Source organism: Strigops habroptila, chromosome 6, assembly GCF_004027225.2.
Source record: "Strigops habroptila isolate Jane chromosome 6, bStrHab1.2.pri, whole genome shotgun sequence".
Lineage (NCBI taxonomy): Eukaryota > Metazoa > Chordata > Aves > Psittaciformes > Psittacidae > Strigops > Strigops habroptila.
In genome coordinates, this window is record NC_044282.2 from 71,742,717 (window position 1) to 71,811,907 (window position 69,191).

At 45.2% G+C, this 69,191-nt stretch overlaps 4 protein-coding genes and 3 long non-coding RNA genes across 11 annotated transcripts in view; 4 read left to right on the forward strand and 3 right to left on the reverse strand.

Moving 5' to 3' along the window:
- Positions 1-7,115: 7,115 nt before the first annotated feature.
- Positions 7,116-47,976, reverse strand: LOC115609848. Its single transcript, XR_003992010.1, has 3 exons — positions 47,748-47,976; positions 13,050-13,193; positions 7,116-7,510 (listed from the first exon to the last, which is right to left on the reverse strand). It is a non-coding gene; the product is annotated as an uncharacterized LOC115609848 (long non-coding RNA).
- On the forward strand, positions 9,267-31,518 carry FERMT1 (fermitin family member 1). 3 transcript variants are annotated; one of them, XM_030490572.1, is made up of 16 exons: positions 9,291-9,430; positions 12,701-12,906; positions 13,043-13,215; positions 14,950-15,183; positions 16,701-16,847; positions 17,401-17,614; positions 18,607-18,709; positions 20,263-20,370; positions 21,229-21,360; positions 21,496-21,545; positions 24,002-24,126; positions 25,387-25,493; positions 26,210-26,431; positions 27,436-27,560; positions 29,419-29,560; positions 30,746-31,518. In XM_030490572.1, exons 3-16 carry the CDS (start codon positions 13,065-13,067, stop codon positions 30,917-30,919), a joined length of 2,034 nt encoding a protein of 677 aa, XP_030346432.1. In that variant the 5' UTR covers positions 9,291-9,430; positions 12,701-12,906; positions 13,043-13,064; the 3' UTR covers positions 30,920-31,518. The 3 variants fall into 3 exon arrangements, with proteins under 3 accessions (XP_030346434.1, XP_030346432.1, XP_030346433.1); XM_030490574.1 differs by lacking the exon at positions 12,701-12,906 and having other exon boundaries at positions 9,267-9,517; XM_030490573.1 differs by lacking the exon at positions 12,701-12,906 and having other exon boundaries at positions 9,370-9,430.
- On the forward strand, positions 36,852-46,120 carry LRRN4 (leucine rich repeat neuronal 4). The gene is made up of 5 exons (XM_030490571.1): positions 36,852-37,102; positions 38,569-39,297; positions 40,365-40,566; positions 41,992-42,129; positions 43,291-46,120. The coding sequence occupies exons 2-5, from the start codon at positions 38,613-38,615 to the stop codon at positions 44,813-44,815; spliced, it is 2,550 nt and encodes an 849-aa protein (XP_030346431.1). The 5' UTR covers positions 36,852-37,102; positions 38,569-38,612; the 3' UTR covers positions 44,816-46,120.
- A 6,500-nt stretch (positions 47,977-54,476) lies between the features above and the next one.
- CCT4 (chaperonin containing TCP1 subunit 4) lies at positions 54,477-63,235 on the forward strand. The gene is made up of 14 exons (XM_030489385.1): positions 54,477-54,734; positions 55,256-55,308; positions 55,946-56,035; positions 56,809-56,917; positions 58,374-58,516; positions 59,230-59,351; positions 59,440-59,572; positions 59,921-60,060; positions 60,328-60,424; positions 60,734-60,844; positions 61,310-61,440; positions 61,542-61,776; positions 62,595-62,708; positions 63,017-63,235. The coding sequence occupies exons 1-14, from the start codon at positions 54,617-54,619 to the stop codon at positions 63,032-63,034; spliced, it is 1,614 nt and encodes a 537-aa protein (XP_030345245.1). The 5' UTR covers positions 54,477-54,616; the 3' UTR covers positions 63,035-63,235.
- Positions 63,236-63,890: 655 nt separating this feature from the next.
- On the reverse strand, positions 63,891-65,208 carry LOC115609333. Its single transcript, XR_003991819.1, has 2 exons — positions 64,849-65,208; positions 63,891-64,297 (listed from the first exon to the last, which is right to left on the reverse strand). It is a non-coding gene; the product is annotated as an uncharacterized LOC115609333 (long non-coding RNA).
- The window catches only part of FAM161A (FAM161 centrosomal protein A), a 10,464-nt gene continuing 6,444 nt past the window's right edge, over positions 65,172-69,191 (forward strand). The window contains exons 1-4 of one of the 2 annotated variants that reach the window (XM_030489383.1): positions 65,197-65,347; positions 66,698-66,945; positions 67,465-68,640; positions 69,037-69,191. The exon at positions 69,037-69,191 is cut by the window's right edge and continues 13 nt beyond it. In XM_030489383.1, the coding sequence (XP_030345243.1) occupies positions 65,228-65,347; positions 66,698-66,945; positions 67,465-68,640; positions 69,037-69,191 (1,699 nt within the window). In that variant the 5' untranslated portion in view covers positions 65,197-65,227. Of the gene's footprint in view, positions 65,348-66,697; positions 66,946-67,464; positions 68,641-69,036 lie in introns of both variants that reach the window. The other variant, XM_030489384.1, reaches the window with a different exon arrangement.
- The window catches only part of LOC115609330, a 4,493-nt gene continuing 736 nt past the window's right edge, over positions 65,435-69,191 (reverse strand). The window contains exons 2-4 of one of the 2 annotated variants that reach the window (XR_003991817.1): positions 68,942-69,061; positions 67,854-67,976; positions 65,435-65,803 (exon numbers count right to left, since the gene is read on the reverse strand). This is a non-coding gene — a long non-coding RNA (uncharacterized LOC115609330). Of the gene's footprint in view, positions 65,804-67,492; positions 67,582-67,853; positions 67,977-68,941; positions 69,062-69,191 lie in introns of those variants that run through there. The other variant, XR_003991816.1, reaches the window with a different exon arrangement.

Sequence of the window (69,191 nt, forward strand, 5' to 3'; positions counted from 1 at the left end):
CTCAGGCAAGGAGAAGAGAATCCACTGATGACGTGCTCCTTGAGGTCTACCCAAACACATTACAAGTGCTCGGAGCAGACCTCCTCCAGGAACAGCCACAAAACCCCTGCACACACATGCCTAGTAGAGATGAGAAGACACAACACGAAGGAAGCATTTTCCACCTGAAGGGAATTGGCTGGAATAGCATTTGCAGGCTTGTAACACCCCAACCAGAGATAGGTACAACAAAAAACTCCTTTTCCCTTAATAAATTCCACCCTAAAGCATGAATGACATAGACCTGACACTACCACATTCTCAAGCTCTTCTGCTGTACAGTACACTGCAGTGGTCCTAATCCCAGACACCCTCACTGAAGAGTTATATCCCAGCACTTCCAGGCCTCTTATGGGGGTATGTTTTACACGAGCAACAAGTTCCACACTTTGGCTTAAGAGGTACTTTTTAAATAGACAATGCTCCAGACACACTTCAGAGCCAGGTGGGTTAAAAATATGTCTTTATAGACACATAAAAATTAGAACTACAGAAGAAGCTGCATGGCTTCTACTATTTGCTTTTCTCTAAATAATGAAAGAGTATATTAAAAAATATCATCACTTTTTTAATTAAATAACACTTCAGTGGAAGATCTTTTCTCCCAAGTATCACCTTTATACTTTAAAAAGCCCAACACAGGTCGCTCATACTATGTCATGAACATGCAATAACCAGTGTTTATCAAACCCTGAATGTGATGCCAAGCACACTTATCATGGCAGAAACCTTCAGTGCTTGCTGGGCTCAAACCAGCGGTAACCTGGAAAGAAACAGAAATTGCACTCCTTGATGTGGGGACAGAGATACCATCATGGATCTCACTTCTGTACCACAATGCAAGTGCAAGGAGGAAACTCAGGCAGGAAAAGCAAGCTTTCCTCAGAGCCCTATCAGAAGCGTGTTGTCTGCCCTAAGCATTAATCATGCAGATGTGTACATAAGGTGGTTTTACTCGTGTGTATCCTGCCCACCCCTCGCATGAGGTGGCACGGCACATGCTACCATCAGCTAACACGCTTGAGGCCACCAGATGTCCCCTTCCTCTGCTCCAGTTGTATTCAGTTATATCCATGTTGTGATGGTCCCTGTTAACAAGGCTGCAGTGGCATCTACTGGTCACAGCCCGGCGAGGCAGGCAGCAGCTATGTCAGCTCCCAAGGTTTCTCCCATAGAATCAACTAGGTTGGAAAAGACCTTTAAGATCATCAACGACAGAAGAGCTTTTCCAGGCTTTTTGCACTCCTATTATTTTTTCCTCTGCTGCTATAGCCTCCTATTATCATTTATTCTTGTTGCTGTTATGCTGCTTTGAAGATGTTACAGCAGTGGATATTACAGCTTCTTGTCATCAAGGAACAGACAAAGAAAAGCCTTAGGATGTGAATGCAGCACTTCAACCAACCCACAGTGAGCCTGTATCCATCCGTAGCACAGCAAAAATCAGTGCCATTTTATGCCTGCCTTAGCAGGGCTGCTGAGAAAGCCTACAAGGCCATTTCCAGCCACTGAGCCACATTTGGCCCTCCCTGATACTTGTGTTTACCGTATCTTGCAATGTTTTTATTCCTTCAGGTCCTCAAAGATCTGCATGAATGAGAGACAGGATGTGATTCAGTTACAGGTAGAGAGAAAAAAAAGCTGAACTCAGGCTGGTGTGAACGATTAAATGAGATTTGTGGACATGTGTGTCAGTACAAGAGTTTGCCATTAGGGAGTTGCTCTTATCAGTGCTCAGTTCTAAGTGCAAAGCAAAGCTAAGCATTGTACTATAGCTCTCAGTCTGTGGAAATTCAAGTATCCAACACTTGATCTTACAAAGAAATCAGAGTTTTCATCTGTCACAGGGATAAAATAACAACTGGTCCAACCACAAGTGCAAGCACAGGCAAGAAGCACAACATTGGGTCAGGGCCAGAAAACAAGAGATGCAAATAACACCTCTATTATGACAACTGCTGGTTTAGTCATCTTCAGAGATGACTCCTTTGTAAAGAAATACTTAAAGCAGTACTTCAAGGCTTGAAAACTTCTCCAGTTTTTAGAGAGCTGTGCCTTGGTGAGGTTTTTCTTCTTAAATTAGTATTTAAATAAGCAATACAGTATTCCCTATTCTGTTTGGAACACGCTTGAATCATACTTTCACATTTTCTCCACTGTTCTCAGGGTCTAGCCCTGCTCTCTGAGGTGAAGCTCTGAGAAACATGAATTAACATGAGGGTAATGATATAATCCTAAAAGCTGATAATCCACCAAGAGGCTGGTGGAGAGGGGGGAAAGAAAGAAAGAAAACCCAAGGAGAAAACCTACCCTTAGGCACATGAATCTGCACATGATTTTTCAGAGTGGTACCTATGCTACATCTTCCACTGGTCACAGCCCTTGTGGGGAACTCCAGATGCTGCTCAGCCCTTTGGAAAATGCTGACACTGATTTAGATGCCAGAATAGAGACAGGGAAGTCTTATTTAAAGCTTCTATTTTTAAGAGGTTGGGCGTAGCATTTGAGTTGTATGTTTGGGTGGGAAAACCAAGTTTAACAACACAGTATTCACACTGCTTTCATCAGAACTTAATCATTCAGGATTGTTGCACAACCCACTTCCACAGAAGCATCATTTAAAATACAAGTCTGATAATGAATTGCTTCATAGGGAGATGCAGCCGTCTGCTCCACACCATGTTGCATGGACCAGGAAAGACCTCTTCAGATCTTCTAATGGAGGCCCACAAGGCTAATCCCACCCATTATGTGGCCCCCTCAGAGGCAGAGTTGTTGCAGCTTTGCTCTCTCCAGGGCTGGAAATGGCCAGAAGCAGCCCACAAGGCAGGAGCTCCCTGGAAGCCAGCACAGATCCCACCACCACAAGCCCTCTGTGAGCCTCAGGGCTGTAACACCCAAACAGAGCCCTGGGGCAGCAGCACTTGGCTCCCACCACCCTGACCCAGAGCTGGGGCTCTGCAAGACCTCCCAGACTGAATGGGGGAACACCTCTCCAACCCTGCCTGAACTGCCTGTGGCTCAGAAACACCCCATTTACAACTGAACCCCTTTGCAACCTCCAGGCATTCTTTTACCCTGCAAGGTTCTCCTCTTGCAGCTCCAGGCTCCTTGGGGCAAGACTGTCTTTAGTCAAGCTGCACAGACACGTAACTTTCAGTTTCATTTAGATCTTGTAAGTACAGCTGTAATATTTAAAGTGTCTAAAAAGGATGAAGAATGACTCGGGTTAGTGTTAATATGAACAGTTTTAAACTGAAGAGGTCAAACAAAGGTGAGTCTATTTATCTTAAAAGCTTCCATCAAACAGCCTCAATCCAGCTTCAGATAATATCTCGGAATGTCACTCCAACTGAGAAATAGTATCCTAAGGAAAACAGTTATAGTAAGAGCATGCAATCAAACAATTATTTTGAAGGCAGCCTTTTGCATTCCAGTTTTAGAAGGAATACTATCAAATCCTCTTTGCCTTCGGGACCTTTTCTTCACCTGTTCCAACAGCTAAGAATACAAATGCAAGACATCCTCATCAGGCATGATCCAGTGCACATTATAACATTAACAGACTAAAAGATTCACAGACATAGTGATAATACTCTATAGCTTTACTCACCCAACATCTCAGAATTATGTTTTTGAAACATAAAGGAACAGCACTATTAAAGCTTGCAGGATGGAGAAGAGAGGCTCAGTTACTTGGTAAGCAGCAGGCTCCAGATCAGCACACGTAAACCAAACCCACACACAGTTCTACAGGACACTGCCACTTTTTATTGCTAAGAACTCATCCTATTACCAAAAGGCTGCTCCAAATAAAAGGTGTTATAGTTTTATGCACTGCTAATACTTCAGCTTTTGTAGTAGTACGATGTAGTAGTATGATGTGCATGGCCTTCCAGCTAAAGCTCCAGCCTTGACAGCAGGGTTTTAGCCTTAGTTCCACTTTCTGAAAGGTGTGTAACTTTGCACAGACCTGTAGCCACTCCAGTCCTCCTATTTCCTATTTGCAGAATAAGAACTGCTACTTGTTTCCTCACACCCACAACAAAGCTGTCATGAACATGTTAAAGTTTGACTTGGGATATACCAGAAACACAACACGAGTGCAGAGTAAATCCACGGGCCAACTTTTTATATAACACTATATCTTGTAGCCTGTAACTTGTAATGTACACAGTTAAGGCATAATAACTTCTAACTCGTAACTTTTACAACTCCCCAGCAGGTATCAGATTCTAAGGGTGGAGAAGGAAAAGGTGCTTCTTTAATTCACCATGCAGATACATTTTTAAAGGGTAGAATCTTCAAAGCTGGTCAACATTCGCTCCCTTGGGACCACCTCCCCGTGGCCCTGACTTGACGGGAGCACAGAAAAGGTAACACCAAGAATCACATTTGACAACCAAGCCACTAGTTGGGGGTTTTTTTATAGCCTGAAGAGTCCAAATCACCATTTTTTGCTCTGTGTGGCAATCAGTGGACTGAAGGAAGGTAAAAGGCTGAACGGTAGGATGAGTTTATCCTTGGTCATGAAGGAGTAATTCTAGTTACAACTAAAGCTTTGCAGAGCGTCACTGCTTCAGTGACAGAGGTCTGAGTCATTGTCCTGGGTTCAGCTATAGCAGTCATTTTTCTCCTTCTGAGTTACCGGCTGGGCTCAAACCACGACAGTCATTAAGCCAGCTGTCTGGGTCACATAGGCATTGATGTGGTCCATTTCAGGGATCATTGCCCTTGGTTTGCTCTGCGTAACAAGACCCCTCCCACTCGCCCTTCTCTGTTCCTCATATCAAAGGAGTTTCTGATAACAGCATTAAATGACTCAGCCTTTGCACTAGACACGGCACTGTTTCATCATGAGCTGCTTTTCAAGCATGAGACAGCCAGTGACAGAAGATTGACTTTCAAAACCCTTCAGAAGCACCTTGCCCAAAGGGTAGGCAGACTCTTCGCAAGCTTGACTCAGAATGGATCATGGCTGTCTGCTCTGCACCCAGGCACATCAACCTCTGACCCCAGTTCAGACCTGCAAGAGAAGCTCGAACTCTCCTAAACCAAGAATAAAATAGAGGGATTTATTTTTCCTCTTAATCCAAATACCACTTGCTTACCCCTCTATAATCTCTTCACGTACTTCATGTACATGTATGCCAGTTATCTTGCAAAGGGTGACATTTTCAGTTGTTCTGTTGCACTTATACAAGGTATTTCTTTCTTATTTCATAGAATCTCAGACTGATTTGGGTTGGAAGGGACCTTAAAGCTCACCCAGTTCCAACCCCCTGCCATGGGCAGGGACACCTTCCACTAGAGCAGGTTGCTCCAAGCCCCTGTGTCCAACCTGGCCTTGAACACTGCCAGGGATGGGGCAGCCACAGCTTCTCTGGGCACCCTGTGCCAGCGCCTCAGCACCCTCACAGGAAGAATTTCTCCCTAATGTCTAACCTAAATTTCCTCTGTCAGCTTAAAGACATCCCCCTTTGCCCTGTCTTCTGCCAGAATTTCAGGATTTATGGCTACTGGCTTCATCAACTGGCAACATAGCTAAGGGATATCAAAAGCCAAAGTATTACCACCTTTCTCATCATAGCCATTTATTACAGAGTAGCTTTTAAACACAGAGACCTACAGATCAACTGTGGTAAAGATCAGCTTTTCCCAACAACTTTGTGAGCATTGCCTGGTACTCATTCCAGGGCCTGCATTGACTGGGGTTTTTGTTAGTAATGAGGGAATACAAGAGATCCATGTGCTACTGCTTCACCCAGAGCAAGTGAAAACCATTTTTATGCAGCACAACAAAACATATCTGCCTGCCTGGTGTGTCTCAAAGGCAAGCTCCAGGAGTCTCATTACAAAACAATGCAAGCTCTCCACAGGGAGAGGTGGCACCACTCTTACATTCGAGTGAAGAACTAGTCTCCAATCATCAGCTATGAGACAGGGGGCACGACACCGACATTCTCTTAGCTTTATCACAGTCTTCACCTGGAATCTAAGCCAAGATACTCAGGAGAGCAACAACAGTTTCTTGCCTTCAAGGCTTTAATAAATTCACAGATGCCAGAAAGAGATGCCCCTGCAAGTAAGTATTTTACAAACATCTTTATGTAACTTTTACCGCAAAGGCTACACTCAGAGCTCACCTCCTGCCCTCCAAACTCATGAGTAGTTACTCGGAAAAGCTGAAGTGAGTAAGTGCCTGAAGAAACTTGGGGGAAACACAGCCCTTACCACAAGCTGATGCTGTCTCCCACCCCTCCCTTCTTTCTGTTCTGGATCTGCTTTTGACACAGCCTGACACACCCCAAGTGGGAAAGTCTGCTTATGGAGAAAAAGAAATATTATGTCTACTACACAGAGGATGAGAAGAGAATCTATGTAAAGCAGGTTAGATAGGAATGGGAATTAGGGAAACAGATGCATCTGTGAACTGAAGTGACCCCAACAGCATTTGAAGTTTAATACTGAGCAAATTCTTTTCCCCATAGTTAAGGTAAGATCGTAACAGATATACAGAGGCCTACCAAGAAGAGAAGACACTTTCTCCAGACCCCATGTTTGTTAATAGTAACATAAACACAAGAAACAATAAAGCCTCACATGCCCTTTGGTGATAACGTAAAACAGTAGCATAGTCCAAGTACAGAGGAGCTACAGAAAGTGTATTAGAAGAATAAGTCTTTTACCAAAAAATGATTATTTTATTATTCTGCCTCTGTCATGTTACATTTCCATGCTCTCAAAATATACATTTATCTACTAAGAGTCTCCTGGCTATAGGCAGTTAGAACACCCTACAGGAAAAGGAATCAAACTCTAAACAGGTCATGTGCAGTCTTCACTAACTCCAAGAATGAAGTCACGCGTTATATCTACATCCCATTAGCCTCATTCTTCACTAGAGGAGGGGTTTAGCTTAAAAACTGATTGAGAAGGTGCAAATAGAGGTTTTCTGTCCTTTTCCATAGGAATTCTGGCAGAGAAAAGTTGTTGCTCAATCACAGTTCTCCCCACTCACCATGTCAAGCGGTAGGAGAATTACAGGTCTCCAAATGTGATTTCCTCTACCTCCTGTGAGCATGCTGCCTCCAAAACAGACTTTAACTTTGCACCTCCTCAGAAGTAAACCATCACTGCCTCTAATGCTGTGGGTATGGTTAATGCTGATTGAAAATCCACCCAGTTCCTGACACCTACACCTTGTAACAGTTTATGCTAGATTCAAGAAGAACTTACCCAAGCTTCTTCTGGCTTTTTTTCACATCTTTTCCTCTTCATCCAGCTCCTCCAGCACACAGCAAGTGCATCTCCCACCCAAAAGGATCTGGCACATGGGTCGCAGAGAGTTTTCTCCAGCAGTCCCAGAGCAGTGCAGGAGGAACACGTGCCATAGCCCTCCTGGCACAGCACAACAAGGTTGGCATCAACCTCCACAGTCTCTTCCCTCAAGTTGATTATTCACAGGCAACTGGGGGAAAAAACAACAACAAAACAGTGCTTGCACTTGGAAGAGGTCAAGACTTGGACCAACCTGGAGATGAGAGTCAATGCTTGTGAATACTTCTGGCTTGGCAACCACTTTTGCTTATATTTGTTATCTCTCAAGCATCTTTTTTGCCCAATTTAATTGAGGCCCTGCAGTTTTGCCCACAGCATAGGTGCTTTATTTGTTTAAACAACAAACCACAAGGATTTGTCTCTGAGCTCAGCAGCAGCAGACTTGACTGTTTACAAGCTTCTCCCTGGACCTCTGCATCATGTCTCTGCTTAAGCAGAATGGAGCACCAGGAAAAGCTTTTTAGTTCTGTGTCCTAGCCACATAGGTAAGCTCACAGAGAAGGAAGAGCACACACCAGAAGATTTTGTCTCAATGACAACTTTTTAAGCTTTTCTAACTGCTTTTCTAACTATTGAAAGTAACTCAGACCTGAATTTGATATTAACCCACGTCCTTTTCCATCAAAAGTGATGTGCTCATCTGCATACACACCTGTATTTAAAACAATACAAACCAGGTAGCTTACCAAACTTGTCTTATGAAAATCCAAAAACAATTGAGTCAAGACACTGCCAGGAAGCAGCAAAACCAGAGCTCCTCCATATGAAGGGATGGACCAGGACTGGAAGATAACCCCTTCACTGCTCCCATATCATCATTCAGGCAAGGACTGACCACCTACCCCAAGCTTAACTAGAGAACTGGTCGCAGGTGAGTCTGGTTGGGGCAATTGAAGGCCCTGTCTATGCCTGCAGGTGGCTGAGAGCCCTGAAAAGGCATGAGCTTTCCAATTCCTGCCTCAAAGGATGTCTGATACCCATACAATCTTGGTGCATGCACAGGCAATCTGAATCATAGAATCCCAGACTGGTTTGGGTTGGAAAGGACCTTAAAGCTCATCCAGTCCCAACCCCCTGCCACGGGCAGGGACACCTTCCACTAGAGCAGGTTGCTCCAAGCCCCTGTGTCCAACCTGGCCTCGAACACTGCCAGGGATGGGGCAGCCACAGCTTCTCTGGGCACCCTGTGCCAGCACCTCAGTGGCTGAGCCTAGGACAGCAATAAGGGGAGCAAATATCCTGTGATTTTACCTGTGGTTTGACAACTTCATATCTGCTTTGTTGTAAGCAAAGTGACTGTTGCCCATGGAATGTCCCAGTTATGACTTTATGGCCTCTGGGGGCTCTTTTTCCAGGATGAGTTTGATCTGAAAGAACTTTTCCTTTATTTTATTTCTCTTTCCAGTTATTAGTTTAGTTTGATTTCCCCACTGTGTTTCATCTAGTCACTACACCACCAAGCAAGTCAAAAGTTTAAGGCAAGAAAGGCTTTCTATGGCAATCCATCTCGGAGAAGCACTTGCCTATCTCCACCCAATTCAACCCACTTTTATTCTGCGCATCACAACACATCCCTACATTTCAAACGTACCTTCCTTCTCTTTGGCATCGCACCCTCAGAACTGAACTTATTTTCTCCGTGTAGTCTCCAATCTCTCAACAACCGCCTAGAAGCAACAGCCCCCTGCACACCCAAGGCGGCTCCATGGAACAAGAAGTACACCCAGGGTGGCTCCATGGCCTCGGGGTTACGGTGTTCCAGTTAAATGAGGCGGCTCTCCCGCGTAGGGCGCGGGTGGAGGGCAGGGAAGGAGGGATCAGCTTTTCCCTACCTGCTAACACGGCGGGTCCGCCGAGCGGAGCGGGGCGGAGGGAAGAGAAGGGGAAGGGAAGTGCCGCCTACCCGAGGGTGCTGGCGGCGGGGCCGGGCCGGGCTCTCCTCCTCCTTCTCCTCCTTCTCCCCTCGCCGTCCCCCAGAGGCCAGGTGGAAGCGGAGGGAGCGGGAGCCGGGCCGGGAGGAGCGGGACGGCGCTGCCACCGGAGACCGCAAGTGAGGACCGAGGGAGCCGGGGAAGGGCGGTTCGCGGCCGGTTCGCGGCCGGCGGGAAGCGCGGGCCGGGCCGGCAGCAGTGAGAGGGTGAGGGCCCGCGGCGGGGCGGGAGGGGGGATATCGGCGACCGGGTTGATTTTAGGTTTAATTGTTTAGGTTTTGGTTATTTTTGAATAATAGCAGCAATAATCGTAATAATTCGAAAGTAACTGCCCTGCGGGGAAGCTCCCCCCGGGTCGCTCCCGCCGCGGCACCCGGCACTTCCTCAAAGGGCGGGCGGGAGCTGGATGGTGCCGCACAGCCCCTGAGAGGTGCCGGGCACTGCCTGTCTTAGAAATACTCTCTTTTCCCCCCTTTACCTTACAGTGGATCTATTCCTGCTGTAGTTCGAGTAACATCCTGTATTTCCACACAAAGGTTGAACTTCGAGGCTTATAAGAGCTTAAAGTTCGTGGTGAGCTCTCAATCCAGAGAGTAATTGCTGCTTTTTTATGGCTGTGTTGACTCAAATGCTCTGTAGAAAGCCTGACTAGAGACAGCAGTAGCCTGCACACGTGTTTCTGCCCTTTCTGAGCTCCCCATGCCACAACCCACGTGGAGCCAGGGAATTGGGGTGTGCTCCCAGAGAGGATCCAGTTTTGACCTGAAGGTCTCAAGACTTGGAGTGTCCACGGCCAGCCCTGCCAGCTTGGGTTTGTTTGGGTCTTAATACACCATAGTTAGTTGTCCTTGTTCTTAGGTCACCTCTTTTTCCAGCCGAGGCTTTGTGCTGTCTACTCTGATAGATCTGCTTGTGTTTGTGTTTTCTTACCATCAAACTGAAGCCTCCCGGTTCGAAGAGAAAGCAGGGAAGGAGCAGCTTTAGGGAATGGCGGAGTGCCAGGATTACCTGCACTGAGGCCATGGTTTTCCGAGCCAACGTGAATGAGAGAAGGAGTTTCACCCACCCCTTGGGCTGCTCATTTTCACCCATGTCAGCACATGCATTTGTACACAGAATTAGGTTGGGAAGCTGAACCCAATTTAAAATGGGGGAAAAAAAAATCCAGAGCAGCTCCCAAATGTTTTCTCTGGCACAAGAGGGCAGATGCAACGCTTCTCTTCTGTAACAATACTGGTTTATAGTAGGTTAAGTGTAGGCAAAGGTATAGGTCCTCCACCAGATTTCATTCCTGTGATCCTGCAATGAAATCACCCAGTTCTCATGCTTAGGCCAGCTGTAGATTTATCTGTTTTAAAGCTGTTATTGATTCTTAGGAGCATTTTGACTTTTCTGAAGTCAGGGGTTTTGTTTTGCTGTGAATACAGTGCAATGATAACTGGTCTCTACACTTGGTACTGCCCTTGCTGAAAACCTCATCTGCCTGGGAGCCCATCTTAGGAGCTGTGTCTTGGACATGGTGCCTTTGGGAGGAACACAGCCCTTCCCCTCCACCAGGCACCCCCTGCCTTAATGCAGACCTGTGCTACCTAATCCATGTGGCACACACACAGCAGCACAAGTTCAAAACCCCAGCTCTATCCCAGAGCCACAGTGTTTTCCAATATCCAACTCAATGTCTATATTTACCAAGGCAAAACAAACTTACATCTTGGAGAAGTATCAGCCCTTGTTGGTTTAGTAACTGTTTGGTGAAAAGGTGTAGGCTGGCACGTCCAAGAACCTAACTAACAATATCATTTGTTCCTCGGTGTGAATTAGCCTCTTGGAGTCATATGGTTATGAAGTTGCTGGGTTTTGAGTTAGGGTTTTCAGTCATCATGATTTTAGAAGGCCAGGGCAGACTCCTAGCACTGTTCTAGTGAAACTCCTCCTTAAGGTGATTTTCCTCTAGAAGGATGATTTTGAGCTGGACAGACTGTTCCATTTACATTGTTATTCATTTAGGGAGGGTGTCAATCTAATCTTTAACAGTTACATTTTCACTGCCTTTTGGAATCACTGTTCGTTATTAGCAGAGTTTGTCATTATCACCACATTTCTATTATCCCTTTGATACTGAATTTTACATCAGTGGGACTGACACCAGGCCCAAAGGAGCTCAAGGAAACCAAGTCTACAACATTAGGATTCTGAGAGTAGAATTAAACAGGGTTACATTTTAACAGAGTTTAAGCAACCTCCCTGAAACACATGACTGATCTATGTGGTATTCTACAATACTAATATTGCACGATATGTAATTTAACAAAATATCCAAAGTCTTCCTGTTGAAATTCTTAAACCATAAGATGTTAAGAAATGTGAATAACACCTGAATTCTGGGGAGGATTAAGCCCTAAACTGGCTGTTCAGGTGCAAGAGCCTCCTCGTGCCTCCACAGGGAACCTTAGGATGAACATTGAACTGGGCTCTGCCCTGGGGCAGTATCTTTTAGCACTAAAACCCTCTTTATCTACTCGGCAACATAAAGCTTTGTTGTTAGAAATTGGGTAAATAGGTGAGCTTAAATTTTCACCCTGTTTCTAGGAGTGCTATATTTAACCTTTAGCTTAATTTTACATTAGTGTAACCTAAACTAGTCCGATCTTGTCCTGCAGTCAGTCCTAGAGAACATCATTCCTTCTCTCACTCCTCCCCTGTGACAACTGTCCTTGATTTTTCTGGTTCTGACCTCACATTTAGGCTAAAGGTTTATGTCAGAAGCAGTCTATGTATGGCACCTTTGACAGAGTCTCTTCTCTGCCTGCGACTTGGGTTCTCAGGTATTGCTGAAAGTAAGTGGAAGTCATCCACTTTATTCCCTAAGCTTCAGCTGCAAAGGCTTGGTTCTTAGGGTTCACTTTGACAGGATGCTGAGTGCCAACCTGGTATCTTCTCTCACTGGTTAAATAATACAACTCCTTCCTGCAGCATCACTCACCTTATACCTACAAGCTCATTCTTCAGTAATCAGCAGAACTCTACTGATGATAACCAAAGCTGCTACTCTGAGCATCTTCTCTAGCTTGGCTTGGCACGATTACTGTTCACCTGTCCTGGCAGGAGCGTGGTGTGATCTCAGACCATACACCCTGCTGAGACAGGATACATCCTACCTCTCTGTGCAAGCACTCAGCACAAACTGCAGTTATATGCCTGGATATTGCTGGCAGAGAGCCATTAAAGTTACTTGCCTCCCCTTTGCATCTACCCAGATAGGTCAAACTACTTCTGGTTTGTGTCCCACAGGACCACGCTGGCAGAAGTGCAAGTGTAAACGTCTATTTGCAGTGAAAATTACAGCTGTATGTGTACAAGTCAATGAAATTCCTTTGTTCAATGGACAGATTGCCAAAACAGATCCCACCCACAATGGAGGCTTTATGGTGTCCAGACTGGCAGATTAGCACTGTATAGTGTGGAAACCTGGGGAAACCAGGCTATCTCTGCCCAACTGCAGACATTTGAGTTGCGGAGGGAGTGAAATCAGGATAAACCAAATAAAAACAAGAGTCTTGCAAGAGTAACCACGAGAGTGGGGTCTAGTTCAGAGGTAAGAAGATAACTCATCTCAAGTTCCAGCTAAGGCCAATGTCTTGGTAGCATGGAAGTATTCTGAGACTATGGAGAAATGCATTTGTTTCAGAGTGGAGGAAAAATATCCTGTTTGTTTTGTTTTGTTTTTGTAGAACTTACCTAGACCTTTCCAAAATGATTTCCTCAAGTGAATATGGGTCTCACTCCTGGGAGCTCTTGGTGATAGTTGATCATCAGCATGAAGAGGTACAAAAGGATTTTCTTCTACGGGTCACAGGGGACCTTCATATTGGAGGACTGATGCTGAAATTAGTAGAAAAAATCAGTGAGTAAAGACCTGTTTAATTTACACAGTGTTGTTAAAATATTACATGCAGCTTTCCCTCTGCAAAAAGAGGCTCCTGTGTGTTTTGAAATGGCACTGCCTTGCTTCTTTGTAAGGGTGCACTGAGCATGGAGGTGCTGCAGCTCTGGGCTTCTATGTGGCCAGAACCCTTCCCTGTCTGTGACTGTCACAGTGCAAACAAAACTCTACCTTTGTTTTGTCTTCTTGTTCCACAGATAACACCGGGCTAGACTAACTATTCAGCTCCCTTTCCACACACACTTTATAGGTGGCTCATTTGAGGGGCAGTAGAGGTAGTTGATACCCTATTTATCCACCTGTAGCCATCAAAAAGACAAGATTAGTTGATGAAGGCACTTCAGAAGTTACTGTTTCCTGTGCTATCGTGGCATTCTAGCCAAAATCTGAGCCATGTTATCCATTGCATATACGTAATAGGGAAGAGCTGTGAAGAGCAGAGACCAGCCAAGTCAAAGTTAGGAAATGAAAGGTGAAATACCCTGCATATGGTCATATCAAGTCAGCACTACAGGCAGTAAGAGCATCTAGGTTTCTTTAACTCAAAGCCATCTAATGGAGCTGCCTCCCAAAATAATTATGTGTGCTCCGAGGCTGCAGAACGATACAGGACAATATAGTATTTTATTATTATGTCAATGCCACATTTAGTGTGCAATAATATAGTCATGAACAAAGCCTTCTCTCTGTTCTCGATTCAGCAAGTCTTATGTTATCTTAACTTCTCAAAGTAGAAAATGCACAAACATTTTTCACTCAAGCAAAACACAGGCAAGACCATATCAGTGAAACAACTCAGTCATCTCTGGGCAGGCCTGTCCTCTCTGAGAAGGTTTTGTAGGCAAGGCTTGTCACTCAGGGGTCAGACACACCATCCTGCCCTCCTCCTGCAGAGCCTAATAGCAGGTTTAACTGTACCGTATCGCACCATGGTCATTCTTACCTCCCTTACAAGTTTCTACTTCATTTAGAAGTTTCCACATCCTGTGTGGTAGAGAAGGTCATTATTTGGTAGAGAGTTTGTTAACTCCTTCCTGATTGTCACAAGGCTCACTCCCAAACTCATACTTCTTTTCCTTGATTATTTCAAGAATGTTGCCCCTGTAAAGTGGTCCCAAATGTGCTGCACTCAGGTGAACATCCTTGTGCAACAGGGAAGAGCTGAGAACAGCCCTTCGCTGTGTGTCACCAACACTTCCAGGGACTCATTGCTTAACACGGTGGAGATGAGCCATTCAGTGATGCTTCCCGAGATTCTCTGGAAGCACTTGTGCCCATCTGGGTGCACACAAGGTTTTGTGGGAGGATTTTCAGCTTGCACTATCAAGTTGTGAAGGGTATACCCTTGTTATTGGTCTGTATCCCAGCACAATCCAAGCAGCACTGGACCATGTATAGCACCAGATTCAGGAGATGCGCTTTCCCTGTGGATATCTGCAAGATTAAAGCAGTGCCACAGTCAACACGTACGTTAACCCTTAAGGGAAAACAAAGTTAGTTCCCAGTGACTGCCACAAGTATTCAGCAAATGCGGTCTAGGTCTCAAGAACTGTAGTTGCTGCTTTAATGTAAATAAAATGAGTATTAAAATGATGTAAATAAATTCTCCTGATTGCAGAAGAGAGTTTCCAAACCAAGGAGGGTTTTTGTACATTTGCTCCAAGGTTTATTAATAACCATTTTGTATTTTCCTAGAGCTAGCACAGGATTGGTCAGACTATGCCCTTTGGTGGGAGCAAAAAAAATGTTGGCTTCTGAAAACCCACTGGACACTGGATAAATGCGGGGTGCAGGCAGATGCTAAGCTGTTCTTTACGACTCAGCACAAAATGCTGCGGCTTCGCCTGCCAAACATGAAGACTGTGAGACTGAAAGTCAGCTTCTCCTCTATGGTATTCAAAGCTGTCAGTGACATCTGCAAAATCCTCAGTAAGTAAAGCTAAATCCCCTCTGGCAGCTAAGTTGGAACATTTTATTTGGTGACTTTGTTTTGATGTGAAGTCCTTACTCACAGAAGTGTTGAGCTCAAGGAGAAATTTGATTTGAGTTTATCTAAGATCAAAAGATGGATTTTTGGGGGTTTTAGTATCCAGTGCATGTCAATGGTTTGGAGTCTTTGTGATAACTGGTGCAAACAGCGCCAGAAATGTACCCCATGAGCTGCAGAAGTATAGTCGAAGTCGTCTTGATGGTTCCGTAGGGATCCTTGTCCCTTGAGCAGGACTCAGTCCTGCTTATTTTATGCCACTGACTAAGAGCTTGAGCTTATCAATCTCCTACACCAGCTTTCACCACAGGTAATTTTACTGGTGTTACTGATTTATCACCTATTTCCACTAACATTAATGATACTCAACTTGGTCTATTGGTTATTTGTACTCACTTCAGAAGGAGCATGTTCTAAATGTTTGAGGTTTTATATGCCCAAAGCTCTCCAGGTCAGGGCATAACTAACAACCCCTCACAAGCCCACGAACATGTTGCAGCACTGAGTCCCTCGGTCTCTGCTCCTTTTAATAATGGAGCACCTCCCAAGTGAGGTTTTGGAGCATCCCAGACCTCTGTGTCTGTGATCCACAGGAATAAGTTGAGCCTGCAAACAGGTTTCAGAATCCCTTAGTTTTAGAGTAAAATGGGGACTAAAATCCTCATTTAAATTTAGATCCTCAAAGCTTAGTCTATTAATACATTCATCTTCAGCTTCATATTGACCACAATGCAGCTTTCAGTTTCATTTTCTAGCAGCAGATTGTGAAAGGTACAGTGTCTCTTTATTATATTTAACAGCTCTGATAAAGTGGTGTCATAATTGTTCAACTGACATTTGGCCAAATTCAATCTTTCTACCCATGTTTTTCTTCCAACCTGAGTCAGTGCAGGAACCCTGTAACGTTTCTCATGAGTGATTACTGTCAAAAATATCTTTACTTACCCCAGGATAAGTGTTTTCCAGTTACAAAGAGCCAGGTTTGCAACTGAGAATAGCTGTCTGAATCAGCAGTGCATTAGGGAACAGCGTACAGCCAAGACAGAATCTTGTATGTGAAGTATAGAGAATAACAAAAGGCACAAACTTTACATCCAATGGTTCCATTTCTGTTCTTGCTTATTCATAAGTCAGACATTGCACTGAGGTTACTACACTCAAAGGTGATTGCAGAGCCATCAGAGAGAAAGAGTTTTTCCCTGGTGTTCTAAAATGCAGTTATGCTTGCTACAAAAGCAGGCTTAACTCCTGTCAAACCCATTCTCACAGCCCAGTCTTTTGCCTTCTTACTGAATTACTGGGTTTTCCACAGCTACTGCTTTCAACCTGCTAAAAATAGAATTCAGATTGCAACATGGAGCTTCCCCTAATGCTATTACCAGCCATGGGCTCTTTTGGGATGTGATCTGCTAAGTTTCAAATGTGTCATGTTGCTTCACTTCCCACATTGCCATTGTAGACATTAGACGGTCGGAAGAACTCTCCTTGTTGAAGCCATCAGAAGACACGCTCAAAAAGAAAAAGAAAAAAGACAAGAACACCAAAGAACCAGTTACAGAAGATATTTTGAACCTGTGCAACTCTCCAGTGAGTTCTGGGTTATCAGGTAATGAAAAATCAATATGGTTTCGTTCTTCTGACTGAAAGTCAAAAAGAGGAAGAAAGCCTTTGTTACGCAATGAGAACGGGGAGACCAGTTCAGTGTCAGATGGTAGGAAGAGAGACACGCTTGGCCTGAAATTAGTGGCTTCAAGAAGTTACTGAGATCTCCAATATATCAGTATTTTTCCGTTGTCTGTATAAATGTTTTCCCTTCTATTGATATGAGAAAGGCCACAGCAGAAAACAAGTGATCAGCTGTGGCCCTGCTGCTGCTCTTTGAAAGCGTGAGACCACTCTTAAAGTATATTCACCAAGTTTGGCAACCTGCAAGGAAAGGTTTCCTACCTCCAACACAACTGAGATGTCTCACAGAGTGAGAAGGAGCATTTCTGTCCTTGAGGTCACTTCACCTGTGGAAGGACATGGCCTGCTGCAAACAGCAGAGACAGGAGACTGTCTTGAAAGAAAAGGGTTAATCTTTCACAATGGGAAGTGGTAACTACCTAACTCTGAAGGCAGTTTTCCCTGGAATAATACATTATTCTCTTAACTTGCAGGAAGTCCAGGTTTGTACAGTAAAACAATGACACCCACTTATGACCCCGTCAGTGGGACACCAGCTTCTTCTACCATTACTTGGTTCAGCGACAGTCCCTTGACTGAGCAGAACTGCAGCATCCTCGCCTTCAGTCACCCCAACTGCTCTCCAGAAACACTTGCAGAGATGTACCAGCCTCGGACCTTAGCTGACAAAGCCAAGCTCAGCGCAGGGTAAGCTGCCTCCCTTTGAGGTCTGTGTTAGCTGGTTTAACCAGGGGAGCATTAATCCAGCTTCTTAAGTGTAAAGCGGAATGTGAAAACAATCCCCTGATGTATGGCTATAGTGATACTTAAAAACGTGTTTTGATCATGGTCTTGTTTCAGAAATACTTATTCTTTTTAACCTTTTTTCCTTATTTAACATTCTTGGTTAGGTAGTTTTGTTTTAAAGTGACGAATGATGTAATGGTGCAGGCTCTGGATTAAATTCTCTTGTTAGATGAAGGTGAATCCAGTTTAGCACTGAGCACTGCTGAAGGACAGTTTGGACAGCAAACTTGAAAGGCTCTAAATGGACAGTGGAAATACACATGTGGATAAATTCAATAAAACTAATGCATTACTAATTAGTGACCCACTGAATTATGCAGGAGTAAATATTGATTACTGGACACCACAGAAGAATACAGAGCACAAGGGGGTTTAGTGGTGCAAGGTTTTGAAAGGATTGTCCCTCTAGCATTAAAAGATGGATTGTCAGGTTTGGATCTGTGGAGCATTAAACAGTGACTTGGATATTTTCATTGGAACTCACTGGAGAACAGAAGTAGCTAGGATTATAAACCAGCAAATACTGAAATGAAAAGAGGGAGTTCCAAATATTACAGGCTTTTGCCCTGGATTAAATGAATCTCCTATTTCTGGAGATCAAGAAGAAAGAATCTCATTGGCGTACATCACCCCACAACTAGTTAGTGCTCAGTTTCTGGCACCTATTCCTGATGTTTTGAATAGAAAAAATGGGAAGATTGGAGGTATTGTGTTTATACAATGAAAGCTGGAAATCCGTATGAAGGTTCCACCTTCTCGAGTTACCTGAATTGTCCCAGGTTTGCAGGAATTGGAGCTGTTTGTTCCCACTTTGGTTTCCCAGTTACATTGGAGCTCTGCAGGTGGGACAGCTTTTCCTGTCCAGCTGACTTGTGGGTTGTTCTCTTCCACAGCTGGTTAGACTCATCCCGATCGCTTATGGAACAAGGCATTCTGGAGGACGATCAACTTCTCTTACGCTTTAAATACTACACTTTCTTTGATTTGAATCCAAAAGTAAGAGCTTTGGTTTTATTGCTATTCGTTGTTTGCCTGCTTTCAAGTCAAGGAGCTATAGCACAAGGATACCAAATCTTAGCTAGGATTTGTTAACAGCCCCTTCAGAGATCAAATTCAACTTCTTCCCCTCAGCTAAAGCTGCACTTTTCCCCTTTGGACACTGAATCACTGTTCCTTGCTTGAAATAAGATCTTAAGAGTAAAGATGAGATCTGAAGGGCACCAGAAACAATATCCAGATTTCCAGAGGGGCTGGTTTACTTCCTGCCTCTCTTTTAACAGTAAAAATCAAGGGGAAAACTAAACCAGCAGTATCCTAAATGATGTAAAGGTATAAGCCCTATTTTTGAAAATGGACTTTAAAATGACACTCATTTATGTCCCACTGCCCTTCACTGAAGAGCCAGTCAGCACCTCTGGGCTGAAGCCCTCAGAAGCACTCAGACACTTCGGTGTGACCGAGTGATTAAACACCTTTGGAAGTTCAGCAAAAGTGTTTAAGTTCCATTTGAAAACCAAGGCTTAGTCTTCAAAAATCACTTTAAATGTTCTTCTCAAGCTGCCTCTCGTTTGCCTCTATTTCCACTTACAGTCAGAGTGGTTGTGTTAAGCCAGTGTGTTTGCAGCTTGGGTGATACAGTTAGTGAAATTAAAGCCATCATTTACCAGCATAAATGTACAAGAGTTCAGATGTGAATTTTGGAGGATTTGGCCTTCACATTGTTATTTTCTGTAAATCCTGTAAAACTCTTTCATCTCTAACATCTCAGCTGAACAGAAGGGCACTTTCCAGTTCAGATGGCATGTTTTGGGGTGAAAAGCCATCCTCACTGAAATTCAAGTAGTCTCTTTAGCAGCCCAAATATTTCCCTTCTTTGCCCCAGCCAGCCATGGAGCCATAGGATGAAATAACCCAAAACAGCCTCAGGGAATGTAATAGCTTACCCCTAGTGGGAGAGGTCATGCTCCAAGGTTTATCCTCCCATCACCAGCTCTGGGGCTTAAATATTTCTGTGAGTCACTTCAGCTTATTCACAAAGTAGATAATAAGAAACAAACACATCCAAAAACTGGATAGTGAATTGAAGCAGTTCACAGCAGGAGCTGACAAATGCCAAACCAGTGCAAGGACAGAGACAGAACCGAAAAAGGCAAGAGCAGAAGAAGAGGGGAAGTGGGGAACAGGAGTTTCTGTCTTTGGCAATAGGAAGCTGCAGCAGGTCACATTCAGCCGTGTCTCGTTATTTTCACTCTCACAGTGTGGTTTCACACTTCAGTTAAGCCAGTCCAAGGCTTGCCACCACAAAAGGGGATGTCTTCACCTCCCCTTCCGCTTCAGCCAGGGGCTCCTGGAGAACTTGCTGTTGGATCAGCAAGCCACTGTCCCCCCACACACAATGACACAAGGGAAGGATGGGAACACACAGCAGAAGTATGGGGAGGAAGGAAACGACCTTTATGGTTTCAACCCAGTGTTAGATCAGCTGCAGCTGATGATGAATCTGTATGTCGATGGTCATTAATGACCAATGTTGTTCTTTTTTGCTACAGTACGATGCAGTACGAATAAACCAAATCTATGAACAAGCCCGCTGGGCCATCCTGTTAGAAGAGATTGATTGTACAGAGGAAGAAATGCTCATCTTTGCTGCATTACAGGTATGAACTTGATCCAAGTTGCAAAACCTGTTTCCTCCAGAGGCAGGCACAAGCTAGGACAAGAGCAGGATAGAACCCAGGCCAGTAGCTCTGCTTGGATTGGGGGTCTGCTGTTTGAGTGAGAAAGAAGCAGCACCATCCATCAACTAAATCAACTAAATTCAGTAGCAGCACACCATTATTCAGACTGTCACATCCTATTATAGAACCATTTACTAACATCTAAAGCAAACCATAGTCAGGATATAAGTTTGATACCAGCCTATTTGGAAGAGGATTACTATGAAGTGTTCCTTCCTGTCCTAGCTACCATCCTTTCATGTATTCTTCCTGAAAACTTCTCTAATACATAAATACATAAAGGAGTTCACAACAGACCAAAAATAGAGACCCCACGGAGTACATTGAAATTCAACCTGACCTAGTGTGGCTTAGTCTCTCCTGTAGGTAATAAGGCACAAATGTGTATTAGTAATAAATTTCTTTCTTTTAAATGTAAATGGAGCTGCCAAAAAGTCCACAGCCTGCCACTGCAGCACAGAACCTTGCTGCCAGGTTCCCACCTGGTATGGATGGCACTTGGAGCTGACAGGGATGTAAATGTTAGCAGAGTCAGCCTTGCAGAGCAGGGGCGATTATCCAGCGAAGGAGTACAAACACTGGCAATTAAAATAGGAAGCTGTTATCAGTAGTTGCACTGGAGACCACAGTGGACAAACCCGTTTCCTTGTGAAGAAACCCATGGTTCTGTGCCGCAGAACTTCCAAAGCCCAGAAGCCCAAGGCCCTGTTTGCATATGCTGTGATTGTGTGTTGCTTATTGCCATACTGACTGCTTGATACCGATGTTTTATTTTAGTACCACGTAAGCAAGTTATCATTATCATCAGAGGCACAAGACTTCGCCTGTGAATCAGAAGTAGATGAAGTAGAAGCTGCACTTTCTAATCTGGAAGTGACACTGGAAGGTGGAAACACAAATAACATTTTGGTACGTCCTTTCGGATCCCAGAATTACTTTCACCGTGTCAAATGCATTGACTCTGAGCCTACCTGGTTCCTGATTTAGCTAACAGACCATTACAAAGTGCACTGTACTAAAATTATTCCTAATTATTCCTGATAGGAGGACATCACAGACATCCCAAAACTTGCTGATAATCTCAGGCTAGTTAGGTGAGTTATTCAAACTAATACTAAAACATAAACCCCAAAAAGCTTAACCGTACAAGAGATCTCTTGAGTTCTTCATTCTAACAGTAGATCCTATTGTTATCAATTAAATACAGCAGCTTGGTCTAACCAGATTAATACCATCCTCTTTAAATCTTTCTCTTTCTGCTTCTGACCAACATTCTCAGCCAATCTCTCGAGCTCTTTGGGGTGCTGGGGCAGCTGTAGTTATGCCTGTTAAAAGACCGGGCTCTTTGTATTTCCTGGTGCTTATCAAGCATCATCTCTAAACAAGAGTCCACAGTTCTGTTTTCAACCACATTTTACTGGGTTTTGCCAATGAAAAACTAGAAAAATCAGCTTTCCCAGAGAGGAATTTCTGAAAGCAACCCTGGGCATTCATTTACTTCTAAAAAGAAATTCCCCCTTTCTAACCCAACATGGAGTCTGGTTTTGCTAATATCAATATGAGTCTCTGTGATCCTGCTCTAGTACCGTGATTTATGGGTTATTTCAATGACTGCAGTAACTTTAAGTCTGTAATGCCTTTTATCACGGAACAGTCTTTGTGGGAGATAAAGATTTATCTTTGGAAAGATAAAGATTTCTATTGCACAGATACTTATCAGATGCCTTCTGTTGACAAATCATATTTGTAGTCGGTGAGCTGAAAACTGCACCTGGCTATTTCCAACTGTTGTTAACGGCTGAGCATTGTTAATTATTAATTTCCAATTAGGAATTTTATTTGACATTCAAATGACTACGGGGGCTTAAGATGAAAGGGAATTTGAGCCTTTTAAGTCCTGTCAGTTGCTCACCTCTGACAATGGATGGTTTATCCTTCCCCAGCAGTAGAGCACTTTGCTTTTAAAAGCATTCAGCAGTTACTTTTCATCACAAAAGGTTTCCTGTCTCCATGATAGATCACTCACTAAACCTAAGGCACTGTAGAAACTAGATAAGGTGTAAAACGCTTATTTAAAGGAACAACATTTAGTTACTATAATTATTTGCTTAGTTGTACACCCAAATGCAAAGCTCTGCATGTCCTACTGCTGACTCCATTCATACGGTGAACTTTTACTGACACGTATTCAGGGTGTGCACCACATTAGCACACTAGTAAATGCTGCATTCAGTATGTTAGTCTGAAAAAATTACACTCCTTTTTTTGTGAAGAATGTTACTTTGCTGGAAAATGAAAAGCCAAAATATTTGGCAGCTTTGAAAATCCCCATTGTTTTTTTAATTTAAACATAGGATTTGCCATTTTCTGGAAAGGATTCTGAAATAGGATTTACAGAAGGGTTCTGGAGAAGGCAAGACCGCATATAATAAATCACCATTTCCCAGCTAGTTCTATACACTTTGTACCATCATCTTAGATGTTTTCTTTTTTCTTCTTTTTAACTTCATTGCTGACCTCTGTAGCCAGCTGTGAAGTATTTCTCTACTAAACCAGTGCTGATACCTCTGGGTTTCTATCCTGCAACATGTCGAACCTCAGAATCTATCCCACCTCCCTCCCGCATGGCTTTGTTAGTGTATCTTTAGTAGAAGTAATTATATTTATTAAATTAAATTATAAATTATATTTATAAATTAATTTATAAGTGTATCTCTTACTAAGAGAGGTGGGCCTGGCACAGTGATTATGTTTGACCGTTAGTATTTTGGACTTGATGATCTTAAATGTCTTTTCCAACCTGGTTGATTCTATGATCTATGAGTTAATTCTCCCTTCCAAAGTAGAGATTTTTAAATTCACTCTAGGAAAGAAATCAGTTTGCATTAGTAAAGTATTGAAAATAATGAAAATGAGGATTATATCTCTCCATATACATGTGTGAGGAGCTGGAGTAACGCTGCCCTAGTGGAAGAAGATGGTTTGAACTATTACCTGTTCTTGGAGAGCTACAGAACCTTTATAAACTTAGTGAAGGAACAGAATTTTGTTGTTAGATACTATTCAGATACAGCCAAAAAGATGGTCTCTCCTCCCTTATATTTTAATGGCTATAAGTTAGTTTTATGGGTGCAAATCTTCTAGCTAAGGAACTGTAAATAACTGAAGCTAGTTCTAGTGCATGCGAACGAACCAGTGTGTTAGAGTAGCGTTACTGAGTTCAGTAAAAACCAGAATGAGTCTGTTAGAAGGGAATGGCTTGGATTAGGAGCGGAAGGGGGGGGAAAGTAAGAAAAAACACACAGAAGATAAAGGGAAAGGGAGATAAATGATAGATGGGATTCAGCTAGAATGAGGGGTAAAAACCCATCCCTACCCGGAATGACCTGGGTGCAGTGCTGGTTCCAGGCGTCTGCCACCCCCCTGACTGGCACAAGTGTGACTAACCCAACTAAAGCCATGTCTGGGACTGCAAAGCAATGAGATCCACAGGAATATTTGTGAGTGACTTGGCAATTTGCTCATTTTGTGATTTCTTTTTCAATTTCAGGCCCAGGAAGCTGTCACTCAAAGCTATCAAGCCATATTGGTTTGTCTTTAAAGACACTTCCATATCTTATTTTAAAAACAAGGAATTTGCACAGGGAGAACCTATTGAGAAACTAAACCTAAAAGGTAGGAATTTTCTTTTCCTTTCTTTCCTTTTTCTGTTGCATTTGTGAACTGAATAGATCAAGAGAGCCCTGCAGGACCCAGTGCAAGCACAGTGGCATTTAGTCTTGGACCTTTTTCAGTTACTGAGACTTCTAAGCAGGCAGAATGCATCTGCACAAGAGGTCTGAACAAAAAAGGTTCAATAGCTTAGGCCAAACCCAGATTATCTGGACCTGGCTTGTAATAGGCCATGTACTGCTGGAATCACTTAAACATGAGTCAGACAGAGAAAGTGATCTTCTGTTTGCAAGTATTTTTACTCACCTCTGTCCTTGCACATGTACACTGGTAGTGGAAGATTACAGACGATGCAGTGGACAAGCATTCCATAGGTTGCACCTCCATACTGCTGTGCAGGGACAGCTCCAAGACCTTCTCTGGGCCTTGTTTCCTCCATGTGTAGGGATTTCCATAGCTACAACCAGCTTTAGGTACTGCTGGAAGAGAAACTCAAGGTGTACACAGCAAACACGAGGACCATACATAGCCTCCATCTACATCTACTCCTGCAGGGACATGATTTGTTCAGCATCAGGGAAACAGTGATACCCAGGATTCATCCTAGAAGAAACCTTTGAAATAGAAAGAAGATTGATGCCTGTGAATAAATGGCTCTGCATAGCAATCTGCATGTCCTTAGTAGGTCAGAGAATGCATGGTAAAACTAGCCAGGGTGGCTGGAACCTCACCAAGCAGCCCACAGCCTTGCATCCCTTGAGACAAAGGGGAACTGTAGGCATCCTTGACTCCAGCTGAATCCAGGACGCCTGTAATAGCACCATCAACATGGAATACTGGGACCCCAGAGCTCTCTGGGAGCCCTGAACTGGCCAGCTCTGTTGTAGATGTCACCTACGTCCCACTGTCAGTTCTAAGTTGCTTCTGAAAATATAGTCCAGGCTTTCAAGTCCTCTCAGTTCCTCTCCATTTTAACTCTTGAGTGTTCCCTAAGATCAAGCGGAGGTTTTGGGAGCACTTGCATCCTTTCTCTTCCACATTGCCTAATGTGCTCTTTGAGCTCAGACCTGGTGAGCCAGACCAGGCAGTGAACTAGAACAGAAACCCTTCATCAGGCCTAAGCTTCAAAAGACTTGGCCCTTGGTCTCAAAGGAAAACAACCATTAAGTGTCCTTCTTGGTGTTCTTCAGTATTAATCAGTACTTAAAGTTAGCAAGGTAATAATTAACCAAACTCATTTCTTTCTGATTCTCTGTGGTCTAGGATGTGAAGTTGTACCAGATGTAAACGTTGCAGCGAAGAAGTTTGGAATCAAATTGCTAATTCCTGTTGCTGATGGCATGAATGAAGTGTACTTAAGATGTGATAACGTGAGTAATAAGGGAAAGTTGGTATTCCAGATTTATTGGCAGATTGTCTGGAAAACCCATTGCCCTGTTCTAGAATTTGAATAGAAAAATCAGGATGCAGAGAGTTTATTATCTACGTGGCTAGTAAAATTTAAGAATGATGTGATGGTCTAGCAAATACTTTATGGTTGAGGGGACAAAGGGACAATGATTCTGGGTTTATCATCAGTTTCCAAGTAAAGCTTCTGGAAAGAAAAAAGAAGAAACTATCAACAAAGTAAAAATGAGGTTACAATATTTTGTTCCCGTTTAGAGGACTGAGGTTTGGGGTTTGTTCTCTTCTTTTTTCTTCACTGGAACTCTCCCCATTCAGACAAGGGTAGTGTGATAAGGATCCTACATTAGTTTTCAATCTCAGTTTATTGGTATTGAAATATATCAATCCAAATGGTGTAAAAATGTTCCTCAGGTGGAATACACTCATGCAATAGAATTCCCAAGAGAACCTATTCCAAAATACTGGATTTCTTTGAAAATTTAAACCCTAACTATTCTGCACAGGCAGTCCCATGGGTGGAACTGGCCCAATGTGGGAGGAACAGCAGTGCTGTGGTAACTACACATCCACACAAATTACATGGAATAACTCCGGAGTGTCTTTATGAAGATACATGAGCAGAAAACATCTTCAGAAATGGTCTGTCCAAAACCACCAAACAAAGGTCTTTTTGTTGCAGGAGAACCAGTACGCTCGGTGGATGGCTGCTTGTGTTCTAGCCTCAAAAGGCAAGACAATGGCTGATAGCTCTTATCATCCTGAGGTCCACAAGATCCTTTCGTTTCTAAAGATGAAGAACTGGACCATGTCTCCGCAGGCTGTCTCTGACCCAGAAAACACAGATATGAAACCAGAATGCTTCGTCTCGCTACGTTATACCAAAAAATACAAGTCCAAGCAGGTATCCTGAGCGTGGCTTTATGGCTGGGTATGGGGGGTATGGTGGTGCTGAGGCTGGATTAGAACAGCAGTTGGAAACCATACAGCAGAATCATCCTGCAATACTCATTTGTCCCTTTGCAAGAGGCTTTTTCTTTACACTGAGCATAGGGTCAGGTACTTCTTCCAAGTACTCCTCCTCCATCCGCACCACCTCCTGTCCCTCATCATGTTGCCCTCCTGATAACACCATCCCTGAAAGTCTCTTCAGCATAAGAAAGGAAGGGTTTTAGGGACAGGAAGTTGTTACCTGCATCGTAAATAACAGTGTCTTCCTGTCCTCTTGATCTGGGTGTCTCTCCTTCCTCTCCACTTTATTCATAGACTCACAGACTGGTTTGGGTGGGAATGACCTTAAAGCTCATCCAGTTCCAACCCCCTGCCACGGGCAGGGATCCCTTCCCCTAGAGCAGGTTGCTCCAAGCCCCTGTGTCCAACCTGGCCTTGAACACTGCCAGGGATGGGGCAGCCACAGCTTCTCTGGGAAAAGTCTGTGCCAGCGCCTCAGCACCCTCACAGGGAAGAACTTCTTCCTAGTATCTAATCTAAATCTACCTTCTTTCAGTTTAAAGTCATTCCCCCCTGTCCTGTCACTACATGCCCTTGTAAAAAGTCCCTCTCCAGATTTCTTAGGCCCCTTTAGGTATTGGAAGACTGTTATACGGTATAATTCCTTGTCCCCTGCTTTTGCCATGAAGGAGTTCAGCCTACCCATGCTGAGGAGACAGTCTCCAGAGCAGTATTCTGGGGCTAGACCCAGTGCAGCACAAACCTGGACCCGAGACTTTGCTGCACCAAGCTGCCCTTGAGGCTCAGGATCTGTCCCCATGTGCTCTCTGGTAATCTGCACAGTGACAACCAAGTGTCTGAACGTGGCATCACAGCTAATGATGTTTGATTTAGTGACAGCAAAGGTATTTTTGTTCTCTGGTCAACTGAGCCTTTCTCTCTTCCTGTGTTTCCCAGTTGGTTGCTCGTATTCTGGAAGCCCACCAAAACGTATCCCAGATGCCCCTAGTGGAGGCCAAGTTGCGTTTTATCCAGGCATGGCAGTCCCTCCCCGAGTTTGGCTTATCCTACTACATCGTAAGGTAATCCCACTGCTACAGTGATGTCAAGCTGCCATAACCTGTTCATGTCCATAGTGCTGGTTTTTCTATAGCAGTAGCACTCAGTAGCTCCATTCCTGGAGTGAGACTCTCCACTACCTTCATCCAGACCTGTCAGATTTTGCCTGAAGGAACATATCACAAGGATTAAACCCTTATTGACTCACTAAAATGTCAATAATGCATGTCTTTTTGGTGTTCTCAGGTTTGCAACATATTTGTTTGCTCTGATTCTTGCTCATTTGAATATGATAAAATGCCAATTCCTTTGGCATTTCATTAAGGAAATGGCAAATGATCCCTTTTTGAGGTTAATGTGGAAGAGCAGTCAGAACAAGGAAGGTTCTGTTGTGTTCACAGCAGTGTCCCTGGACACTTACCTTGAATATAGCAGAGTTCTGACCTGCAGTCTAGACAAAACACCAAAAACATGCAAAGTACTGACACAAACATATTCGGAGGCACCTTAATTTGTACTTAACACCTCTTCCAGGCCTAGTTAGGATACAGTGGTATAAACTGAACCAGCTGAGAACCATTCTCTGGTACAGAGGCCAGGTGGCATAGAACATCCCACATCCATACTATTAAACTGTCTGGTTTCCCAAAATCCAGCAGCTTCATGTGAGCTACCAGATCATGCTGGTCCTTGGGTGTTCCAGCTCCTGAGCTGTAGCTGGGAGTCATTTCAGAGAGTGGTGCTTGTTTGCAGGCAGAATTCTGCCTGGGACTCTTCTAGCAGTTGACAGAACATGAGTTCAGTGCCCAGGAGTGTTCCCTGTCACTGTTTAATTTACTAACATAGATACAGAGGGTTTGCCCCGTCTATCACCCCTAATTCCATTAACAAACCCAACACCTGAACTGCATTTTGTAGCATAAGCAAAACATAGAATCACAGAATCATGGAATGGTTTGGGTTGGAAGGGACCTTAAAGCTCATCCAGTTCCAACCCCCTGCCACGGGCAGGGACACCTTCCACTAGAGCAGGTTGCTGCAAGCCCCTGTGTCCAACCTGGCCTTGAACACTGCCATATCTTGTGGTGTATTACTACAAACTGATGGGCTCAGTGGGGTTGTTAAGGCACAAATAGGGGTTCAAATCACATTCTTTCCCTAAGGAGCAGTTTCATCTAAGGAGAGAAAGAAACAGGATGAGAAACACTGAAAATATTAACAGCAAATAGATGAGATTCCTTCCAGCTCTCAGCATGAAGGCAGAGGAAGGTAGTTTCTTTACCAGGGTAATTGCTTCCTAACTAGTCATAAATTTCTGTCCCCCAAAAGTTCTGATACTTTTGTATGGACTTTTCATCTCTAATCAGAACAAAGGTGAAATGTGAAAATGTCTCAATGTTTCTAGAATGTGATTTATACTCAGAACCATGCATGTATTGCTAACAGTTGTTACAATAAGTTAATGGTGATAGAAAATATTAAATCTATTTTATATGCTTACATAATTTAGGTGAATATAACTAGAACATGCTTCAACATCAGTGAAATGAAGCAAGGAAAATTAGTGTTAATATTTTTCCAGTAAAAATATAATCAAATTGATGCATTTTGGCAGAACAGTTATTTTGTAGCAGGAAATAATGAATTGGAAGGATTTCAGCCAGATCTACCTGCCTCATTATTTTCCATCTCATGCCACGGTTCACCAACTGATCACTCTGCTTTATAACACTGTTCTAAAGAAGGGTCCCAGCTCTCCTCAGGCTGTTGCAACTCTTCCCACATTAATTGTACTTTCAGAGGATGCAGGTGAAATGTTTCTCTGGCGAGAAATCATCACAAACCAGATCTGCTCAAAGGTTTTGGCTTTTTGTGTTGTAGGTTTAAAGGAAGCAAAAAGGATGATGTGCTCGGGGTGTCCTATAACAGGCTGATACGAATAGATATAGGCACGGGAGATCCTATCACAACATGGAGGTTCTCCAACATGAAGCAGTGGAATGTGAACTGGGAAATACGCCAGGTAAAACTGGAACAGCTCTCTGCAGTCAGGCACTGCATTTCAGACACCGGGGGATGCTTTCAGAAGGTGTTTTTAAACCTCAGAGTGAAAAGATGTTGAACGTGTTGTGACATGTTATTAAATAAGCTGTCTAAAAATGTTTTCTTAATGGAGTCTGCAGTCAAAAATCAGAAGCTAAAAGAGCTCCAGTTGAAAAAGTTCCTACTAAGCTTATTCTTTGTAAGTTGCCCTTAGTTTTTGATGGGATGAAGTACAGAGACTCAAAGGTAAAATCCAACCCATTATGTTTGCTGCTCTGTCAGTAAAATCTCATTTTAACTCTCTGTATAGTCCAGCTCATGCATCATCCTCTAAATTGTGGTGATTCAGTCTCTAGTACAGACTGAGGGTATAGGAACCCAGTTTGTCTTTCGAATCCCAAACTGAGATTGCAAGGCTGTGGGGTGAGCTCCCCTGTGGTCCTATATGTGGTCCTGAGAAAGCAGCTCTGTTGTGTGACTGATGGAGAGTTTGGGTTTGAAAGCTTGAAGCCAGCTCTGTAAATTGTAGATTTCTGAGGTGGAACTGACCTGATGTAAATTCAAGCAGCCTGGAAACTGTTCCTGCTTATAAGTTTTCCACATCCATCTGCAGGAGCCAGGAGAGAGCAGACACAATCCCTATTGCTCCCCTGCAGTACTCGCAGTGTCAGAGCCTGTAATTCTGGGTAAAGCTGCTGGGTTTGCTTTAAATCCCTCTCCAACAAGGCAAGGCAGAATCCATAGCTCGCAACTAAGCTGTTTGGGGGATTTTAGAACTGACAGTAGCTGGAAATCAAACCTTGGACCCCAAAAGCAGATTTAAGGTCAGAACATAATAATGGATAGTATTAAACATTACTGGTCAAGTGTACGAGGAGTCAGGAGTGCCATTCCTGCTCTCCTCAAGTGTTTCACACACCATTAGAGAAAATGTAGTTAACAGCATGAACAAGCAGAAAGATTTTGACCACAAGAGGGCCCTGCCACAGCAGGAGATTAAGAAACAAGCAGCCCAACACCCCCCACACACCCAGAAGTTTCGGTTTGCGGAGCCACTTTCTGCTTTATCACAGTCTTTGCGATCCAACTGTGCTCTCACACTTGCTCTATTTTCCCAGATGCAGCTTATCCCTGTTCCTGATTTTGCCATCTGTGTTTCCTTTAGGTTGCAATCGAGTTTGATCAGAATGTATCTATCGCGTTCACGTGCCTGAGCGCAGACTGCAAAATCATCCACGAGTACATCGGGGGCTACATCTTCCTGTCAACCCGCTCCAAAGACCAGAATGAAACACTGGATGAAGACCTGTTCCATAAATTAACTGGAGGTCAGGAATGAGGTGAAGTAAACTCCTCCTTCTGCCTGCTTCTCCCCACAGCTAAAGAGCAGCAGAGGTGCACCAAAAATCTGATTGTTAACTGCTGTCTGATAAATATTGTACATGTCAAAATCCATCATGTGATATGACTGGACTGAAGCTAAGGTCACAGGATGCAGTACGGCAACTCCATCATCAACACTGGAGAATTTTTTGTCCAAAGAAGTGGTAAATGCCCCATCTCTGGCAGTGTTCAAGGCCAGGTTGGACAGAGCCTTGGGCACCATGGCCTAGTGTGAGGCGCCCCGGTCCATGGCAGGGGGTTGGAACTGGATGATCTTAAGGTCCTTTCCAACCCAAACCATTCTCTGATTCTAAAATTAAGTCATATTTGTTTTCTTTTGTACAGCTTGAAGTTTTTTAATAAAGTGTCTTAGTTATGGGCATTTTTTAATCTACTATTTTTAATTGCAGCAATCTGTTTAAGCAACCAGAAAAGTAACTTGAGGATATTGTACAGTAAATCTCTGTTAGAGCCATGCAATTCTGTTAAACTGACTATTGGTTCAGGTCAGCATTTAACAGGTTTAAAGCTGAATAAAGGTATATTTAAAAGTTACATTACTTGTCTAACACTTGCACTGGGTACAGAAAACATTCCATCAGTGTTTCGAAGTCCTGCAGACTGAGCTGTCACAAGCCAAGTAGTGGTTACACAATTGGTCAAAAATGAAGCAACTGTGTGTACCTTCATCCACTCAAGTAGTGCCTGAAAGCCAGAGGAGCTACCAGGCACCTAAACCAAAGCACTAATCCCGGCAAGACTCAAAACATTCATCTTTTGAGGAACTTTGTTCATTACCAAGTCAAGTAACCAAGTACCAAGTTAGCTGCTTGCTAAAAAGGCCTCTGAGTGTACACCTTTATTTTCTGTCCCTGTTATTGTGTTTCACTGTGACATCTAACTAAAATAACTTGTTCATGAGTTAGGAGCCTGTAGGAATGATCCTGCTCCTGTATGTAATGCAGAATGCAGAGGTTACTCAGTGATACTGTGCCTGAGGAACCAGGTCTGCAGGAGCCAGCTCTGCGTGCTGGAGGGAGCCCCACACATCCACCAAGTTGGAAGAACTCTGGTTCTGCCCTCCAATGCACAGTGATCAGTAAAGCAAGGAGAGAATGAAGCTAAGAGGTTTTGGACAAACCAAAACTGGTTTTTATCTAAAGAAATAAAATGGACCGGTCATTATCACCACGAGATGCTGCAGAAATCACTGCAGGATTCATAAGTGTCACTGGGAGTGGACAGCCCTGATTTTCCTGTCACATCCCTGCTTTTCCCCAGTGCCTGTCAGTAGGCTCCAGTGGAATCCCTCCCAGTTTGTGCCAGTTTAAACCAAACACAGCTTTCATTTTGCAAAAGGGTGGATACAGACAGCCCTCAGCTTCCCAGCCCTCTGTACTTCCCTCTCCTCAGCACTTTTTACACAGGGGCTGAGGGACCATCCAGTTCTCCTCATTAGAGAATCTACCCACTTCTCACTTGCTTGACACAGGCCAAATATTTTCCTCATGGTGTGAAAACCACCTATAACAGTCCAAACCCAAACACTTGCAATATTTAAAGCCTTCCCAAGGGTGCCATGGCAGAACTGAAGTCACATCTCACACTTCTTCCACAGCCTTCTTGCAGGCTCAGATCCACTTGGCTTTTGCAGCCAGGGCAGTGAACATGCCCTGCATTGCAGCCCTCATTTGGCAAGGACAGACTCCTATGACTTGTTGGGAAGCACAGCTCCATGCTTGCCACTTGAGAAGCAGAGCTTGTCACACAACTCTTGCATGGAAGCCCTGTAGTTGCCACCTGCTGTCTACAGGATCTGAACCATGAATGCAGAGATACAGGAACGTTGAATGTAGTTATTAGCAGAGCACGCAGCTCATTTCACTGCTAAGCACCTACGTGGGCCTAATCACGGCCCAAGCTGTTTGCACTGGGATTTCAGAGAAACTATCCAATATTTCCGTTTCTTTCCTGCCCCTCCCTCGATCTCACTCCATGTGTCACTGCCTTTTGAGTACAGACTGCTGCCAGCTCATCCAGCCTGGCTGTAAGCCTCACCTTATGTCATTTTAGCTTCATGGGAACCATTCCTTGCTGCTGTCCTCTCTCCATGTTTCTTTAGAGCATCAGATTTCATTTCTTGGTATCATATCTTGGAGTACTCTGTGCATTTTTGGTGTCCTCTGCATAAGAAGGACATGGAGCTGTTGGAGCAAGTCCAGAGGAGGCCACAAGGATGCTCAGGGGCTGGAGCACCTCCCGTATGGAGACAGGCTGAGAAAATTGGGGCTGTTCAGCCTGGAGAAGAGAAGCTGCGTGGAGACCTCAGAGCAGCTTCCAGTGTCTGAAGGGGGCTACAAGGATGCTGGGGAAGGACTCTTCATCAGGAACTGTAGGGATAGGACAAGGGGTGATGGGTTCAAACTGAAACAGGGGAAGTTCAGGTTAGGTCTAAGGAAGAAGTTCTTTACAGTGAGGGGGGTGAGGCGCTGGCACAGGGTGCCCAAAGAAGTGGTGAATGCTCCATCCCTGGCAGTGTTCAAGGCCAGGTTGGACAGAGCCTTGGGTGACATGGTCTAGTGTGAGGTGTCCCTGCCCATGGCAGGGGGTTGGAACTGGATAACCTTAAGGTCCTTTCCAACCCAAACCATTCCATGCTTTTATGATCATTTCTCGGTGCTCCACTCACCTTGGAAGGCTTTTCCACAATAGGTAAGGAATACTTAGGAAAGGAACCTATTTTTACCCAGCTGTTTTCAGTGCTGCATGTGACTGCAGTCCTGCTTCCTACAAGCAGCCCCTGTAAGGTTGGAGCGGGAAGGCACGACCCAGGGCACACCTGCACCTCTGTAATTCCAGGCTGGATACGTGGGCAGCTCCTGAGCAGAGGCCTGCAGCAGCCTGCTCTGCCTGGCACCTGCACCAGCCCTGCTTGGGGCCTGCCACAGCATCGAGTCACCTTCCATCCCACCCCACATCACGGAGCGTGTCCCAGCCAGACTCCAGACATTCCCCTTCATGCACACAGGGTTCCACACCCACCCTTACTCACGCAGTAACCTGATTAGACTTGGCTCTCGCTTGTGCTACCACCTGATTTTACACACAGCACTAAAGACCACAGGCTCTCAGTTATTAATTGCAGGGTGCCAGATGTGGGAGATGTTTGACACAGAGTGAAAGCAGGGCAAGGGTGTCTGCCCTGAAGTTTCGCAATGCAGAGAGAAAGCCCTGGAGCGGAATGTTGTTTAGATCAAAACACAAACCTTGAGGAAACTTACACCTTAACTGCAACCCTGTTCTGTACGTGGTGCTTAACTAAACCGAAGTCAGGTCAGGGTAAAACACTGCCCATGTCAGATGGCTGCTGTCTGTTCTTACACCAAATTCCATAAGGGATTTCACTGCTGCCTTTAGCATGTGTTATGCAGGAGACAGCACACACACCCCATAGTTTTCTGAAACCTCAGGCTAAATCATCCTGTTCTTGCATTCTCTCCCTGCTCTCCGTAGGAAAATGTCTTGCTTATGCTTGCTCTGTGGGATCAACCTGCACAATACTTTTCTTTTGCTGGCTTTAAAAGCCATTCTCCAGATTTTTTCAGGATATTTTCATTCTTAACCATCACCTGGATCCCGGCCAGTGGGAAACATTCATCTCTTAAACTTTACAGCCTGGTACCATCCTCGCCTTCTCCTGCTCTCCCCGTGCTGTGCTCTGCTTATCTCAGTGTCACTGAGGAATGCAGCGCTCATCCCGAGCATTCCTGTAGGCAGAGGGGTTTTGTGCAGCACTGAATCAGCCCCAGGGAGGGGGCATCTGTTTCAGCTCTTTGTGCATCATCCATGTGAAAAGGCTGACAAAAATGCCTGCCTTTACTAAACATTCCCCCAGGTTGCCACCGAAACGCTTAGAAACGATCAAAAAGGAGAAGAATAACCTGAAGACAGGGACATAAGAACAGGCCAAAGTGACTCAGAAAGGGAAAAACTCTGCCTGCTGCTATCACATGATTTCAAAGAAACTGGTGAGAAAATGCTGCTGTCTGCCCTGGGGAACCTGCACCAATACCTGGGCAGCTGTTTGGGATGTAGTACCACAGCAGTAATACTCCAGATGATTAAAGTTGGAAGCTAGGCAAAGAGCTGGGAAAATACAATGCCTGCCTCAAGAAGTGGGCATCCAAAAGCAGGAACAAAAGTGGGAAATAAAAATAACCAAAGCTCCTTTCCCAAGGATGCTCTGCTGCTTGCAAGAGGTTCTCTGCATCACCCAGAAATCAAGCGCCTCTGGGCAAAGGCTCCACCTCCCTTCACCTTCACTGAAGTGAGTGGTCCAGTTGCTTTTCCAGCCTTACAAGGCTTGTGTCAGTCTCCAATATGAAGTCAAGTAAGGTTGAACACCTTAAAAATAAGGCAGCATTTGGCTCACCAGGTTTCATGGAGGAGTTTCTTTAAGAGATGAAAAACAATAAAATAACCAATGACAAGTCACTGTCTGTAAATACTGAGCTAAGGGCAGTAAACACAACACAGGTACTTAGCCCAAGGCGGAGGGAAGCCACCTCCCTGCTTCCCGGCTTTCCCAAAGAAAGCCAGAGGGAAGGGAAGGCTTTCAGCAGCCCAGCTGGAGCTGGACTTTCCTCCTATTACACCAAATTCTTCAGATTTTTGTAACCTGCTCCAGTTTGCCCTTTGAGCCTCAGAGAGTGCAGATCCCTGATGGTACCTGTTAGCGCGCACGTGCCCCTGCGCAGGGCCCGAGCGCAGGCCTGCGAGCTGCTCCACCAGGATTAATCTATGGGATTAGCCCCTCGTTTAGGAAACTATCTGTCTTGCCTCAGAGCCATTCCACACGGGAACAATATGTACATCCCGCCCAGCCTCCCAGGGAACCGCAATGGCTCCAGAGAGTCCTACTAAAAGGCCGTATCTTGTTCTGTGGATGTTCTGGTGTTTTTCAAGGCTCTCTCCTCACGCAGATAATGAATGACACGGTCAATAGATAAGGTCTGTACAGGCAGACTCAAGGTTTTGGGGAAAACAAGACCTTTATCTGCACTTTAGCACTGAAGCATACAGGTCTGCATTGCCTTCATGTCATGGATCTGGTTTATCATGGAACTGACCACTGTTCTCCCTGCGAGTTTTGTCTTACGGCTGCAACTGAACCACCACCCTTTTGCTTTTACTTCGGGGCCGTCTCTTCCAGTTCATCCATTCCCAGTTCCTGGCTTTACAATCAGCTCTCGACCAGCCTAATTATTATTTGAATTGTGGGAATGCTGAGAAACCCAGCTCAGGGCAGGTCCCTTGGTGGGAGATGTTTTACACTGTCAGCCTTACTTATCCAGCAAAGGATGAGAGAAGTAGCAGGAAGGGAATTCTCCCAAGCCACGCGGTACAGCAGATGCAGAGAGAGAACACAACCCACACACAGCAGGACTGAGAGATGCCTCCCAAGTCCATCACATGCAGCACGAGATGCCCTCTCCATCAGCCAAGAGAATTCCTCTCCGCAGGAGCAGCTCCCAACATTTCACAAGGGCCTCCTTAGAAAAGTCATTTGTCCCACATGAACACTTCCAGGACTTAACTCCCAAGTGCAGGAGTTTTAGAGAGAATTATAAACACTTGAAGCCTTTTGTTGGCGCCCAGAGAAAGCGACCAAAGCCCATGTTAGCAGACAGAGCCTCGGCTTTACATCATCCCGACCTGCCAGCAAAGAAACGCAGTAATTCCTCTCCCTTCCCCCCTGTCAGTGGCAGACGTGAGAGTCGGGACTACAGACACTGCTCTTTTCCCTTTCCCCCTCTCTGCTTAGACAAAGACAGAAGGAGCAGCCCCTGCCTGAGTGTTGGGAAATAAGAGCCCTCCCACCCACCTCCTGCTAGGGCCAAGGGAGTGGGAAAGCTGCCTGGAGCCACCCCCTCTCCAGGCTGGGGAAAAGCTGGATGCGGGGGAGCGAGCCTGGAACAAACCTCGGCTGCGCTTGTGGGCAGAGCCGCGAGCAGGGAAAGCTGGGAACAGACAAGAGGCATTTCACGCTCCCGGCTGAGTCACCCCAGTGTATAAAACCAAGGCCGGGCAGTCCCAGCCACGCAGAGCGGAGGCACGACGCGCCGGGACTGCGGGACAGGTATGTGCAAGCGGATGCGGTTTAGAGGCAGGGACTAAGATTATATCTAAAATCAGCATCTAACAGTCCAATTCCTCCCATCCTCTCCCTGCCATGTGCTGGGGAACCAGGAATCCAGTGCGCGGGAAGCCCTGAGGCTCCTCGGCTCTTGGACCGTTCCACATGACAAAAAGGACACGGGCAACCAAAATACACTGATTTTACTGGTCAAATAAACTGTTTTGCTGGTCCCTACTTCAAACCTGGGATGGCAGCAACAGATGATGGTCTGGGCAAGCCCTGGGACCATTGAGGGAACAGCAAGTAGCAATTAAGGTCTGGATTAAGTCTGAGATATTTCATAGCACATGGGACTTCAGTCACACCCCTACGCTATGATGTATTTTTGGATGAGGAATGATCATTACGATGCCTGGCAGCACAAAAGCTCAGTAAGAGCAGCACTAATTCTGGGCTGTGGTTAGATAACCTGTGCAGCCTTGGACAAGTCATTTAGGACTTCTTTTCCTTTCTTGTAATGACAAAGACATTTGGTGGGCTGGGGTTGGGATGAGGAGGGAGCACAGAGGGAATTGTAACACTCAATAACATGCTTCTTGGTATGCAGGCCTCTGGGGCCCTGATCCACGAGTGCTCTGAGCACTTCCACTGAAATGTGGTTCAGGAGCTGCATTTTCAGCACCTCCTTTCCCCAGCAGTTGGGGTGCACTGCATGGTGTGCAGCACCCACCTGGTGTGCAGCACCCACCTGCAGCACGGCCCCAGCCCTGCCACTGCCTGGCACATGGGCTCCAGGGCACTGCAGGAGCAGAGGAGGAGGGCAGGTCTCAAACACCTTTGTGGTCCCCACCATACCTGTCCCTCAGAACAAGGCTGAACCGCCCTGGCAGAGCCCGCACAAGCCCCAGGGTTTTGATGTTTCAACTTTGCTAAGGGAAGAAAAGCCCTTCCTACCATAGGAAAGGCACTTTTACCTGCCCACCCCATTGCAACTCGGCCCACTTCAGGCTCACTTGTCCTTTACTGTCTGACAACCCTCCCCTGCTTTTGGATGCACACATTTGATTTGTACAGAAAAAAATCCCTTGGCACACTCACACCTGACCCCAGCCCTGTGGCTTGGGTATCACCCCATTAGATAATTCTTCCCAATGGGCTGGACACTGAAGCATGACTGCCCTGTAGAGAGCAATACACAATCAGGTCTAAAAGACAAGTCTCATAACACGGCAATATCCCTCTCCTGCACCTTAGAATTGCATGATGCTCCTGTCCCCAAGGGTTCTGTGATTACTGAGGCTTAATTACAGAAGAGATATTAATTATCACTTCCGCTGTCTGGATGCAATAGGAAAGGTCTTACGAATGCCTTCACTTTTACATAGCTTGTTACTGCCTGGAGGGATTTTAATTTAGCTCTTAACGCTGATGTTTTGTGATGTTTTGTTTTCTCCTTCCTGAAACAGAACCCAAACAGGTCTTGCAAGTTCATTGCAAGCCGCTTAGAAGGATGTTTTCACACTTGCTCATCCTCTCTCTGCTGGTGGGGAGCGCAGCATCCAGCCCAGTGAGCAGAGCAGAGCCTGCAGCATCCAGGGACGTCACCCCCTTTTTCCAGCTGGCTCAGGAAGACCCTTGGGAGAATGTTAATCTCACCAGCATGTCCTGTGAGGATCGCAAGAACAGGACCTGGATCACCCTGCAGCTGACCAACAGCAGCCTCACAGCTTTCCCTGTCTGCCTTCCAGAGGCACTGGAGACCTTGGATCTCAGCAACAACCTCTTAGAAGAGGTGAATGGCACGGAGATAGCAAACCTCCCGCGGCTGCGCGTCCTCTCGCTGCGGCAGAACCAGCTCTGGTCAGTTAGATGGGGGTCTGAAGCCCTCGGCAGCCTTGTCTCCCTGGACTTAAGCTTTAATAAGCTGTCATCTGTGCCATCATGCCACAGCTCTGCCCTGCCTAACTTGAGGTGGTTGTCCCTGGCTGGAAATCCACTGATGGAAATCCAGCCGCTGGCTTTTTCCTGTTACCCTCAGCTACAGTTCCTGAACCTCTCTGCAACACTGCTCGGGCAAGATGACAGCACAGGAATTAGAGAGTCTGCTTTTGCCATCAGCACATCTCCCAGTGAGGCCACAAACAGGCCTGGAAACATCAACGTGCTTGATTTGAGCAGGACCTTTCTTGAGAAAAGTAAGTTTTTGGACTTCCCACTGTAAGCATGGGGCTGGTCAGACTGGGGGGAGCATTAGCCTTGCACAGACCAGACACCATGAAACAGGACTACTTGTCCCAGTGTAGTCACCCACCTCCCTCCTAATCCCACTGTCTGCTACTGACAGTCATCCCGCTGTCAGCCCGGAGATTAGTTGGGACACACAGGAGGAAACTAATCTCTCTTTCCTGACACGTTGCTGAAATCTTTGTCTCTCCCCTCAGTCACACACAGTTTTATACCGCTGCACTGAAGTAGCACACAGAGAGGCTTTTTGTGTCAACCACAACTGGCCAAATCCTTCCGCACAGTGAGACAATCCCTGCCCTGAGCCATTGACAGCATGGTTTGCCTCTGTCTGCCTCAGTTTATAACTGAGTTGCTGAGGCAGCCAGATGTTGGATGCCTTGCCCAGCTGCTTTCAGCCTGGGGCATATATCCAGGACTTTAGGGGCTCCTCAAGCCAGAGGTTTCACCCCAACTCACACATAACATATACACCATCAAAGTTCTGCCATGAATTTGCCTAATCCCTGTTGTGGTAGTGAGTTACACAACTCAGGGGATGGAAAGGGACTTTTATGTAAGACCTACACAAAATTCTTTCACTTTCGTGCCTCTCAGCTCTTTTTCCTGTCCTAGGACAAATAAGAAGATTCTTGCCTTTCTCACCAGGCAGGACTTTGTAGACCTCCCTAATCTCCCCCCCATTCACCACTTCTCTCAGCTGAGAAATGCCTGTTCATTTAATCTCACCTAACAGGAAAGCTATTCCATATCTCTTATCAGCTTTATTGCCCTTCTATCTTCCCTTCTTTTCCTCTGCCCTATAACCTGTGTGTGGGTAACATTACAAAGATGTGTTTGCACTGGTGTTCATACACTGCTGTACTGATGTTTGCTCTGTTCCTTTCCCAAAGAGAAGAGCTGCAGAAGAGCACAGAGATATTTTTTATCTCTATGAATTCAAACCCTTTTTTCTAGGCAGAAAGCCACAGGAATGCTCTGTTTCGGCAACAGGTATAAATCTTTTTATCTGCTTCAGTTCAAGCAGAGTGGACCAGAGACTTGCCCAACCTCAGATCACTTCACCTGACAAAGATGTCACGGTTAAGAAGCCTCGATACTGACTTCAAGTCCATGCCTGCTCTCCAGGAGCTGAACTGTCAAGACTCCCACTCGCTGGCTTTCGTGCAGACAGAGATGTTTGACAGTGCTCCTCATCTGAGCCAGCTCTCGTTTGAGAAGTGAGTTGTTTTCTTTTCTGTTCTTCCTCACATCACGTTGCCTTTGCCTCACAGCGCCATGGTGCCTGGGAGCTGATTTTTATGAAGAGTTTGCTTGTTATCACATATTTAGGAAGGAGGTATGGGCTTGTGTGCCATGCTCAGATATGCCATGTAAAGCCTGTGGTGGAGACCTGATACAGCAGAAAAGCTGATACAGCCCAAAAAGGTGACATGAGACTCATAGCACAGTTAATGGTTGCTTGAGATCACATCCATCGTGCTCCCACTCTTCATCCAATGGATGAATTCGTCTAGCACTGTCAAAATTAGCATAGATGCACTGAAACCCACTTGTGATACAGCCCATGCTTCCAGCATCTACAGTGGCAATGTCTCACCAGAGGAGAAGCAGGTCATTGAGGATTTCTTGCTCTAAAAGGATGAATGCTGACAGCTTCCTAAAATCCGCACCATGGAAGCAGTCAAAAGTCCTCTCCCTCCTGCTTTTAGTGTGAGAGATTAATATAGTTCCTTGTTCAGCACTAGTAAAAGCAATGGTTGGGTCCTTATCCTAGAGGTAATAAGAGCAGATAAACTGCACACAGAACACTCAGCATAAAGGACAAGATATGGAGACCACCTTCCAAGATTTCTGTAATACAGGCCCAGATTATAAGGGTATCAGAACACAAATACTTGAGCATTGGCTGTGCTTTAGGAACCAGTTTCAGGAAAACAGCCCATTTAAGTGAAAAAAAGCCCAAACCCAGTGGATTCCACCCCACCCTGAATTTACACAGCACTTTACAATACCTGCAGGAACACCAGTTCAAAGTGCTAAAAATCATGACCCAAACTTAAAAAACCAAAGGAGTAGCAGTTAAAGTCTCAGACAAAAGAGAGCATCTCCTGAGTACTGCAGGGAGGTCACATTATCACTCTTTGTGCAGCTTAACAATAAAGGCAAACAAGGTCTTCCTGTTTTAGTCATTCGACTTTAGTAGGTGAGAGTCTATAGTATGAAAGAGGCAATTAACACGAAGAGGATGCTTGGCACAGAGACAGACATTACAAGCAGACTGAGAAAGAAGCTGGAGAAATGGTATAGTAAGAAGTGGAGCTTAATGGCAGAGGAGAGATCATCTTTCACAGAAGATCCTTGCCAAATGCCAGCTCCTTTCCCTTCCAGCTGCCATCTCCAAAGGTGTTATCCTCTTAGGATGCTTTTGTTATGCTTTAACACACAGCAGGTACACGGTGCAAATTAGAGAGACAGGCAGGTATTCGCCTGCACTCTAGTGCAGAATGGTGGTGTTGGTAACTGGCTGCTTTCAAGGGAACTGGGAATATTGCTTTGGCTTACACATGCTGGGACACTAAGCACACTCCTGTCCTTGGAAGGTGTCTCAGAGTTTGCTAATTATTGCATTTGTCATCTTGTAGCTGTAACCTGAGTTCCTTTAATCCCTGGAATACCAATTCCTCCGATAACATCATCATCAGCTTGTACGGAAATCCTCTGATATGCGACTGCCAGCTCTCCTGGCTGCTCTCCAAGCCCAAGAAAGTTGTGCTGCAAAAGTAAGTGAGTTCAAGGAGTTTAAGTAGTGCTCTTAAAACACAACTTGAATATGTCATTTATTTGGGGACCAAACATTTGCTACCATCTAAGTTATTCAAATTCCTTCTGTGTTTTTCCCTTCCACAAGAGGTAGAAATGCAAAGTAAAGTCCCCTTCAGGGACAAAGTGTGGCTGGATTACACTCGAATGTGGACAAAAGGCGATGGGCACAGCAAGAACAGTATAAAGTGTTGTTAGTTGTGGAATCTACTTTAAGATGAGGATAGCTTGTTTTCCCTCTATTTCGGTTCACACTTCTCTGTTAGCTGGAGATAAAAAATGAACTGGTTTGGTGGCCCTGGTGGGCCAGCACTGGGGGCCGGAACTGAAAGACTTTGCAAGAACTTTAGCACATCATTTTCGCCTTGCCCTTGTATTCCCAAAGCCTGCATCAGCACAGGCAGTCAACAAACCCCCTTGCAAATAGTACCACTTGGCACCTATTGTTTCCATGCTTTCCTAGGGTTTTACAGAATAATTACAACAAACTGTACTTAAAAGAAGTACTTTGCATATGTATGATCTCTCTGCTATTTGAAAGGCCACCAAGAAGGTTTGTCAGAGAGAGCAGGGAAGTAGATTGTTTCTTGTCAGGATGAGCTTAGCAGTTGCATCCTCTTCAAAAACATGCCATGTCTGAGTAAAGAAAGAACTTAGTCAGACATTGTAAGGCTTAAAGAAAGAGCTTAGGCATTTAAAATGTCAGTACAGCTCCAGCTGCCTAAACCAGCTGGCTTAAGGATCTTGGGGACCCTGTTACATCTCTGAGTGTGTTCTTCTCTTAGCATAGCATTAGAGTCTGACCCTTCATGACAAGTTGCCTTGACCCCATCACTCTTGCTAAGGTTTGCAGTCCTTGTACCAAAGGATGCTTCCTCTCAGGCAAAAGATATTCCTGCACCTTAGAAAAACAAAAAGCCACTCAGCTAAGCTCCCAGTGCTGTGGAAAGCCATCTGCCAAGCACAGCACTACTGTTATGACAACCTAGCTTTGGTCTAGGTTTCAGGTCTTCTTTAATGTAAGCCTGGTTTTGGACAGCAGGTTGCCAATTCCAAGCTGCCTTACAGAAGCCTGTTATGTACTTGTGGATTGAGTCTATTCTACCTTGTCCCCTCTGCAGGGCTTGGGAGACTTTTTGCTACACATCCCAGGAAGATTGGGGCAGACCTGCAACATCTTTGTCACTGCCAGAGCTCTACAACAAATGCCAGTCTGAGAGAAACGTTACGCTGCCCGATTCAAACACACCCTCCTCTCCCGGACATGATGCTTTCAGCCTCACCAGTTACGGTGCCACTACGGCAGTAACAACAACAGACTCTGCCCCACTAACCCAAGATGCTTATATCAGCTCCCTAATTCAGATGAATGTAATGAGTGCAACAGCAGCCAACCCAACTGAGCTGGTGCTCACAAAGGCCAGCAGTTCCTCCCACAGGGAGGAGGCAGTTTCCGAATCCACAAGCACCCATGAGGAGAAGGCAGTTTCCCAAACCATGAGCACCCACAAGGAGGAGGCAGTTTCCCAAACTACAAGCACCCACAAGGAGAAGGCAGTTTCCGAATCCACGAGCACCTATGAGGAGGAGGAATCCACGAGCACCCACAAGGAGGAAGAATCCATGAGCACCCACAAGGAGGAGGCAGTTTCTGAATCCGTGAGCAATCCTCCTTCCTTTGCGTCTGTAACCACCTCCCTGGGTTTTCTCAAATTGTTCTATGATCAGTCCTCAGATCATGGCTCCACGAATCAAACTGAAACAGATCAGCTAAAGAGAGAGCTCAGAACAACCGAGGCAACGTTTCCCCAGGAAGACACATCCAACCAGCCCACTAGTGATTATTCTACTACAGCAACGGGAGGCCCCAATGCCACTGACCACTCCTTTGCCCTTTATGCTGAGGAGGGTACACCACAAACAAGCCTCCCACAGCTGAACTCCACAAGGACCAGTGCTCACTCACAGCCTGCTTCCACCAGATCACTGATACACTATGTAGATGACTACGATTACGACGAACAGTCAACGCAAACCCCAGTGCAAGTGCCATACACCTCCTGTGACTACAATCCTTGCAGGCACCTGCAGAAGCCGTGCAGTGAACTTCAGAGAGAATCCAGATGTTTATGCCCTGGCATGTCAAGGGAAGATGAGGTTCCAGATGCACCGAGGCTCAGAGAGGTGTCTGAAGTTACAGACAGCTCTGCACAGATACGCTGGTGCGCCCCAAATTCAGTTGTTCGCACCTATGAGCTGATGTTTCATGCCCAAGGCAACGAGGACAGACAGCTTGTCCTGGACAATATTTATGCCACAGCAAGGCAGCACACTCTCTATAACCTACTACCATACACCACGTACCACATTTGTGTGACTGCTTCCAACAAAGCAGGGTCAAGCCAGACAGCAGTGCAGGGAATTCCAGGGAATTCGTGCACCAGGTTTAAAACAAAGCCCAGCTACATGTCTGTCTTTGCTGCTCTGTCTGCAGCAAGTGGACTCTTTCTCATTTCCACAATTATTTTGTCTGTATGTCTGTGTAAGGCCTGTAAAAAGCCTCAGAGTGAGCAGTATGGTACACACTTAGTCTCTTATAAGAACCCAGCATTTGATTATCCGTTAAAACTACAAACCAGTAATTAGCTGTGGGTGATTGTTCTGCACATTCAAAGCTCATTGTCTCTTATCACCTTGGTATGTTTGTCTGAGACTCTCCAAACGTCCTTCAGCAAAACTACGAAACATCACTTCCCAGCCCTTATGTTTCTAAGGGAGAGAAAAACACACAAAAAGTAATAATGACGGTAGTCAAACAGAAGAAAGTCTTTGGACTCTTGGTCATGTGCTAAGCAGCAGGAAACCTGGACACTGACCTTGAAGAGCTGTTTTTATGATCACTTACAAATACACCAGCATGCATTTCACACAGTGAGAGGCTGCTTTGCCAGCTACCAGCCTCCAGTCTCTCTCATGGATACAGTGCTGAGAGCCATGATCCAAGATGCATCTAGCTTAAGCAAGATAGATTCTGCTTTTATTCTTACAAGTGAAGTTGGGCTTTCAGTTTCTTCTAATGTCCGTATAAAGGTATTGCCCAAAAAGAGAGTATTACTGGAAGGAGTGATAGAAATGTCAACTTGGGCTGAGTGGCAAGGTGCTGTGCAGGTCTAACTCCATTAAATAACTCCCAGCCACTGCAACTGCTGAGCCCAACCAGCACAGGAGAGAGAAAGATGAAGATTAGTTGTAAAAAAAGACAGTGCAGGATCCTTAGGACAGGGATCATTGTTTTGTTCTGACTTGTATGATGTTTTCTACAACTGAGGCTCCTGAGTGCTACCACACCACCAACTTACAGGCAGTGAGGAGTTTGCAGTGCAGCAGTCACCCACAGAAGGGGGTAGCACATTGGCATTTGCTTCAGAATTGATTTTAAGCAAGGATGATTGCTCAGTCCTACCTACAGATTTAGCAGGCTGACGATTTACCTCCTACAGAGGCAAAGAGCCAAGTAATGAACCAATTTAACGTGCATGTTGCTGAGACTTGAAAAACTGAAATCCCATCCACTCACAGCAGTTATGCAGACGTTTTTCAAATGTACTTTTGGGTGCTGACTTCTCCTACAGAAATCATAAGAGATGCTGAGAATGCCAGTTCTTCGGCAGCTTTGAGCTTGCCATTAACATTCAAAGATGTTTGTGTAAGTGTCCCCATACTTCCTATTCAGAGACCCATAGGTTTATGTTCCCGTGGCTGCGTGGTTCTGCTGCTGTACACTGCTGTATAGAGACAAGATGTAAACTCCCCCCCGATGTCAGAGAGCAGAAGGTGCTGTACAGTGTAAAAGAGTCTCTGTTCTGTTTATTTGAGGTTTTTTAATGCTTCCAGTATTAATGGAAATAAAAGCTACAGAGTTGAGCTCTGGTTCTTTGTTAAAGACCTAAATCTTGATGTTGTCTTTACCATCTACAACATTTAATCTGAAAAATTAATTGAAATATTTTGTGGTTTGGAACAAACTTTGAGCATATAGTAAAGGAATGCTTTTATTATGGTAAATTTGTGTTATCTCCTGTCCTAAGAGCTTTCATTTTGTACGTGTATAAGGTGGCCTGTGCCATCCTCACCACTACAGCTCACAGTCCTCTCATGCAAGTTTGTCCCTTACCCTGTACCAGTGCTGGGAATGACACCATCGCTCATCGCAAATTCCTGCATGTCCATCCTGAGCTGCTGAGTTTGTCTGAGCCCCGTGACTCAAACTCACAACAGAAGTGACACACACATGAAGAACTCAGGATGGCATCACCCTTCACTTCGAGAATTGCTTTTATGTTCACATTCTGGTAGTTCAGACTTTTCTTTGCTTGGACTTAGTTTCTCACATTTATTCCTGGCCTGTTTTCTCCTGCATTTTCTGGAGAGTCTAGTGAACAGGCGCAGGTGCCAAACTTCACTTGAAGAGAGCAGGGACCACCGCAAACTGGGGCAGAGATCATACACTCCCTTGTGTTCATACAACATACATACAACATAGCTCTAGGAGACATTGACTAGGGTCTTTGGTATTACCAGAAACAGAAACAAAGCAGAGCAAGAGAGATTTGTGAATCTCAGAGTTTGTTTTACTAATGACCAACTTCACTCTGTTGTCTTTTCCCCCCCTCTATTTGAATCAGTGCTTCTCTTACTTCACTTTTCCTGATATTTGTGCTACAACCACTCTTCCTTGAATATATTCTATATGCACTCTGAATAATTTGCAAGTTACAGAAGCTAATGGCTTTATTCTGCCATACTTCAAAAATTCCAGCTTGGATAAAAAACCCTTCTCTATTTCCACCCAGAACTTGTGTGTCTGGTAAATAGCTGCTGCAGCCCAAGAACAGGTAAAATGAGTTATCCAAATCATTTGAGTCAGTTACAATATTTTCAAAGTAAGTATTCATGTCTAAAACCTTTCTCTGAAAGCACTGCCTGTTGCTAGTTCTTAAATCCATTTATACTTCTAGAAAAACAGAATCACCACATTATCCCTTCTGGACTTTTTATTGTAGCTGCTCCTACTGATTTAGAAAGCCCTGAAAAGCAAGCAATGTTTTAATCAATAGGGAAAAGTTATCCTGAAGCCCATTTGGTGGCTTCTACGTAATCCAAATATAACTGGAGAAAAAACTTGGTGCCACCCCCATTCCCCAACCTCAAAACACAACTAATAACCAGTTTGAAGGTTTCCTGTATCTTCGTTGCTGTGGATGGACACAAGCAGCGGAGCTGGCTCTCTCAGTGCTCCTTGCTTGGGACTGGGGCAGTGACAAAGCAACCAGGGAGCTAAACGGAAACTTTCCATCCGCTCGTAAAGCGATGTTTGAAACCTGCCCAGCTTTGCTCCGCCTGGTGGTTCCTCCCCCTCTTCCTGTTCGCACTGAACAGCCAATCCTGTTGTACCTCCAACTCCAAAGACACAAACCTTTGGCAGCGTGACTGGGATACCCGAACAGCTCTGAAATGATTTTAAAAGGTAACAAAAGCCAACCCAGTAAAAACAAATTATAACTAGTAATCTACTTACTGTTTCACGATTCAACTCGTCCTGTTTCTCTACAAGAGGAAGATCACTTGGAGGAAACGCAGCATTTAAAGATAGTTTTTGAAGAGCTTGTGCGATTTTTTGCCTGGCTTTTCTTCCTAAGAAGAAACTATTATCTGCATTCCTGAGAACCTTCTCCATTCACTTGTCAAGGTCTTTCTTCTTTGTACAGAACCAAGTTCAAGCAAAGGAAGTCCAAAATAGCCAACGGTGCATGTGGGTGCCTCCCCTGGGTGTCACGGTGGAAGTGCATGCTGCTCTAACTCAGCATTTCAAAATCAGTCACTGAGTCTCATGGAGTCTCCCAGCAGAAACACTCTGGGAAAAGGAGCTGATCCCTGAAAAGGCCTCCATGCAGAAAACCCCCAGCTCTCTAAGGGCCCGAACCCACACAAGTAAAGGCCTTGCTGGTTGCGAGGGGACAGAGGACCACCTTGTCTTCAGTGCAGCAAATGCCATTTAGAGAAGCAGTCACCAACAGCCCTGTCCTGGGCAGCAGAAGCAGATGGGTGCCCAGAGCAGCATGACGGGGCACTTCAGCCTGACCCACCTCAGTGCCAGGAGGGACCCTGCTTTTAAGAGCGGCCCCTGGCCAGAGGCATGAGGGGCACTGAATGAACCAGCTGGGAGACGATGCAGCCCAAGGCGGGGAGCTCACATCACACCACTGGCTTCATCAGCCTCTTTGTGCAGGGATGCAAAAATTAAACCTCCATGCTTGCACAGGCACAGACATACTCCTCTGCAGTCATCTCCAGAAAAAGGCATTCATGTGGTGTTAGAAACAAGGAAGCCTCTGAGGGTTCAGGGTCTTGCTTGCCAAGAAGCATCTGATTCGCACTTTACCTGTGAAAGACAGAGATATTTATCACAGGTGGGAACACGTTTCATGTTTGTGGAAACAGATACTCATAAAAGAACATGTTTAAACTCCCGGTGCTTTTGCTTTTTATCAGCTCTCCAAAGTATGCAGAGTTTGTTCTGAAGCAGGGCAATATATTACAACAGTAATTCCAACCTCTTTAAAAAGTAATCAAGCAGGGCAACAAATAATATTATTGTGAAATATGTTCAGAAAACAATCCCTCACAGGGAGAGGCTGGTGTTCTGCTGTCACCTAGAGGGAGAAGGTGGAATCATCTCCCCAGGTACACCTCCACATGGAAATACTCGGCTTTTTCCCCAAAGAACTTCAGCCTGCACCCTACAGACTTACACTAGCCATGTGCTCGCTGCTGTGTATCCTCACCTACTAACTTCTGAATGGAAACAAAGCAGAAGTACTAACGGTAGCAACAGTCCCAGTCCCACAGATTGTTACTCAGCAGCTTATCTGTCCCTGTCTCTAATTCTTTTCGTAGCTTTTTGACCAGGAATTTCTCTGCCAAGTTGTCACTGCTAAGGAAAAATGGATATTTCTTAAGAGCAAGGAAGGGATTACTGTCTGGGAAAACCAAACCTGGTGAATCACTCTACAAGCGCAATAAGGTTTTTAATGGAGATTTTGGAAGCAGAGATCAGATCATATTCACTGCACTTACACGAAAAGAAAAGCAAGGATTTGTTGGGGTTTTGATTCAACACGGATAAAGATCAGTAACAGGTGAGTACGTTTATATTACCCAATATCCTGAATTTCATTTTGCATATAATATCACTGGGTAGTATTACAGTAATTGCATGGGGATCTTCTAAGCAACTCTTGTCTGCTTCAAAAACCACTGATGATTCAACTGATGCTTATGGATTTTGTAGATCCAGGGCATGGTGGCAACTTGTACAACCCTGGGCAGACAAACGGACCACACTCTGTGCCATTCCGCAGTACGCAGGCAGTATCTCTAGCCAGAAGTAGCATCTCTGCAACGTCTGTTTACTGGGTACATGAGCAGATCAGTGCTCTGGGCCCACGGATACATATAATTGATCTGCCCATATGCAAGATGTAGGGTTTTGCATGCCTCAGCTATAGCACCTCTGAAGACTCAGGGGCTGCTAAGTTGACCAACCCTCACTTCAAGCTGACATTTCTGCTGCCACAACATGCTTTTAAGAGCACTTTGACAATGTAACTACCGTTAAAGTGCAGTCTTCAAAAAGAAAAGGTCTGGATCCATAGGAATCCGTTATAGCAAACCCTTCACAGGATCAGCAATGGTTAGTGCCTTAGCAGAACAAAATCACTATAAATAAGAGTATTTCTCTTCCCAAACCACAGTGCAGCATTGGTTTTTGTGCTGCTACTTGATCCTCACACTTCAGTGCTGAAGAACATTGACGACAAGTAGATGGAAGAAGTTAATACTTGTATGGCACTCTGTCTTTGCTGACTTACTACTACAGTGTGTGTCTTCATTTTTGCTAGATCCTTTCCTGAAAGATGAGCAGCCTTTTCAACTGTTTACCATGGCTTTCAGATTATATATTTTTATATATATATTTAAGAAACATAAGGGAGAAAAAAAACCCTCAGAAAATACCAACAAGAAATGGAGGGAGTGTGAGAAAGGGGCCAAAAATAACATCTTCACAATTCATAGTCCATTGGTACACCCAGAGCAGGAGAGAACCAAAGAAAAATCAAAAGAAATCAAGTAAAAGAATCCCAAGGAAAAAAAAAATCCCAAAGCCCAGGATCCCTCATTCACTGTCTCCTCCAGAAGGTGGAAGCAGCGATGCAGCTATCCCTGCCATGCAGGTGGGCACAGGGCTGGCAGCTCCTGCTGGGCTCTAAGCAGAGCTCAGACACCAGAAGCGATTCATTCTGGGATGAAACTCCAGATAGAAAAGAAAAAACAGAGTAATCACACACTCAGCACTAGGTAGAAACTTTCTTCTTCTCTGAAAAACTAAACTCTACTGCTGTGAAGCGTATTCTGTGGTGGGAAGGCACAAGTATTGTGTTTATTAAATGTTTAGAGGCTACTCGCTGTTATCAGAACATGATTAAGTAATGGGACTTAATAACTTGGATAAGGCCATTAGGTTAAATGATGTCACCCTCCCTTTGGCAATCAGTCCTCATGCTGTCATCACCGCTGCCTTGAGAACACTCGGCAAGATAACTCCAGGAAAAAAGGGAAAAAAGACACCACGAGACTAATGTTCATGTCCAACCTGACCTAAGTGCAGTAAGTAGTAAAGATACACATCCCAGGCGTTTTCACAGAGGTGCAAATATTCCCAGAAGCCCCATTTTGTCCTAATTACATGTTAAGTGTCCATGGACGATATTTGTGCTGTGAAGGTTGTTCATGTTGCTCATATTGCAGCAGAACTAGCAAGGTCCACTTGGTATTAGGACGTCATTTGACATGCTGCACAAACAGTGGGTAAAAAAGTTTATCATCTGACTGCACCAGACTGGAAAGAGTTGGGGAGGGAAAATCAAGAGACAAAGAGATGACATGATCCACCCAGAATCACAAGCACTGTGTACAACAGTGACTGTCAAAAAGGTTTCATGCTGACAGCAGTTCATCACTTCTGCCTGAGCTAAACAGACCTTTGAAAGCCACAGCAGTACTGTGCTACTGACAAACATCCCAGAAGGACTCACCTCTGTCCTCACTGTGCCTTTAACTCAATATCCCTGTTCTCTGTGCAGCTGCCTATTCACACAAAGCCAGAAAACACAGAGTTTCTACCACACTGAGTCAGAATTGGCTGTAGGTCCAAGTCCTATTTGAAGGACAAACACTAAACACACAAATCTCATTTTTTCAAGACACTAAGCTAAAAAAAACCCCATTACAACTCCAGGATCACATGTGTGGGTGTTTTCTGTACGATTTGTTATTATTACACTGCTCCTTGGGAATGCTGGAAAAGGTCAGAACACCCAAAAATTATGACAGGAGGCTAAGAAAAGCACTATCATGTGTAGGCAATTCCAAGTCTAAACTCAGCTTTAAAACAAATCTGGAAATGCTGGGTTTGGACATGACCTAGCGACAAATTTGTTCCTTTGGGTCTGCTGTCTGAAACCTCAACCTTCACCCTGACACGAAGCTGAACTTCAACAGCAAGTCTGACTGCAGTTAAGGCATCCCAGGTAACTCTCCCACAAAAATCACCAAATTACAAATACCTAAAAAATGTCTCTCCACAAATGCCTGCCTGGATTAATGTTAACAGCTGACATGCAGGTCAATGGGACATTGCAGGAACAAGCTTAACCATAACGCTGCCTCTAAATACACAGTAGTAACAATAAATAAATAATCTCTATTTCACATGGAATGAAGCAAAAACCTTTAGCAGGCAAAGCCCTAAATAGAACTGAACAGCTTGACAGCCCTACCTATCTGCTCAGCTCAATTACAGATAGCAGACACAAAACAAGTAATAAAACATAACACCTGCTCCGGGTCAGTCGCCACCCAGTGACACCTTCAAACTTGCAATGACCCAAGATCAAACCAAACCCTAGCCAGGGGGTTTCTGTTGGACACAGAATGAGGCAGATGAAGATGACAGTGGATGAGAACAACCTTTATATCAGCCAGGTAACTCCTGTTAAATCCAGTGCAAACCTGATCGCACAAACGCATGTGAAACCCTCAATCCTTACTGTGTCCTGGATCCCAGCTCTAGAGAGGCAACCCTGCCAGACCAAAGGTATTAGTAAGAAGGTAGCCACTAACCACAGCAGCTCTAAACTTAGCTCAGGAGCTTGTAACATACCAAGTGAAAACCCAGGCTCTCCACCCAGCAATGCAACAAACTCCAATTCCACATGATTCCTAACACCAAAGGGGCTGGGTTTCGCCAAACACAGAGCTATGTGTAACAAGGTATGTGTCACAGCATTAGATCTAACCTTAATTTCCTTCAAAAATCCTGAAAAACAGCCTTCCAAAACCTAAAGGGGGCCTACAAGAAATCTAGAGAGGATGTGTTTCTGATGATTTTGAAGGTGACATAAAGCCAGGTCAAGACTCTTACTAGTAAACCTTTCCCGTGTTTGTGACCTGGATGTATCTCTACTTTTATACGTAAAACTGTTCTCTGCCTGTTAAAAATTGAATATAAAAAGGCAAAGACTATTCACTTCCAAAACCTTCTCTCTATACTGTCCGACAAAGAGCAGTTTCTAACTTTCAATGGTGCATAAATCCAGAGAAAATAAATCAAAAACAACTATTAAAAATGGTTTAGAGGTGATGAAATAATGTGACTGTGGAGCCTTTTTCCCTACTTTCCAACAACAGAACTGTCCAAATGCTTGATTTCTGTGTATCATCACGAAGCTGCTGCTGGCACTGGAAAACTGCTCACCACGAGGACATGTTTCACTTGCAGCAAGCTCCTGACACAGATGTAGATAGTCAGAAATGGAAAACAAGCTCAAGAGCTCACATCCTTGGCCTGTTTCTGACAAAGTACTGTCTCAGCAGCACCTCACTAGTGCAGGGACAGGTTTCTTGTATGACTGTCTCTACACAGGAGCACTTCACTGGCGCTGCCATAGCATGAATCCTGACCTCTCACATCCAGCCAGAAAGAGAAATGCCACAAAAACCTGTATGGTTTAGATACTGGGCATTTTTCTTTCAGTCAGAGCTTTTTTGTGCTTTACTTTGTATCTCACTTTCATCACAGTACAAAATGAATTCACTTTGTGGATTCAAGTATGGGCTTCACATCTAATCCATACTATGTTTGCATTCTGTTCAAGATGGAGGACAGCATTTAAATAGCTATTTAGAAATCCCCAAAAAGACAAGTGTACAGAACCTTCTTATACCAACACAGTAGCTGAGGCAAGATCACTTTAAGAGGTATAAGCTATCTTTCACACTAATGTTATTTTTATTGATAATAAAGCCTACCTTTTTACAGTGGTGACAGAGCTGAAATGAGCCCCTCACACATGGGAAGATCAGCGTGTTATGAAAATATACATCGCTTCTGTCTTCTCCTGTAATTCAACTCTGTCTAACTTCACTTGGTGATAAAGCTACCGCTTAAACCCCCTTTTTGACAACAAGTTCTGCAAAATATAAAACAATCAGGCGCTCAGACCCTACCCAGAACAGCTGGGGTGGCAGAGCAGGTCTGGGGCTCAGGAGGGAAAGAAAATACAAAGAAAATAAAGGCAGAAGACTGTCTAGCCCTGGGTGAGACCAGAAAGGACACCGAGTTACAGATGCACTTCATCCACCACTAGTTTATGTGGCACTACTATCGATTGCTCTGCAATAGCCCCCTATAGAACATTCCTAACCGCGCAGCTGAATTCCACACAGGCCGTGCGGTAACAGGTAAGACCAGCCCAGTGATTTCACGGTCATACCATGAGGAGAGCGATCCCTCCTCACAGCCCCGGCTGCCCTCAGGAGACGCCTTCCCTCAGGGAGCCTTTCACCAGCCGCTTTCAGCAGTGAGGAAACCCACGTACCCCTGCTCCTGGGCTCTCCGTGGCCCCAGCTCCTGCCGAGGGTCACACTGAGGGGAAATAGCCTGAGGGGGGCCACCGGGGCAGAGGGACCCCTCTCACACCCCGGCCCCTCGGCCCCGGGCTCCCCCTCAGCCGCTTCCCGCCTCCTCCCCTCACGCCGGCCGCGCCCCTCCGCCCCCCAGCGGCCGCCGCGCCCGGCGGGAAACCCTGCGAGGCCCCCGCGCTACAAGCGGCACCGAGTCTCTTTAGGTATCCGCGCCGTTCGCCGGCAGGCAAAGGATTGCACTATGGGGTAGCAGCGCGCAGGCGCGCTCGGGCAGCCCTCCCGCGTTACGACACGGCTGGCGCGGGCCGGGAGGACCCGTCGCGTCCTGCTGAGGCGGCAGCTTCTGGAAGGATCGCGGTGGAGCGGCCGGTACCGCGGGGCTCATCCGCGTCCATCGGCGCGATGCCGGAGAACACGGGGGCCAAGGGCCATGGCGGCGGCGGGAACCGGGCCAGGGGCACCTACCAGGACCGGGACAAGCCCTCCCAGATCCGCTTCAGCAACATCGCCGCCGGCAAAGGTGAGGTGGGGGAGGCGGGAGCGGCCCGCGATGTGCTGAGGGGAGGCGGCCGCCGGGCTCCCGTAGGGTTCCCGGCCCTGGGGACACTGGGGCCGGGGGGGGGGTCCCGGTTGGAGCGCGGACGGTCCCGTTGTGTCTCCGCCGGCGATAGATCCCGGTTTTGTGTTCCTGGGAGCTCCCGGGATGGGGCCGGGGCGCGTTGGGGGAGCTATGTTTGGCGTTTGAGACGAGCCTTGGTCGGTTACTTGGTGTAAAACGTGTGTGTGCTGTGACTGCGTTTTAAAATGGCTGCAATCAAGTGATCGGGTGTTAATTGTTTAGTAGAAGAGCTCTGTGAACCAGCCCTCGTGTTACAATGCTTTATATCATTCTACTATTAAGGATGATGCAGGGCTGGGGGAATAACTGGGAGCTGTTTAACGCTGGGAGACGATTTCTCTTCAGAAGGAATGTCTAGAATGATGGAGCAAGTGATTGTAATTCATCAGATCAACTTGCAAATGTGTTTTTTTTCTTCCTAGCGGTTGCCGATGCAATTAGAACAAGCCTTGGACCAAAGGGAATGGATAAAATGGTAAACGTCATATTTAATGTTCTTAAAACGTTAATTTTACAGTGGAGTCAATGCATAGAATCACAGAATGGTTTGGGTTGGAAAGGACCTTAAGATCATCCAGTTCCAACCCCCTGCCATGGGGGGGATGGAGCATTTACCACTTCTTTGGGCAACCCAGCACCTCACCACCTTCACTGTAAAGAACTTCTTCCTTAGATCCCCTGTTTCAGTTTGAACCCATCACCCCTTGTCCTATCACTCCAGTCCCTGATGAAGAGTCCCTCCCCAGCATCCTTGTAGCCCCCTTCAGACACTGGAAGCTGCTTTGAGGTCTCCACGCAGCTTCTCTTTCCAGGCTGAACAGCCCCAACTTTCTCAGCCTGTTTCCATACAGGAGGTGCTCCAGCCCCTGATCATCCTCGTGGCCTCCTCTGGACTTGCTCCAACAGCTCCATGTCCTTCTTTTATAGGGATCTTTTATAGAATGTCATCTTGAGCCTTGAAATTCTTTTCCAAGCTTCATTATTTAAGGGAAAGTGGGAACTAGATGCACATCTGTGTTTGAGAAATACTGTTGTCTGGGAAAATACATTGAGTATCAAACAAAAGATTCATAGTTACTGATCAAAACCGTGTTTCTCCTCTCCCTGCTCAGATTCAGGATGCTAAAGGAGACGTGACAATCACTAATGATGGTGCTACGATTCTGAAACAAATGCAGGTCCTGCACCCTGCAGCCAAAATGGTGAGTGGCTTTTTTGTCTGCTACTCAGACAATGATACCTCTTAGAGATTAATTTCCGGGACAAAACCCCATAGTAACATTTTGTGTGGGTTTGAGGAGCATTACTCACTAGTGGTAGAGCAAGAAATTTTGTGCAGTTTGGTCCAGGAACATTTATTTTGGTTGTAAGATATACTGAAGAGTTCTAAGTCCTTATTTCTTAGCCAGTATTCCTCATGCGCAATTCTTCTGGCCATGTTTTAAGACATAAAGTAATCTTCATCTCTCATTTAAGAAACCTCCTCATTTGAGAACCTTTATCATTTAAGAAAGAAGTGATGTCCCTGATATCAGTGATGTCCCAAAGCACAGAAGAGAATGAGTTCTATTATGGTCAGATGGTGTGAGGATATAGCAGCCTGGTTGTCTGAGGTGTTAAATGTAGACTTCTTAGGTTTGATTGTGGTTAGAGATGGAAATGAGCTTCCTGTGACCCTCCTAGAGGAAAGGAAAAGTTAAACCCTGATTGGTGCGATCAATTTTAAGCTTGGGAGAAAAGCAGCTTTGCTTCTGTTAATGATTTGTTTTGCTGTAGCTGTATTTCAACTAAAATAATATGGAAAGTAAGTAGCAAAAGGTACAAACTTCAAATTAGAAAAGGCATAGATCGGTCCTGTTAGCAAGGTTGATGTCAGTAGTGCTGCATTCTTGAATCTCTCTCTTGTTTTGGTTCTTGTCAGTGTTTGCAGTTAAGTAGCAGTGTATATAAACTTCTGTCATGATTTGTCCTTTAGTTGGTAGAGCTGTCAAAAGCACAAGACATTGAAGCTGGTGATGGCACTACATCTGTTGTTGTCATCGCTGGAGCTCTTCTGGATGCCTGTTCCAGACTTCTTCAGAAAGGTTAGTGTATATATATTTAACATGGAAACGTGACTGGAGGTAGTTCTCTGTCTGTTTGCATGTGTGTAACAAAGCCTAATGTAGCTGTTTCCAGTTGAAACATGAAAGGTGACTTGAATCTTCACATTCAGCTTTCACTTGTGTCCCACTTCGGATTAAAAATCTGTTTAGCTGCTGCTTTTAATTGACTGCATTACTGTTGATACAGTATATATCTGTATATAGCATCTAGAAATAGTGCCTAGATGATGTGATACATGGTTGTTTGTAAAAACTCGCCTGGATTATACCTGTACTTCTTGCATGGACAGAAGGAGAGTGTAAGAAGGTATAAATGAAATTTGGGACCAGTGATTTTACAGGGGTTTTACACTTGGCAAATTTATCACCTCCCTTGAGAAAGTCTGGTGAGAGAAAGAGATGAATTATAGACCACAATGGTTACTGTAGGTTCTGTTCCACTGGCTCAGGACATTCTTCCATGCGGTTCAGGAGCTTTGTTACCTGTCCTGCCAGATAACAATTAGGCTTCTGTGTGCACTGGAAATAGAGCAGGGATGATCGGACCTGCAGAGCTCTTCTCTGTCTCAGGTGTAGACTTCGTAGCAATTTACTGACACTTTCCTAATCTCCATAAGCACCATTGTGCTTGGTGTCCTCTAGTCCCTACTAACAGTTGCTTTACTTAATCCTCTACCAGAGTAGGTAGGTAGAAAATGCCTGTCCAACATTTGCCCATAAGCTGCCTGCTTTGAAAGGTACAGGGTGTATCAGACACTCCAGAGAAATCAAGGAACTCCATATACACGTGGAAAAACAGTCTTTGAAAATCTGCACTAAAACTACTGTCCAGCTCCTCCCAGGTGTTACATGAACAGCAGCAGCTTTAGGAATGCCAGGGGTGAAGAAAACTTCGAGTGAGTGTGATGTTGCTGAGATGTCAGACACTGGGGGGAAATGTGCCATACCTGGCTGTGAGGACAAATTATTAGGAACATTACAGCTTTTTTCCCCAGCTTTAGCAATGGAAAGTAATAAGGGAGCTTGTAGACTCATGAAGAATGCATTTTGCTAAAATGTCTTCAATTTATTCTGACATGAATGTGTCAAATCTTAAAATGGAAAGAGAGAGAATTATAGAATAGTTAGGGTTGGAAGGACCTTAAGATCATCCAGTTCCAACCCCCTGCCATGGGCAGGGACACCTCACACTAGACCATGTTGCCCAAGGCTCTGTCCAACCTGGCCTTGAACGCTGCCAGGGATGGAGCATTTACCACTTCTTTGGGCAACCTGTTCCAGTGCCTCAGCACCCTCACAGTAAAGAACTTCTTCCTTAGATCCAAACTGAACTTCCCCTGTTTAAGTGAGAAGAAATGAGAGTGAGGAAAATACCACAATAAAACCATTGGTTTGTAAGCCTGTCTGTCTAACAGCCTTTTTGTACTCCTCACAGGAATTCACCCCACCATCATTTCAGAGTCATTCCAGAAAGCTTTGGATAAAGGTATTGAAGTCTTGACCAACATGGCACAGCCGGTTGAACTGAGTGACAGGGAAACCTTGCTGAACAGTGCAACTACTGCCCTGAACTCAAAGGTATGGCTGATGCTGAACTGCAGACCTCCAGACTGGCTGAGCCTTTCAGCTTGTCCCACTTTGTGCTGCTCTTTACTTGTTAAGAATACCCTGCACACCACAAACCCTGCTGGTTTTCAGGCATTGGCTACCTTCTCTTAGACTTTCTCAGAAAGCCATGGTTGATCCAGGTTAAAACACTCAGAGTGAATTTCAGTGTGAAGTATCAGACCACCAGTAAGCTCACCATCTAAGCTTGGTGAGCTTTGATGTGGACTGTCGGTGTAAAAACAAGCTTTGACTGAAAACAGCAACAGAAGAGACAGGTGGATACTGAGAGCTTTTGCTAACGGTTTGTGTAGACAGTTCTTGTTCACGTGGCAGAAATTCCTAATACAGCCTCGATACCTAGAGAAGTGCACTAGTTTACCTTCTAGCAGATTAATCTGGGAAGCTCTCAGAAGTCTTACTCTAAGAAAAAGAAATCCAGTGTCCTTCCTGAAGTCCCTAAGCATGGAGTTTGCCAGCAGCATAGCTGCTCTTCCCTTTAAATGGAGCAGCCATTGAGAAGATACCATGGTAAATCATTTGGTTGATGGGCAGGGAGAGAAAACGAGCTTTGTTTCAAAATTCACAAGTCAAACACTGAAATACAATGACTGTTACTTTGTAATAACTGTTCATTAGTGTTGAATCTCTCACCATTTTTTCCTCTTTACTGTTAAATCCCTTAGGTTGTGTGCCAGTATTCTAGTTTACTTTCTCCAATGAGTGTGGACGCAGTGATGAAGGTGATTGACCCAACTACAGCTAATAGCGTGGACCTCAGAGACATTAAAATTGTTAAGAAGTTGGGGTAAGAAATGATTTGTAGTTAGATGAATGTTGTCCCTGTGAACTCAGCTTCCCGAAGTGCTAAAGTCATGGATTGCTTTTGTTTCCAGAGGCACAATTGACGATTGTGAACTGGTAGAAGGACTGGTCCTGACTCAGAAGGTGGCAAATACTGGTGTAACCAGAGTGGAAAAAGCCAAAATTGGCCTCATTCAGTTCTGCTTGTCTGCTCCAAAGACAGATGTAAGTTAAGCTGACTTTTATTGCAGTACCTGGGAGATGCAAACATAGTAACATACTTTATCAAGGTGTTGTGATGCCAGTTCCACAGCTGTAATGAAGCTCTGCTGGGTAAAACATGGATACTCATAACTCTTAAAGAACTTGTAGGTGGTATAAGAAAGAAAACAGTTCCAAAGTCCAGTATTATCATTGAAATAATCTCTATCAGGATGTATTTTTCTGCTGTGCTTGTTGGCTTTGAATCAGGGGCTCTTAAAGGATGTGGAACATCTTGATGCTTGGTTTTAAAGTCAGCAGTTGCTCATAATACTTTTCTCTTTTTTTTCCTTTCTCTTTTTGTTTAAATAGATGGACAACCAAGTAGTTGTTTCTGACTATGCCCAAATGGACAGAGTGCTGCGTGAAGAGAGAGTCTACATCCTAAATTTAGTTAAGCAGATTAAGAAGGCTGGATGCAATGTGCTGCTGATTCAGAAGTCAATTCTGCGGTATGTTAATACTGGCTTACTGCATGTGTCTGGGGGAACAGCTGGAACTGTTTGGAATACCTGGAAAACTGAAGCCAAATACTAACAATCACACTTGGCAGAGTGTCGGAGTGGCTGTAATGGAGACAGCACCTTCAGAAAGCAGTGGTGGTGTCTGTATTTTGAGTTTAATGATGTCTCTGCTTTGTAGTCTGAAGAATTTGGCACTGCTGGTAGACCAGTCACTAAAATAGCACTGTGGACTGACTACTTCCCTCTTGTTTTTAGGGATGCTCTCAGTGACCTAGCCCTTCATTTCCTGAATAAAATGAAGATCATGGTGGTTAAAGAAATTGAAAGAGAGGACATCGAGTTTATATGTAAGGTAAACTGAGTTACATAAATGGCTGTTAAAAGTAGCGGCAGTGTTTAAAGACAACCGCAAAACTAAGTACTAGGCCAGTGCCAGTTTATTTTGACAGTTTCACGTTCTGCCTATAACATAAGAGCAGACTTTTCCCTAAAAACCATTCCTATTCTGTTGAGCAATCACATTTCTAGAAAGAGTCAGGACAGATGTAAAAGCCATAGTCCCGACTGTGTTTGGCTCTAATATACAGAGGAACATCTCACAGTTACTGACTCTGCAGTCAGGTTCTGATTACTTACTTTTTCTCTCCTGTTACTCTTTCAGACCATTGGAACTAAGCCTGTTGCTCACATTGACCAGTTCACTCCTGACATGCTGGGGTCTGCTGAGCTGGCAGAGGAGGTCAACTTGAACGGTTCTGGGAAGCTGATAAAAGTGAGAGTAACAAAATATTAACTCCTGCTTCACATCTGCCAGTTGTTTTAATAACATCTGCAAAGTTTAATGTGTTTTACTACTGAAGTTACTATATTTAAGTAACTACTTCTAATCCCTGAGGAGCCACTGACTCAGAAAGTGCAGTAGTTTTGGTCATCCAGTTCCAACCGCCTGCCACGGGCAGGGACACCTTCCACTAGAGCAGGTTGCTCCAAGCCCCTGTGTCCAACCTGGCCTTGAACACTGCCAGGGATGGGGCAGCCACAGCTTCTCTGGGCGCCCTGTGCCTGCGCCTCAGCACCCTCACAGGGAAGAGCTTCTGCGTAAGAGCTCATCTCAATCTCCCCTCTGTCAGTTTAAACCCATTCCTCAGTGCTTGATCCTTACAGGCCCTTGTAAAAAGTCCCTCTCCAGCTTTCTTCCAGGCCTTCTTTAGTATTAGAAATTGGTTTTATGTTCTAGATTACAGGCTGCACAAACCCAGGGAAAACCGTGACCATCGTGGTACGTGGATCCAACAAACTTGTTCTAGAAGAAGCCGAGCGCTCCATTCACGACGCCCTGTGTGTCATAAGATGCTTAGTTAAGAAAAGGTAACATCTCCATTTGGTTAATTAGTAATTTAAGAACACAGAAAGCTACCCAGTGTGCAGTTATATGAGCTGAGGTTTGATTTTTCACTTTCTGTCCACAGAGCTTTGATTGCAGGAGGGGGAGCCCCGGAGATCGAGCTGGCGCTGCGCTTGAACGAGTACGCTCGCACGCTGCGGGGCATGGACGCGTACTGCGTCCGCGCCTACGGAGAAGCACTGGAGGTCATACCCTCAACACTGGCTGAAAATGCAGGTCTCAACCCCATCTCGACAGTGACAGAGCTGAGAAACAGGCATGCTCAAGGGGAGAAAACAGCTGGCATCAATGTCAGAAAGGTAACGAGTTGTGTGTGCGTAGTGTGGCTACAAAAATACTTGGGCATTAAAAGGAACATGCTCAGCATTGGAGGTGGGCTGAGAGAGGCAAGTTTGGGTCTCATTAATGATGTTCTCCCCAAAACGAGTGCTGGGGGAGATATATGATCTTAGCTTGTTCTCTGAGGCTGTAACAGCTTATCAGAGTATTGCTAATAGCAGATATTTAAATGCTGTACACATGGGACAAGAAATCTCCTGTCTCTCTTCAAAAGCATTGTTTCAGCTACAAAAACAGATCCATTTAGAATGATTATAGAATCCTAGAATGGTTTGGGTTGGAAGGGACCTTAAAGCTCATCCAGTTCCAACCCCGTGCCATGGGCAGGGACACCTTCCACTAGAGCAGGTTGCTCCAAGGCCCTGTGTCCAACCTGGCCTTGAACACTGCCAGGGATGTGGCAGCCACAGCTTCTGTGGGAAAAGTCTGTGCCAGCGCCTCGGCACCCTCACAGGGAAGAGCTTCTGTCTTAAGAGCTCATCTCAGTCTCCCCTCTGTCAGTTTAAACCCATTCCCCATTGCCTGATCCTTACAGGCCCTTGTAAAAAGTCCCTCTCCAGATGATCCATCAGTACTGTCTGCAGTGGAAGGTGTTCATGTGTTAGGAGTAGCATAGTGGGCTACCTACCGCTTCCATCCTCAACAGGAGTTGAAGAGTACAAGCCTCCTGATACAAGTCTAATTTCAAGCTGGCTTTCTTGGGGTTCTACTAAAAGCAAACTCACTAAATCTCACTGTAGTGTGACTTGCACACAGTAAGAACTGCCTGTTCTCGTAGGGTGGCATTTCCAACATCTTGGAGGAACTGGTTGTCCAACCACTGCTCGTGTCCTTGAGCGCTCTGACTCTGGCGACAGAAACCGTGCGCAGCATCCTGAAGATCGATGATGTGGTGAGGAGCGTTTGCATTGAGTTTTGTGTAACCTTTTTGTTTATTCACAAGCACCAGGATAGTTATTACCTAATTTGCTGTGCTTCAAAACAGATTTACTGTGTAGTAGTCTCAGTTTATGTGCTACTTAAATGGCCAGATTGTCTAGTAACTGCAACTGGAACAAAATGAAATGCATTAGAAATGCTGTGCCTTCAATTAAGGAGTTAAAGTGACTGAAAACGCAGGATCTTTACGCAGAGGAGACATAATTGTTCCAATTATCCCATGCTCTTCTCACTCATGACTCTCTGAACTCTCCTTTGCAGGTGAACACTCGAGGGTAAGCTGAACGAGGAGCGTGGGGTCTGTGTCCTGAGCTCCTTCCCACTAGCCTGGAATATGATTTCCACACCACAAGCGCCTGTGTGAATAGTCTTAAAGTCCACAAAGGCTTGTGTACTTTGAGCAGGTTAATTTAAAACAATGAGAATCTGTGTTGGAAAAGGAGATGCTGTTTATCAATAAACATGCAGTAGTCTACCAGAGTCTGTTTTATAATTCTGCTAGAAATAAGGTAAACTTGTTACATTTGTTTTTCTGTGCTACATGGTCCTGCTTTAGCTCTGAAAATTATAATAGTGAGTAATTAGCTCTTGTAATAGATTTTAAAAACACCCTTGAACTTGCCCTCTGTATGTAATGTAATGCATTACATGTAATGCAGTGGGTTTATTTCCCTTACCTATGCCTAGCTTGAGTGAGGGAGTGTCTGCAGTGATGGCACTTCAGCATCATGTTCCTTGCTCTGCTCACTCCTGAGGTCTGGAATGACGTCTGACCACACTGAGTATCACACAGGGCCATCTTTACACACAGCTTTTTGCACTGCATCCAGCAGCAGAGTGCAAGTGTCAAAACTGAACCTAGTTCTGAAAAGGCAAGGATAGAATTGCTGTATTAATAAGGATGTATTTGAAATCAGTTTGGGATAACAGGTCCTTCTCCCTGTAACTGTTCCATCATGGTGGTGGTCACCTCCCCGTTCTGTTGAGGATAACCCCATGAGTGAAACCTTTGGACAGCTGCAGTAATACACACACACCCTATGACCCCCCCAGCTTGACTGGTTTTCCCCAAACTGGCTGAGAAGTCAGTGTCTTGTTCTGTAACAGTGCAAATCGCACTTTCCAAACCAAGTCATAAAATACATACTAAGGTTTATTAATACCTGTAGTTAGCTGCAGTCACTTGGGGTGAGCTGTAACACAGGGGTTCTCAGCTCCCAGGAGCATCCCAGCTGCCCCCAGTTCATTCAGTTCACAGTTAAGTTATTCTCAATGTTACATTTCATAGTTTAGAATAAACATTTTTCAACTTGTCAATCTTAGCCTGAAAGTTTGAATTGACTCTTTCATCTTCTTCATTGCTGTACTGAGATGACCAGATGCCTCTGAAGGACAGTATTGTTCCATAGACCGTAATTCAACTCACATTTGTGTTGATGATGGATTTGTGGGTTTTGAGTAAACTTCCACCACTTTGCTGACCAGCTACTGTTGAAACACTTTCCTGTGACTTAGGTAAGTGGAACATTCAGAATACAAGTACTGAAAAATAAATAGATAATTGATTTAGGCATTACTGCACTGCATTACCACCCAGTAAGGGCTGTTTAGAATCATAGAATGATTGGAAAGGACCTTAAAGCTCCTCCAGTTCCAACCCCCTGCCACGGGCAGGGACACCTTCCACTAGAGCAGGTTGCTCCAAGCCCCTGTGTCCAACCTGGCCTCGAACACTGCCAGGGATGGGGCAGCCACAGCTTCTCTGGGCACCCTGTGCCAGCGCCTCAGCACCCTCACATGGAAGAGCTTCCGCCTAAAATCTAACCTGAACTTCCCAAATGCTGCCTTATCCCACAGGATTACATCCAGTAGTGACCTCTTCTAGTTCAGGTGTTCACTTTGACTAAAGCTTCCCTTCCCCATCATCACAAACTTCCAGTTCTTGACCAGATTTACAACTACCACTGTGTGGGGTTTAAGCTTTCTCTCTGTTTCTTTACATAAGAAGCATTTGTAATTTCAGTACAACAAAGAGGTCCATCAGTCATTAATGCCCCTGCAGAGGTAGTGGAAATCTGCTGCTCCCAGTTTACCTTTATCCTGTAGTTGCTTACGTGCAGCACACACTTGAAGATGGGAGAAGAGTCTTTCATAACTTGGGGCGGTAAAAACCGCGGGTTTGTGAAAGCGAGGTACGAGTTCCGACTGAGCTCCTGCCAAAAGTCACCTAAAAATGCTTAAGTGCTTAAGTCCAGCGTGCAGACGAGGATACGAGGCCCGAGGCCACAGCAGCGTCCCCGCATGGGCCTCGGAGGGTGCTTGGGAGAAGACACCGGAGCTGCTGCCGCGGCGGCGGACACAGACCGAGCCGGGCCGGATGAAGTGGCCCCGCTTCCGCCCAAGGGGCCGCCTCCAGCCTCCAGCGGGGCGGAGCGGCTCGGGTCGCACCTCCGGCCGGCGCTGCCCGCGGGGATGGACGCGGCGCACCGCGCAGCGCGCCTGGCCGCCGCCTGCCTGCGCACCCCGCTGGACCCGCGCACTCGGGCGCCCGCCGCGCTCTACGAGCGGGAGCCGCCGCCCGCCGCCGCGCAGGTACCGCCGGGAGCGGGAAGCGCCGTTACCGGTTGTTGGGCAACGGGGGGACGCGGGAGGCCGGGTGAGGGGCTCGCCTTAACCCGCCGTGCACCGGCGGAGCTGCCCTGGAGCGGGGCCTTTTGTACCTCCCGGCAGTGGCGTGCGGCACAAGCAGGCACAGACAGACACAAACACCCGACAGCTGGTCCCGCCTGTGCAGCACCAATCCCTTAATGAGCTTGGAACGGCCCCGGGTTGGAAGAGCGGAGCTAAGAACTGGGGATGCCCAACTCCGGGAAGAGCCTGGGATCGCTCTGCGGATCGAGGAGGAAGCCGGGAGGTTTATACGCGATGGGCTCAGGAGGAGGCGGATGGTGCCTTTCTGTAACGGCTTTTTAAACTCGCTTCCTTGATCACGTTGCATTAGGTCACGATGGTGGGGAAAAACGGGTTGGAGAGTTTTGCAGTGAAAACCTGACAAAACATAAACGAGCTGTTTTGCTGGAAGGTCAAAGCTTACTATGTGGAAAAGTATTATTCTAATTTTAGATAAAGAAACTGTCCTGGAATTTCTTAAAACATGGTGCTTAAGGATAACGTAAAGGGAGTCTTTGCAATGTGGTCTTAATGAGTTCTCTAACTTGTGTAAGCTTTAAAAAGTAGTGGAAGAATGTACGTACCTGCTCACAGCTGCAAGCTGCCAGACAGCAGTGCAGCCATCAGAAGTGCCCAGGGAAGTTGTGGATGCTCCATCCCTGGCAGTGTTCAAGGCCAGGTTGGACAGAGCCTTGGGCGACATGGTCTAGTGTGAGGTGTCCCTGCCCATGGCAGGGGGTTGGAACTGGATGATCTTAAGGTCCTTTCCAACCCAAACCATTCTGTGATTCTATGAATCCCTGTTGTTTCGGAGCGAGTTATGGAAAGGAGAATAAACATTTATACACAAGATACCTGATGGCTTATTTTTAGAATGCTTATGGGAATGGGAGGCAAGGAAGGTTCTGCTGTGGGTTTGTTTGCTTTTAAATGAAGGCTTTTCTAGAGCTGCACAGTAATCAAAGGTAAAATTACACTTTACAAAATAGTTAAACTGGTTTCTTTTGATAAATCCTTTTGATTGTATTTCCTGGTATAAATACAGTGATAACAGGACAGACTTAGGAATTTTACATGCACTAAGTAGGACCCATAGGATATAAATTATCACACAATAAGATTATTCCATGTAACTGCATTACCATTTGTATCCTGCTGTCTCTATTTGGTGTTACTGCATCATTCATTAGACATAATTAGGCTAAAGCAATATTAAGAACCTTATTCCCCTTTCTTCTAACAATCAGAACATTTTACAACCATCTCTCGTAGGATGGTTTTGATTTGGATTCAAGCACCAACAGAGAGCAGCCCCTGGCTCTAAATGGAGACTGTGACAAGGAGATAGACTTTTCCAAACTGCACCATTCAAACCAAGAGTATTACTTGAAGCTGGAGGAGCTGAAGAATGCCCACTTGGAGACCATGGCCAAACTGGAAAGTCTGTATCGGAATAAGCTGTATTTGAAGAGAGAGCAACCCTTGGGCAAGAAAAGTGCTGCTGCTGGCATGTGCTGCAGGTAAGTTTGGTGGTGCCTTTTATCTGAAGGTCTAGTGTGAGGTGTCCCTGCCCATGGCAGGGGGTTGGAACTGGATGAGCTTTAAGGTCCCTTCCAACCCAAACCATGCCGTGATTCTATGGTGAAATCCTTTGCAGACATCTATAAATCAGCAGGTTGGGTTTTGTTTTCTGGGGCTGGAAGGTGTTACTCTCCCCATTTCCCCTAAGCAGAACACAGAGAAGTTAGTTTTATTATTAAAAATGCTTGTTTACCTTGCTAAAGGGCTGTGAGAGTTACATGTGTGTGTGCAGCAGAGGCCGGGCAGCATGATTAGTAAAGCATGGTGCCTTTCTTTAAGTGCTGACTGAAATCTATGATCAGGCCTGAGTGCTTCTCTTTTCCCTTCTCTTCCCATTCCTTCTTCCCTACCAGCACCATTCATTTTTGTTTCTAATGATGATACCTTGCAGTGGAAGTTACTGGGTTTGTACCAGTGTTGGACTGAACCAAAACACCTTTTTCTTCCCTTTTTTAAAGGCCAACTTGGGAGAAGAGCTCGTATCAGCCCCTGCATCTGCACAAATCCTTTTCAGACTCTGACTTGAGCGATCCCTTAAGCTCAAGTGTATCCGATGGGTCCGACAGAGAATTAGCCTTTGAAGAAAACAGGAGTGAAACTCCATCATCTGCATTTGCCAAGCAACAGATTGAAAAAATGTGGGATGGGTTCTCTGTGGAAGATTACATCCCTCGCACCAAACCCAGCTCCCCCAGCTCGCCCGCCTGCAGAACCACACAGAAGAAACAGAAAGCATGGTCACCCAAAGTGACGGTGCCCAAACCCTTCCAGATGACTATCAGAGAAGCCAGGAAAAAAGAGCAGAACATCAAGTCGAAGTCACTGGTTGAAATGGAAAACGACTTACTGAAGAAGCAGCTGGAGGAGGAAGCAGAGTGTCAGAAGCAGTTCCGAGCTAACCCGGTGCCCGCTGCTGTCTTCCTGCCTCTTTACCATGAAATCGTGCAGCGCAATGAGGAACGCAGGAGGTCTGTGAAGGAGAGAAGCAAACTCCAGCTCTTGGCTTCTCAGAAGCCGTTTAAATTCATTGAGAGAGAGAAGCAAAGGAGTGAGATGAGGAAAATGCAGCTGAGAGACCTTTCTGCACCTGAAAAGAAAACAGCACTGTTCAAAGCAAAACCAGTTCCTAGATGTGTTTATAGCCCGGCTGTTAATGACAGGCTGAAGGAGGAGGAGCTCTACAGGGAGATCAGGATCAGAATGCGAGCTGAGGAGTTGCTACGTAATTCATCTCTCCCCAACAGCAGGCTGGCTTTAAAAGACACCAGTAAAAAGAAGAAGCCCAAGAGCAGTGAACCAAAGCAAACAGAACATAAACCCAGGATCAAATCAAGTGTTCCGGACTTTGAACTGCTACACCAGAGATTTCAGCAGCGGCTCCTGCAGCAGAAACAAGTGAAACACCTGACAGTCTGTGAACCTTTTGGTCTTCGTACTCCATATATTCCTTCAAACAAGGGGAAGATATTGAAGGACATTGAAGAAGATGAAGAAAAGCTGAAAGAAACACGCTGGCCATATGTCTCTCCAAGACGCAAACCCCAAATGAGGCATTCAAGGGCGAATTCACATTTTGGAGGATCTAAATCACCAAAAATCACAGAATCCACAAGACGGCAGCTACACGCCATAAGGTGACTACTGCAGTGGTGCTCTACATTCTGTATGTACTTTAAGAGCAGTATTTTTTTGTCTTTCTATATATGTAGTTAATTCTTCCATGCAGTGGATATAGGTCTTAATGTATAGTCATATAAGGGCTTAATTCTAATGGACAACTTAAAGTACTTAAATATAAGACTTGATATTTATGATAAAGAAACAGGAGTGCATTTTTCTCAGCATGTGCACAGGAAAGGGAGAAATGCCTGCTGCTTCCCAGGATACCCCTGAATCCCTTAAAATGGCACATACCTTGTGTCCTCCTACACCTACCCTGTCTTCCCCCTGCTTTTCTCTTTGTCAAAGCTTCCTTTGAAGTCTTTCTCTTGGTTCAAAATGAATTCAGCCTTAGTTTATGTTTCCATCAGGAGTTCACTTGAGGAAAAGAGAAGGCTGGAAGAACAACAGAAAAGGACCAGAACAAAACAGAAACAAAGGACAAAAAGACTCCAGAAAATTGTAACCACTCGGGCTGAGGCCAATGACCCCCATCAGAGCCTTGCTCAGGTGTCTAAATCCAAAT

Bases quoted from the DNA above. Each gene is read 5' to 3' on its own strand.
- FERMT1 (XM_030490574.1), top strand. From the start codon at position 13,065: ATGATTTCCTCAAGTGAATATGGGTCTCACTCCTGGGAGCTCTTGGTG. The intron at 21,546-24,001 runs GTGAGTTATTCA...TTTCAATTTCAG, and splicing joins GATAATCTCAGGCTAGTTAG to GCCCAGGAAGCTGTCACTCA. The intron at 29,561-30,745 runs GTAAAACTGGAA...TGTTTCCTTTAG, and splicing joins TGAACTGGGAAATACGCCAG to GTTGCAATCGAGTTTGATCA.
- LRRN4 (XM_030490571.1), top strand. From the start codon at position 38,613: ATGTTTTCACACTTGCTCATCCTCTCTCTGCTGGTGGGGAGCGCAGCA. The intron at 40,567-41,991 runs GTGAGTTGTTTT...GTCATCTTGTAG, and splicing joins AGCCAGCTCTCGTTTGAGAA to CTGTAACCTGAGTTCCTTTA. The intron at 42,130-43,290 runs GTAAGTGAGTTC...TCCCCTCTGCAG, and splicing joins AAGAAAGTTGTGCTGCAAAA to GGCTTGGGAGACTTTTTGCT.
- CCT4 (XM_030489385.1), top strand. From the start codon at position 54,617: ATGCCGGAGAACACGGGGGCCAAGGGCCATGGCGGCGGCGGGAACCGG. The intron at 59,352-59,439 runs GTAAGAAATGAT...TTTTGTTTCCAG, and splicing joins AAAATTGTTAAGAAGTTGGG to AGGCACAATTGACGATTGTG. The intron at 60,061-60,327 runs GTATGTTAATAC...TCTTGTTTTTAG, and splicing joins ATTCAGAAGTCAATTCTGCG to GGATGCTCTCAGTGACCTAG.